The sequence below is a fragment of the Aphis gossypii genome, unplaced genomic scaffold (genome assembly GCF_020184175.1).
Source record: "Aphis gossypii isolate Hap1 unplaced genomic scaffold, ASM2018417v2 Contig00386, whole genome shotgun sequence".
Lineage (NCBI taxonomy): Eukaryota > Metazoa > Arthropoda > Insecta > Hemiptera > Aphididae > Aphis > Aphis gossypii.
Genome location: NW_026083088.1, coordinates 3,031 through 75,119, shown reverse-complemented (window position 1 = coordinate 75,119; position 72,089 = coordinate 3,031). Strand labels below are relative to the sequence as shown.

Sequence of the window (72,089 nt, the reverse complement as noted above, 5' to 3'; positions counted from 1 at the left end):
TAATGACATAACAGCTATCACCTGCTGAAGAAAACATCATACAGTTAGGGTTATTATTTCAATAACCTAAAGCACGTATAAATTGCACTAAACATATTTTCTAATGAATCTTGATTGAAAATGCGTAATAGAAGAGGCCGAACACCACAATTTCGCATGTAGGAACAAATCGTCTGAAATCCTGTTAATTCAAAAACATTAGTGTCAATATAACCTCTTAATTCTTATAGTATAATATAATGTTTATTATATAATGGATTAGGACAGTCTTAGTTATATAAAAGTATTCAAATAATTTGGAAGTCCTTATATAAGTATTTGTATTCATAATCATTTTAATTAAATATTTAAATATGCTTCTTATGTTATTTTCAAAATAAATATGTGTATCTGGCATGTACTTCAATATTTTTTAAATTTAATTTTTTACAAGACTAAATTAAGAAAAGATAATAGAACAATAATAATTGTACGGGCCGGGAGCTTATTATAGTGATAATAGATATAATAATAATACGCGCGCCTGGTCACCAAAATGCTTCGTATGCTGGACGCACAAACCGACTGACTTATATATCTGTGTGTATATTTGTATATAGCACTCAACAGGAGTTAGACAGGGTCTAGGTTAAACTAATGACGGGTATAGCAGTGGCGACTCGTGAACCGTATGAGTGGTGAGGCAGATATTTTCAAAATGTATGGGAGAAAAAATGCTGTTAAAATAAATGTCTGTAAATATGCTGTCAATGAGTTTCAAGTTTACTTTTAATATAACTCAATTAATAAATAATATTTAATACTAGCCCTTAAAAATATATTAATAATAAACCATAAAATATTTATTTCAAATGTCATACCTATACATAAAAAAAATATACTTATTTCATAAATCTCATATACTAAAACAAAAACAAAAATATTATAAAAATAAATCTTTTTTTATATTATGTTTTGTAAATTAAATCTATTCTTCTGTCTTTGAGTAATGCAAATTTGTCAATTATTTTTTCATACAATTTTTCATCATTTTTTGATAAAGTGTTTATTAGATCTTTCTCAATAGAAATTGTAGCTAAGGAAGATAATCTTTCTCTGTCATAGAATTTCTTAGATAACTTTTAATACGTTTTAAACATGAAAAATTTCTTTCAACAGATACACAGGTGGATGGTATAATCAAAACAATACAAAACAGTTTGTATGTTTCTTTTAATAATCCAGACTCTTCAAACTCTTTTAGTAATTTTACACATTGTTGAATAGTTTGGTTATGGAATTGCTCATCAAAATAAATAACTGACAATTCATTTTTCAATTGATCTGTATCAAATATCTCTTTATATATTAAAGTTAAACAATTAAATTCTTCATAAGGAAAAGCAGTTTTGTATGATTTAAATTTGGAAATATCAACTAGAGATACAAATTTTAGTTTATTTAAGTCTTGGAAACGGTTAGTCAATTGACATATAATATTATTTAATATTTCAAATTGTAACATTTTATACTTATTTAGAGTTTCAGTTTCAGATAATCTTTCTGACCGTTTAAGAAAATTATATTTTTTTGCTTCATTAAAAAAAAAAATGGACTGATCATCATTTCTTAAAGATTTTATTTTATTAATAGCTGAATTTACTTGCTCAACACAATAGGCCACATCTAAATATATAAGTTGTAAAATTGAAAATAATGTGTCAGTTATATTAAAAATGTCTTTATATATCATCATGAAAAATACAAATTCAAATTTTTTTAAGCTATTTATAAAACCTTTAGCTCCATTGATAGATTACATTCCTGACTCTGGTTTATCTCTAATACATTCCATTACTTCTAATAGCTTATCTAAATTTGAAACAACAAAATTTAAAATTTTTGATCGTGTGCACCAGCGAGTCTCATTAGCTATAGGTATACGCTTGCCAATAACTGTATCTAAAACAAATGTTCGTTTTGGAGACTTTTTAAAAAATACAGATATCCCTAAAAGGGTTGCAAAAAATATTCGAGATTGGGGAACACAATAACTTCCTTGTTGTAAAACTAGATTCAACCGATGTGCACAACAATGAGTAAATAGAGCATTTGGTGCTTCATCTCTAATTCTTTTTTGAAGACCACTAACATGAACAGCCATAACACTGACCCCGTCGTAACACTGTGCTATCAACTTAGTTCTAAAATTATATGGATCTAATACACTAGTTATTAAATTAAAAACAGATTCAGAAGTTTTGCTACTACTCACATCATGGAAACCTAAAAAACTCTCCTTTAACTCACTAGTTTTTTTTACATATCTCAAAGTAATTGCACATTGAGATTTTTCCACAATATCAGTTGTATCATCTGATATAACAGCAAAAAAATGAATATCATTAATTTCAGATTTTATAACATCAATTATGTATTCATAAACACAGTGTATAATTTCGTTTTGAATTGTTTTTGATTGGCCTGTAAAAACATTGCTAATTTTTTCATAATGAGATAATAACTCAGCATTTTGTTTAATGAGCAAATTAAACATTTCACGAAAGTTTCCCTGGTTTCCCTGGTTAATAGATAAAGTGCTCTCATCGTGACCTCTAAAAGCCAACTCTTGTTTACCTAATAGTATTACAACCTCAATTATTTGTAACAACACTAATCTGTTTTTTCTAACATTGTCGTTATACAATATTTTGCTTAAACGAGAACCTTCATTTAAGGCATCAATAATTGTTCCTTTATTTTTTTCTAACCGGACCAACCCAATGAAGTTATTTATATGGTCTTTTGATGCTTCATGTTTTTTTACACTTCTTGACAAGTTTTTTAAATCAAAATAACCATCAGAAGACCAAACATTTTTTACTTTACCGAGTAAAACACAAGGCCAACAATACAACCGCTGTTCATAAAAGCTACCACATAACCACTTGTGTGAATCATACTAAGATTCCTTGAAAGAACGAGAACAAATCTTAGAATTAGAATTTTTTATATTTAAATTATGTAAGGAAACTACAGGACGACCGTCATCTAATATCTGACGTTTGTTACTTTCACTACGTCAAGAAAATGGTGTTCCGAGTAAATTCACAATCAAATCATTAATCGGAAACATATTTAGTTATAACTCAATAAACTATAATACAAACACTACAAACGCTAAAAACTACAAGGCACTAAGACAGTTTGGCAGTATAAAATTGCAAATAGAACAATAATTATTAATTGTGTTAATTATTATTTGATTGATATTTGATATGAACCAATATCTTTAGTTTGTGATAAAAGTATTGTTAAGTGTACACTTACACTACACGACATTATATCCATTATGACAACCTCCCGATTCCTATTTCTATTAGTGGAAGTTACGTCGTTTCGACAAATGACTAATGGATAATGTTAACAAACCCTGAGGCCCGAATCGTTCTGCCCACGAATTAAAATATACTGGATACCCAACGACCTATACAAACAACCATTTTTCGGGGACCCAAATTGGCTCGCTAAAACAGCTGTTGAAAACTACACCTAGCGCTTATTATCATATTAGTGTTGAATTTTACAAGATAATTTACCGCCAAACTTTAAATTCCAAGAATTAAATTACTAACTACTAATTAACTACTAGGAAATATAATATATATACTATAATAATAAAAATAGTATATAATACATAGGTAATTTAATTTAATTAGTGATTACTAGTAGTATTGTTCTGTCGTATAACTATTGTGATTTGTGGATTTAATATTTTTTTATTGATCCAAAATAGTTTTTTCTTTAAAACAAAAATGAGTTGTTGTGTTCCATTTTGTGATTCTAAAAGAAAAAAAAGTACTTTTGGTGTGCCTCAAGATTTAGATTTATGTAAGGTTTGGAATGAAGCTCTAGGTTTTACGTTAAAATCTAAATCTCGGGTTTGTGAAAATCATTTTAAGCCTCAAGATATAACAAGAGAGTGGGTATCGGGCCAAGGAACTAGCAAATATACAGTAATTACTTTTTTCTTCAAATTATTGTATCATATAATTGTATAAAATACAACAAAAATTAGCTATAAAATACATTTAAGATACGTCTAACACAACCAAGTCTTAAAAATGGAGCTGTCCCTCAAAAAGTATTACAACTGCAGCCAATAGTTGAAAATAGTATTGGACCAAATATAAGTCAAAATAATTTAATAAACCCTACTTCAGGTACAATTTCTAACTTGAATTATACACCATTAAAAAAGAAACAAAAGGTTTTTATAAGTTTTACATTTTTTTATTTAAAATGCATGATTTAATAAATATCATTAATGTTCTAGATCAATAAACATTTTAACATTAGACATGATCATTGCTATTCCCAGAATGAGGATATTACCACAGTTAATAGATTTAACATTAATATTGATGATGAATGTCCCAAAGCAGGGAACAGTAATAGTGTAAGTGTTAATAATCAAAAAGGTTAAATAGTGAAGGCGTTTAGTAACATATATGATTTGTATTTTATATTTTAGTACTTGTAGTTATTATATATATTATATGTATATCTATAAGTATCACCATTGAATAATTCAACAATATTTCAATCCATTTTAAAAGCAATAAAAATGATAAATGTTTCATCAAATTGGTTTTCTGATATTCAACTATATGGTTATTCAAATAAAACTTTTGTTGGCTTTTACACATTAGGGGATTGTAAAAAAACTTTTTTAAGAAATATAGAAAAACAACTTGTTTTAACAGAAGGTAGGGGTACTAAACTAACTAAATGGTAAATAACTACTAATATTTAATATATATTTTTTACTTTTAAATATAGATTTAAATTTATTTATTTATGTAAATAATAAAGAAATTACAACTGAAGATATTGGTTGGTCATCTTTGTATTGTATAAAATGTGTCGAAGATTTGGAAAATATAATATTATTATTCCATAATCTAAAAATTTGTAGTGGTTGTGATAATTTTAATATTACTTCAGATATTAAATCTAAACTTGGACCACAAATAATATAATTTTATGAGTCATGGTATCATTCTAAATGTAATACAGTATTACTTAAAAACAATAAAAAGTAAGTACCTCACTATATACTCACATTTCTTATATTATATAAAAAAAAAATGATATAAATTTAACAAACCTTTACAGTAGCATGTGTTTATGGTGTAGAAGATTGCTATACAACATTAAACATAAAATTAGTAGAAAATCCTCAAAAGTTTTCTTTTCCCCTAACAAAAAAAAAAAACAGCTAAATAATTTGAAAAGGATAAAAAAAGGTATTATTAAAAGTCTTTTTAAAGCAAAACGTAAAATTACAATTTTAGAATATACATTAAACGAAATGAAAAATAAGATGAAAGAAATCTCTACTAATAGTTTCCAGCAAATAATTCAAAACAATAATATACCAAAAAATTAAACTGACTTATTATATGAAATATATAATGATTCTAAAATTAAAAATCCTAAAAATCGTAGGTACAGTGAGAACTGGATGTTATTGTGTTTATTGTTTCAAATAAGGTAAATACACAATTTTAGTTTAATAATATAATTTGAAAAATATATGATTTAAAACAATAAAAATGTATTTTTTTCTAGATCTCCTAGTGGATATAAGTTTTTGAGAGAGCAAAATATATTACCACTTCCTTGTATTAATACCATAAGGGAACATTTGTTGGCAGTAGAAATTGGATGTGGTTTTGATAAAAATTTATTTAAACTTTTAACCAAAAAGTTTTCAATTAAAAATAATCAAAACGAAAAAAAACAAAATAAGACAAAAAAAAATTATCTAAATTAGTTGACATCATTTGTGCATAAAAAAAAATATAAATATACATTTATCTAGTTATCTATTTATTGCTTATTTTACATAACTAAACATTAACAAAATATTTTGTCATGTTATTTTATAATATTATAGTACCTATACCTACCTACTACCACTACGGCATGCATTAAAAAATAAAAATTAAAAATATTAAATTATTAAATAATCGTCGAGTTCGTAATTAGAATGACATTAGTATATATTTAATTCACTTGGAGAGCTAGTAGTCCTTTGCACATGAAAAGCCACTTTGGGAACTTCTTATCACCTCTCGTTGGGTATCCAGTATATTTTAATTTGTGGTTCTGACTCATTTCATAATAAAATTCCGATTTCCCCCTCTACTATTATATATTTTATCATTGTACGGCCGTCCCACTCGTCTGAGGCTAAATATTACTAGCCTCTCGGCATACTTCGGCTTTCATCGAGATCGTTATATCGTTCAACTAACGTCTTCGTCGTGATTTTTGATAACAGTGACGAAGTATGTAGTTTGTACTCATTGTGTACTATGATAATTAATATTATATACGACAAAATAAATTTATTTTGTATTTTAAAATGCACATTATATTATTGAATATAATATTCTTAAAGTCGATTGGAAATAATTATAACTATTGTAGTATATAGTATATATACCTCCTTTTTTTGTACAATAGTTAGGTGAGGCTCAGCCTCACTTGCTCCCCTGACGAGCCGCCACTGATATTCATTCTATTTCATTGAATAAAACAACACAAAAAATGAACGATAAAATCCTAATGATCAGACCAGACCATTTCTTGGGTAATGAGGATGTGAGAAAATATTTTAAGCAATATGAAAAAGCAGCAGATGTAAATGGTTGGAAGGACGAGGATAAAGTAAGATTTTTATCAGCCTTCGTAAAAGGTACAGCTAGTACATTTTTGGAGAATTTGGAGGACAAACATAATAATTGGACATGGAATAATTTGAAACAGGAGTTTCTCGACGAATTTCAACCAATTGGGTACGATATAATTTTAAAAGTTAGATTAGAAACTAGATGACAAGGAGATACAGAGTCTATAATGAGTTTTGTAACCGAAATAGAAAAAATATGTAGACAATTAAATAAAAATATGAATGAAGACGAAATTTGCACATATATTTTAAAAGGATTAAAAGAAACAGTCTTACATGCGATTTCATTACATGACAATAGTAATTTAAAAGCATTAAAAAAAATATAAAGAAATTAATTGATGCAATTTCGAATCAATAATCGAGGAACAGAATTAAGTGATTACTGAAATTCTTAATGAACATGTATCTCAACTAAATCAAAAAACAAGAGAAAAGGGAAAAGAAATTGATGAACTAAAAAGACAGTTTATAGAGAGAGATAGAGAATACAAGAGAGAGATAAACCAGCTAAGGGAAAATATTCAACAAATCAACATTACAGGAAGGAAAAATAAATCGGTAAACTTCGACGATGAAAAAATAAATAATCGATATAATAATAACAATTATAACTATAATGAAGACAAGGGAAGAAGTTATAGAACAGAAACAAACTATCGGGGACAACGACGTGAATACAGAGATAAGAGTCCATACCCAGAAAGAGTTAACTACAGAAGTAGATAATCCAGCAGAAATAGACAATATGGTAGAGACAGATCACTTTCTAGAGAGAGACACTACTATAATAATATACAAAACGAGACTAACACAAATCAAGATTATGAAAGGAAATCAAGTTATAAATACGTTCAAAAAAATTATGAACACAGAGATAATTCACGTGATAGAGATCCTAACATAAATACAAACAACGGTAGAGGTTACAGAAACAGATCACATTCCAGAGATCCAGACAATAATAGAGAGTACAATTACAGCAACAGACATCAATACAGCAGAGAACATAGCCGAGAAAAAACACCAGAACGATACAGGGGAGATCGCTATAGTAAAGAAGCTGAAAGAATTATATGTTATAGATGTGACGAAAAAGGTCACTATGCAGATAAGTGTACAAATACAAAAAACCAAAAACTACCGGGTTGGATGAAAATTTCGGAAAATTAACTCGGGAAGAAAAAAAAACAATTAATAAAGAAAATAATACATATCTACACTTTGTAAAAATTGGTACGAAAATAAAGCTATAAAATATGAGTCAAATAAACAAGAAGAAACAATTAGGAAAAATAGAGTTTTATCAATAAAAGCGCAATTTGAAAATAAAATAGAACATGCAATACTAGACACAGGTTCAAACATTTCATGTATAGAATATTTCTCAATAAAAAACAAAGAAGAAATTGTTCCAGAGAAGCAAACAATTATCACTAGTGCAAACGATTTTGAGTTAAAAATCATGGGAACGATATTATTAAAAATAAATATTCAAGGTACTGAATATGAAATAAAGGCATACGTACTTAAAGGCTTAACATGCAGGTTGTTATTAGGAAATAATTTTTGTCTAAAATACGGTCTAGTAATACATTTCAAAAAAAAAAATAAGATTTTATACAGGAGATAATATAAATAATATAAAAATGGAAGATTTGGGCCGAACACAATGGACCACCTACGATACTGTATAAAACAGAGGAAGTAGATAAAATGACAAATGAACATATTATAACATAAGACACCTTAATGCCACCCAAAATATTAACAAACATAAAAATTGAAACAAATATAGGTGCACTTGATGAACGTCAGTCATTCACCCGGTGGACCGTTTAAGTCAGAAACACTACCTAAAACTGGAAACGAATAAAGTAGGAAAAAAACCACAGAAATTCAACTATACAATTTTTCAAATTTATATACAAAGGTATACAAAGGTACTGTAATAGGAACAACAGAATATTATACAAAAAAAGACAATTTACTCACAATTAATAAAACAAATAACGATGTATGTGATAACCAAGGTACAATTATTAAAATTTCTAAAGACCTAACAAATGAACAGGCCGAAAAAGCAAAGGTTCTAATAAGGAAATTCCAACATTTATTTACTTCGGAACAACTGGATCTAAACTGTGCTAGAATAGAGGAATGTGAAGTTAAATTAAGCTCGAAAGATCCGGTTTTTCAAGCGCCATACAGAGTATCTCCAAAGCAAAGAGAAAAGTTAAAAAAAATAATAAATGAAATGATTAATGCAGATATTATTGAACCAAGCAAAAGTAGCTACGCAGCACCCGTTTTTCTCATACCAAAAAAACAAAAAGGGGAATACCGGTTCCTAGTAGATTTTAGGAAACTCAATGAACAAACAATAAATGACAGGCTATTCCACGAGCACAAGATATATTCACAGCTTTAGAAGGGGCAAAATATTTTTCAACAGTTGACATGGCACAAGGTTATTTTCAGATCCCAGTAAGACAAGAAGATAGAGAAAAATTAGCATTTACAACGGATTTTGGATTATTTCAATTTAAACGAATACCACAGGGTTGGAAAAATTCAGCACCAATTTTTTAAAGAACAATTAATCAAATTTTTAGCGAAAACCTATACAGATCAATAGTAGCTTATCTGGACAATATTTGTTGTTTCGCAGACGAATTCGAAAAAGCATTATATAATTTAGAGAAAATGTTCATCAGGTTAGACGAGACAGGACTAAAACTTAAAACGAATAAATGTTTTTTTTTTCAATCTGAAATTTAGTTATTAGGGCACAAAATTTCTAAACACGGATTAAAACCATTAGAAAGAAACATTGAAGCAGTAAAAAAATTTCCCAAACCAACTAAAATCAAGGATGTTAGGGCATTTATTGGATTATGTTCATACTATCGAAAATATATCAAAAATAGCAAATCCTTTAATAGACATAACAAAAAAAGATATTGGGTTCAAATGGGAAAAAGAACAAAAAAACACCTTTGAGGTATTAAAACATGCAATAATATCAGCCCCAGTATTGGCATATTTTAAAGAAGGAAGACCAATTTATATAACAACTGACGCATCATTGGAAGGACTAAGAGGAATACTGGAACAAGAGGACGAACAAGGAAAAAAACACCCCATAGGTTACACTTCTAGAAAATTAAAAGGGGGGGTGGAATTTTTCCACTACAGAGCTAGAAATGGCAGCAGTTGTTTTTGTAATTAACGATTTTCGGGAATACCTATTAGGAAGAGAGTTCATTGTATACAGTGATCATTCTAGTTTACAATATTTCAAAACAATGAAAAATCCTTTATCAAGAATAACGAAAAGCATTTTTAAATTAATCGAATATGACTTCACAATTAAACATAAAGCAGGATCAGCAAATTTAGCAGCAGACAGCCTCTCCAGGTTTCCTATAAATTTAACAGAGATAGAAAAACTAAATACGAATGTAGAAATCAGTATGGAGGATATTGAACTAGCACAAGCAGAAGATGAATTTTGCTCTATTATGTTAAAAACACTAAAAGGGGAAGGAAAAGAAAAATTTAAAGGAAATCACGAAGATACTGTGAAAAAAATAATATACTATATTACAAACAATGGAATAAAAATATACAGCTAAACCTACTAGTAATTCCAAGAAAATTAGTCAACATTGTACTAAAATCATATCATGAATCAATTTTTAGTGGGCATTTCGGAATAACCAAGACAATTGCAAAATTAAAACAAAAATATCATTGGAATACAATGATAAAAGACACCACAGATTTTATTAAGTCTTGTATTTCTTGTCAACTGTTAAAAACACCGGTCGGAAAAACATCAGGATTGCTACAACCAATACCTATAGATTCAGGAAAACCGTTACAAAAGATTAACGTTCGATTATTTAGGACCACTACCACCATCCCACGGAAAGAAATACTTAATTGTGGCAACATGCAATGCAACAAAAATGGCTTTTGCAAAAGCAGTAGCAAATGCAACGGGAGCAGAAACAATAAATTTTCTTATGGATTTAATAACATCATACGGGGTCCCAAAATATTTTTGTAGCGACAGAGGCACACATTTTAAAATATTGTTTTCCCCTACTCGTATGTGGATAGGGGCCCATGAGGTCTATGATAATTACCTCCCAGGGGTGCCGGGGCGTTCTGGAAGTGATCGGGTCATCTGCGCGCTCGTTCAGTGGTTTGGTACACGCGCAAATGTGGCACGACTTGACATACAGTCGGACGTCGTTTTTTTGGCCGTTCCAAAAAAAACGTTTTCTTACCGCCCTGTATGTTTCCTTCCAACCTGGGTGGTTTGCGAGGACGTGGTCGTGGTATATCCAGATCACATTCTACGCCTTGTCGTTTGGTACTACTATGGGCGTGTGTTCGCCCAACTTTTTTCGCAGAAGCCCGTCGTCAAAAATGTATTGACTACTCTTTGCTGTAGTGCTTCCGGAGTTGTTCGCCGGCTTGTCCGGTGTCCCGTAGTTGTTCACTATGTCTCGCGTTTTGGGGTCATTGGCCTGCCACGTCGCGAGCATAGTGTGTGTGATGGTGTGATCGGCGGTCGGTTTGTCCGGGTTCGTCGTGGCGAACAGCTTGTTGGCCGGTGGGCTAGTAGTAGTGATGGGTGTTGTGGTGGTAGGTGGTGTCGTGGGTACTCCTACTAGGTTAGGTCGAGGTGCTCCTCGTCTACCGGGGGGCCGGGAGCCGGATTCCGCGACAGCATGCCCGGCGCCTCGTTCTGTACACCGGGCACATGCGTGGTTTTGTAGTCCAGGTTAGCCAGTTGTAGTGCCCACCTGCTTAACTTGGAATTTGTATTTTTGGCTCGGTGGAGCCACGTGAGGGCCGCGTTGTCTGAGTACAGGTCAAAGCGGCGAGCTTCCAAATATGGTCTAAACTTGTCAGTTGTCCAGATTATCGCGAGACACTCGCGTTCAACCGCGGTGTACCGTGTCTGCGTATCACTGAACTTTCTGCTTGCGTAGGCGATTATGCGTCTTTCGTCCAGTCTGTCACCCCGTTGAAAAAGAACGGCACCTGCCCCTATTTCGCTAGCATCAGTCTGTAGGCAGAACGGTTTTCCGTAATCTGGTGTCGACAGTTTTGGCGAGTTGTACAGGGCGCGTTTTATTGTGTTAAATGCCGCCTGTTCGGTCTCGGTCCATGACCATTTGGTACCCTGTTTGAGCCTGTTTGTTAGCGGTGCTATGGTGTCCGTGTAGTTGTCGACAAACTGGATGTACCAGTTACAGACGCCCAGGAACTTCCGTAGGTCCCTAACTTTAGTTGGTATGGGGAAGTGCATGATGCCCTCTAGCTTCTCCGGTTGCTTATCTATGCCGTCGGAGGTGACTATGTGTCCGAGAAATGATATTTCGGTAGATCCGAAACTACATTTTCCGGTGTTGCACGTTACCCCGTGTCTCTGTAGGCGTTCCAGAACTTTGTCCAAGTGGCACTGGTGTTCGTCCGTAGTGTTTGAAAACACCACTATATCGTCAAGATATACGCGGACAAACTCGTCCAGGTACCCTCTCAATACTTCGTTCATTAAACGTACAAAGGTCATGGGGCTGTTCTTGAGGCCAAAGGGGAGGACTCGGAATTGATACAGCCTCGACGCGTCCGGAATGCCGTATATTTTCGGGCGTTTTGGATAAGTGGTACTTGCCAGTATCCCGACTTAAGGTCCAAAATGCTAAAAATTTTCGTGCCTCGCATTTGACGTATCAACGTATTGAGGTCCGGCATTGGGTAAGCGTCGGACTCAGTAACGTCGTTGTGTCGTCGGTAGTCGATGCACAGTCGGGGCGAGCCGTCTTTCTTTTTTGCTACGACAACGGGCGCGGCCCACGGCGACGTGCTTTGCTCTACAAGTCCCTGTTGTTCCATATCCTGTACCATGGTGTCGATTATAACCTGTTTTGCCTGCGGGTAGGGATATGGTTTGAGCGCTATCGGTGTTTGGTTTTTTAAGAGTATATCGTGTTCGATTAATCTGGTGCGACCTACGTGACCGCTGAAAACGTCCGGGTAGTTGTGAATTACTTCGGTTATTTTCGCGCGTGTGTGTGTGTCGCCGTGTATTACCAAATTATCGATATCTGGTGTAGGTGGAGGGTGGGTATTCCGGCCCTTCCAGCACGCCGTTGTTCTCCTATGTAACCCTAAGTGAATCGTGCTCGTTGTGTAGTCCCAAGTAACTTCGTTGTGTACCAGGAAGTCGTGTCCTAGGAGTATGTCGCAGTATAAGTTGTCCAGGATGGCTGCGGTGAAAGTAACCGTCAGTTCTCCTATCCTGGCTTCGAATGTGGCGGTACCACTTGTCATTGTGGTGTGTCCGTCCGCCATTCGTACGTGGGTGGGTTGTCCGTGGTGTGGTGTGCCGTGTGTGCGTGCAATGTTCGGGCTTACATATGATTTTTGTGCTTATGAGTCGAGTAGCGCTGTTACGAAGCCTGACCTAAATTCGAGCTCGACCGCGGGGGTCGGAATCTTGTCGGGACATATTCGCTTTTCGCCACTCGACGTTGGTTGTTTACTGTAGCGGGGCAACTGGTTCTTAACCGCGTTACCGGTACTCTGGTGAGCGGATTGCACCGCCATTATCAGAGTGTCCGGTACGGTTGCCTCTGTGCTACTTGTACGTTCCAACGGTGCACACGTTGATTTCATAGTAGTAGTCCGTGTGCGTTTGTGTGGTGTCGACGACCTACTACTTGATGAAATTTTATGTGTGTGGGCGGGTGATATATCTGAAGACGCCGAGTTTGTCGATGAGCGTTTGACAGTTATATCCCCGTCCATCAAATGTTCGCCGACTCAGTTTCCGTTTCCCGAAACCGGTGTGTGCTCGGGGCAGTCACTGTTCCAGTGAGGCCCTCCACAATGCTTGCACGGGTTGGGCGGTAGCGGTTTTCAAGCTGTCCCGTCCCGTGTCCGCGGTTGGTGGGTCGGCCGTGTTGCGCGGGTCTGTTCGACCTGTTTGCATTGTGGTTTCGGTCGCGGTAGTGATAGCGGTGGTGGCGGTATTTCTTCCGGTGTGTAATCTAAAATGCCCGCGATCCGGCGAAGGTCAGCGAATGTCGCGGGACTTTGCAAGCGTTTGTGTGTGCGGTACTCATCTCGCGTTAATCCGGTTATTGTACTGACTAGCTGTGGTTCAGGTAGCCCGGTGTTGATACGGCTCGCGAGTTGGTTTTTCTTTATCACAAACTTCGTTAACGTCTGCGTGGCTGTTTGTCTAACCGATACTATCTCGGCCCGCAGCCGGGATTGCATGTCCGCGTTGTCGAACTTTTCCAAAAATTTGGCGCGGAACTCATCCCAGGTGAGGTCCAGCAATCTGATGGTGCTCCACCATGTACTGGCCACGCCCTTCAGCTGCGGTTCTATAATATTAGTCCAGCCCGACCTATCTATCCGTGACTGGTATAATATCGACTCCGCCTTGTGTATGAACCGTACCGGGTCCTCGGGCGTGGTGCCGTGGAACTCCAGCAGCGAAAACCTCGCTGTACGTATCTCGTCGTACGGTATCAGTATTGACTGGTGCGATTCATATGTGTGCGAGGGTGTTGGCACATTGTGATTACACGCAGTGTTTTCAAAACGTACCGACCGGCCGGGTACGTGATCGGATTGTTGGTATTCCGTGGCACGCGATTCGCGTGACGCGGGGTAACTCGTTCCGTGGTCCGTGATGGTTGATGTGTTTGTGTGCGTGTGTGTGTGAGCTCGCGTGCTATCGGTCACCGATGACTCCGGCGTGTTCCGGTGCTGTTCCGGTGCTGTCCTGATAACATCGTGCTGTGGAGGCGGTACGGTGACGGTGCCTCCGGTTGTCGTTCCGGTGCCTGTTGAGACACACCAATTTCCAAACGTCGCATTGTCTCTGCTATGCGACGCTGGTCGTCACCGAAACGGATCATGCAGCTCTCGAGCATAGCCAGTCGCGATTCCAGACTGTCTGCGCGTGGCGGGGGCGTTGCCGATCTCTGAGCCTCCTGAATTGTGTCGCGGCCCCTTCTGATCATATCCGTCAGTTGTTGGTTGTGTGGTGTGGGTGGTTGGTTGTTGGTGTTTTGCGGCTGGTGGGTGTCCGTGTGGTTGTCCGCTGCGGTCTCGGATGGTGAGGCCTGGAGTGCCTGGCTCGAGTCCGAGCCGCTTCCGGTCTGCCCAATGCTCTCCATGGGCTGGAACCGGACAGCGTTGGCCTGCAGGTCCATATCCGCCAAATGCTGGGACAGCCGGAATTCGAGGGCGTCTTTTGCGCTCCCTTCCGGTAGTCCACGTTGCCTACATTCATAACGTAGTTCCGCGACGGTCAACTCGTTAATATATTTTCCCGACATTTCGTCCGGTCGGTTTTCCGGTGCTGTGTACGGTAAAGATATACGTGGTTGTTGTCGGTAGAACGGGTGTCACGTTCCTCCGATCACGAGGGATTCGTTTATCGGTATTTATTTCCGTCCGAATGTAGATCAGTGGGTTTGTTGCTGGTTGTGTGTGCCCGGCAATCACCTAACCGGTTTTCGTGACGTATGCCGCGGCTGCGCGTGTGGCGTTATCCGATCGACTATCGCGATTACGACTTTGGCGGCGGTCGCTTTGGGCGGCGGCGACGGCGGTCCGGTTTGGTGTATTTTTGTCCCGGGTGCTTGCGGGTGGTGGTGCTGGGCGGTGGTTGTGTGACCTTGTCGCGCTCTTGCGTTCCTACCTATCCTATTCCGTGTGTGTTTGCGGTGTCGCGAGCGCTGAAATCGGTGCGTCCGTAAGTCGGGCGGCGTGGACGGTCGGTCGTTACGTGCTTTATGATTATGTTACGTAACGCCGGGTTTTTCCGTTACCGCCTGCAAACCACGTTTCCGTCGTAAGGAATCGGGGACTTTCCGCAAGTTTCACAACAGGGGGTGCAATGGGGTGGGTAGTATGTGGTAAGTAAATGATATTAATTTTCACTTACCGGTGATTCCTTTTCGGGGAGCCAATTCTGTAGCGGGCCTCGGTGTCAGCCGAGAGGCTGATTCGCACAGCGGTGGAAAAAAAACACGTGGGGAAGAAAAAAAAACTAATAAGCACTGAGTTAGGCAATAGTGGCGAGTGATCGCCGTGTATTTAAGTCAAAAACAAAAGAATGCGAATATTTAATAGTAACAAAAAAACGTCTCACCGTAAGGGGAGCTCAATAGTGGAACTCAGGGAGTTACCGTTAAATGGGTAAAATGTGAATAAAATAATATGAGAGAAAAAAAAAAAAGTCTCACTGTAGGTAGAGCTGACTAAAACAACAACTCCGGGAGTTAATGTTTAGACGAACAAAATACGAAATGAGAAAGAGAAAAAAATGACATGTGCAATGGCCGTTCGGTTACGGGCGTGGGGTTTTCGGTTCGCGGTGAATTGTCCGTCGGGACGGTCGAAAAACTAGTGCCGAGACAGTCCGCGGTACCGGCGGTTGACAATTCCAGACGCGCTTATCGCGCGTCGGTGTCGGCCGTCGTCGATTGGCGGTTGGACAGACAGGTGACGGAGCGGGTATCCGCGCAAAGGTCGTTAGTATTCAAACGACTATTACACGGGACCGCGTCAAAGCATATTCTACGTCAACATATTTCAGACAACACAACTACATAATTCCATAGTCAGTAGTCAGTAGTCATCAATAATTAAACAGCATGACCAACAGACATAAATGCGGCTATTCAATTTAAACTTTTCCATATACGGGGCACAGGTGTAAAATATGAGGTCATATTTTTTGTAAATTCGGGGACTGTTGTATTATATGTATGAATATTTTATAAGAGATGTTAGTACGTAAGAAATAAGTTAGGAAAAATTATAGATAATAAGTAAAACAGCAGAATTCAATAAGTTAAGCAATACTTAATTATTCACACAAATAGGTTAAAATAACAATTGTGCAATTCAGTGTCAGTAAACTTTATATTACAGTTAGCATAGTAAGCAAGATATAATAATAAAAAAAGGAAATAAATTTGTTTAATAATTTATTAATCGGGTTAAAATAACAATTACTTAATAATCATAGTGTCATAGTGTCTATAAACTGTAAATTTAACGTAGTAATAGAAAAATGTAGAACAATCGATAGTAATTCGATTGTAAGTGTAATATATAAGAAAGATGGCTAAGACAGCAAAGGGCGTCAGTAGTGGTAATCGTGTGACTCGATTATCACTAGACGTTATATGTGAATAAAGTTCTTCTTTTGCGTTTTTTTGTGTTTAACTTTATTTTGGTATACGTCCGAGTAATCGGCGTATACGACAACCATTACTAACAATTAAAAAGAATAAACTCCAATACTTAAACGTATTATTGCCAAGTTTAATATTTATTGTTTGTTAATAATATTATATACTATAGTGTCCTTTAAAATACTTTATATTCCTTTAATTCCTTTGATTTTCAAATACATGTGTACAATATATGATGTGGTCGATTAAATTATATATATTATAATATATACCTATGTGTTTAAGAACTAACATCACACTTTCACAGATATAGACTTACACTGGTTGAGGACGGATAGCTAGACACTCAATTGCAATTTTTCGTATTCATTTGTTTTTTGTTTTACAAACACTAAAGAACCGGGCAAGCGACCCAACACCGTATTACACTGGTTGAGGAATAATAAACAATCAATTACCATTTTTAGTATTTTTATATTATGTAATATATATATATCATTACATTATTACACATTCCAAAAACAGCCGGGCAATTATGTCGGGATAAACTTTTACACCGAGAACGATAACAATGATAATACTATCAGTTAGGTATATTAAAAAAATATTATAGGTAAAATCTTATAAACACAATGATCGACTTAAGTACTTTTTTAGTAAATGATCTCTTCTAGACACCCGATTACCATTTCCGACCGAATTCCCCGTAAAACGATTTTCACTCGACCCCATCTAAGGTTAGGTTAGAACCCCCCTCGGCGCCTTCCATAAACCCTGGATAGGTTAGGTTAACTAAAATTGTGACTACTAGACTTTTTACGATATTTTCTTTACAGTCCCGTCTCCGATCTAGGGTACTCACTTAGAACGGATATCACTTAGACCGAATTTCACAGCAGAGCGAGGCACATCTAGTCTACTAATATAATAAAACGTGAAGAGGTTCGTTTCACTATAAAAAGAGTGCGCCTCGGTCGCCGTTTTTTTCTACCGTGGCCCGCCGCCGTCGTTATCGAAAACGGACGGTTCTCCAACGCCGCCGTCTCGATAACGCGTTTTTCTTAAGTTAGGTTCGATTATTACGCGGGTTTTCGACGATTTTAACGTTTTTTTTTTTTTTTTATCGGCTGTTTGTTATATTATAATATGTTGTTGTATTTTCAACCCGTTTTACGTAAATACTCGTACCTATAGGTATGAGGGTTTCAACTTTCAAGTGTTAGGTTAGGTTAGGTTACGTTGCTTTGGGAAACGTTATATTAAATAGACAATTAATATTAATATAAGCTCTATTACACACGAATTATACGGAATTATACAGGTATATATGATGGCATACTCTTCATTTTTTACACACACACATACATATAAAATTGATATGTCTCATAATATAAAAGCCCCTGAAAGAGTTGAGTACAGGTATAGTTAGGTAAGTCAAATTTGTAATTGCAAATATTCTTAATCATACCTAAGAGTTTCTGTAGGAAATGTTTATGACACTTTTCTTATAGTATTTTATATATATATATAACGCGTTTTCGATTTCCGCTCGATTATTGTGCGGTTATTCGAAAAATGTTCGCTTTTTTTTACGATTTTCATACTTTTCCGAACGTTTTCCGTTCCGTTCCGTGCGTTTTGGAGTCTTCCGAGTACGACGACGTTTTCCTTCGATTTTTTTTTTTATTCGACTGTTTTTTCCGATCTGTCTGATAATTTGTATATTAAACTATACCTAAGTGTTAACTAGTATTTGTTATTATTAATAGTTAAATTTGATGAAAAGACTTATCTACTGTCGTATACGCCGATTACTCGGACGTATACCAAAATAAAGTTAAACACAAAAAAACGCAAAAGAAGAACTTTATTCACATATAACGTCTAGTGATAATCGAGTCACACGATTACCACTACTGACGCCCTTTGCTGTCTTAGCCATCTTTCTTATATATTACACTTACAATCGAATTACTATCGATTGTTCTACATTTTTCTATTACTACGTTAAATTTACAGTTTATAGACACTATGACACTATGATTATTAAGTAATTGTTATTTTAACCCGATTAATAAATTATTAAACAAATTTATTTACATTTCTTATTATTATATCTTGCTTACTATGCTAACTGTAATATAAAGTTTACTGACACTGAATTGTACAATTGTTATTTTAACCTATTTGTGTGAATAATTAAGTATTGCTTAACTTATTGAATTTTGCTGTTTTACTTATTATCTATAGTTTTTCTTAACTTGTTTCTTACGTACTAACATCTCTTATAAAATATTCATACATATAATACAACACTACCTAAGAGCTATAAATGTTATAATTTGTTTTTTTTTTTTTTTTTACCAAGCAGGAGAGGACTGCAATTTATATATTCTATTTAAAGTTTACTAATTTTAAGAAAGTGTTAATGTTATTATTAATTGTTAAATTACATGAAAAGACTTGTTTACCTAAGAGCTATACATATAATAAATTTTTTTTTTTTTTACCAAGCAGGAGAGGAACTGCAATTTATATATTCTATTTAAAGTTTACTAATTATAAGAAAGTGATAATGTTATTATTAATTTTTAAATTACATGAAAAGACTTGTCTACCTAAGAGGTATACCTACATATTATAATTTGTTTTTTTTTTTTACCAAGGATGTGGACTGAAATTTATATATCTATTCTATTTAATGATTATTATATAATGAAAGTACATATTTACCTGCCTATATTTTATATATTAGGTAACTTATGTTTGTTTATTAATAATATATAATCTGATATACAAAATACAATGCATAAAAGAATTTTAATTGAAATAAATTAAAAGTTTGTTCACTATTGGTACTTAAGATATATTTTTTTATACTTTTAAAATTTATTAATACAAAAATTACACATTTCTAATGCATTTTTGTAATTCTTAATATTGATTAATATCTTTGTACAGATTACATCATATTTTGATCATAATTTGTAAGATTTTTAGAAATTTATATTTTGTCCTTTACTTTTACAAGTATTTTTGTGTGACTAGTATTACTCCACTATATGGGTAATGCTGGTCATATGCGTTTTTTTTTAAAAATGAAAAAAAAAATATTACACTTAACTTTAAAAATTTGAAACTTATATATTTAGTAGCTAACAACCGCCATTCTCCCATCTTCCCCTATGATTTCTTTTCTAGACACCCGATTACAATTTCCGACCGAATTCTGATAACACGATTTTTACACGACCCCCTCGAAGGTTAGGTTAGGACCCCATCGGCTCCTCCCAAACCACCGGAGGTTAGGTTAACTAAAATTGTGACTACTAGACTTTTTACGATATTTTCTTTACAGTCCCGTCTCCGATCTAGGGTACTCCAATGTGCTCTGATACTTATATTAAATATAATATATAAATTACTACATACCGTAGCCAACAATAACCTAAGCATTGGGGGTGCAACAAACACTTTTATAAATACGATAAGGGTAAAACAAATAAAATGCTAAAAGGTTCTAAAAGTACGCAGGTGATCAAATACAGATTTTCTTAAAACATTAACAATCATCAACGGCGGCGAAGCTGCGTGAGAACGCTGGCCGCATCGACAATATTTGCATTATAACAAGTTAGTTATATTATGTGGCGGCATCGTTCAGGGTCAAAGACAGATCATCGCACGTATGCTTGTCACCCGATAGAATATTATAGATATACAATTACCTCCCGATTAGAATAATATAGATGTATAATTGACGCACAGCGTCGCTTAGATAACGCAAAGCGTGGGAAGAAGCGAATGCAGGTGTCGCTGACCAACAGGAACCTGGAGGTACCGCGGGAGTCCCTGGATAATATATAAGGGGGCCGAGATTAGGCACATTTCAGACGTTATTACCAGAGTTAGAGCAAGCACCTTCACGTCACTCAGTTTCATATTTATGTCTCCTGGACTTAGAATATTTTTCACAAGTTTAATTTATTTAATTAATTGGACTTAGAATATTTTTCAATAAAAAACACTGAAAATATTTCAAGAGTCTTCATTTTTTTACAAACAACCCATTCGATACTACATCAATCAATTGCTTGTACGTGGCACGTTACAGTACTCACTTAGAGCGAATATCACTTAGACCGAATTTCACAGCAGAGCGAGGCACATCTAGTAGTAGTATAAATAAATAACAATAATAGTAAAAACTCACAATTTTGTTAAGCGCAGTCTGACGCATGTCTTCATTGTGTCCTCGTGGCTAGATATTTTGTCGAACAGCAAAAATTTATACTTCGATAATTGTTTGAACCACTTCACGATTAGTACATAATCATCAATTGGTCACTTAAATCAACTCGATTACTTTGCATATAAAGACCCCGACTGATTTCTGATTGTATATGAATAGGCGAGTGTTCATGATTATTAATAACTCTATGTATATTAGACCAATCATTTGAACCATTTAATGCCAACTTTGTTTTTTTTTTTGGCTTTTGGTAAACCAAACAATTTACAGGTAATACAAAAAAATGTGATCTTTACTTGATGAATAAGATAGCCAAAGTCTGCTAGATTTATTATTGTTTGCTAATTCTTTGAAATAATAGGATTTGTGGAAAGATCGGTTCATATTATTCCAGTCTTTTTTTTTGGAAATGAATGATGGGGTAAATCATTAGGTGTTGGTTGGCAAAGGCCAAGGTTGGCAAAGTAACTTAATAGTTCAGTAGATATAGAACTGGGGATATTTATAAGATCATTGACGAATCTAGTTTTTTCGATGATGGATATATCTGTAATAATTTTACTATGTACCATGTAGATTTATATAATTTAATTTATATGATTTAACTAGCTGACCCCGTGCACTTCGTTGCCCGTTAATAATGCCAATTCTATATAATATGATTCGAATTTTGATTAATTTGTTATTTAATATTCGATTTAACGGTGTTCAAAACTTAGACATTTTCATAGACCTTTTTGATTCTCAAAAATCTTGTGAAAGCACCACTTTAACATGCGAATTTTGTAAAATGATTTCTTATTGCACACTAAATTTGTGGTATGATATTACGAATGTACCGTGTAAATTGCAAGTATCGATCTATCATTGTTCAGGCTCTACATTTATTAATCAGTGAGTTACTCGAGTCATAATAGTATAGTCATTGTGCTTACCGTTGCCGTGAGACTCTCTTATGATTATGCGAGCAGTAAATTATCATATAGGCAATCCACACGTGGTAAATTGTTGACCCCGCGAGATGTGTACGTAAATTTAGAATTTCTAACACTTAGGTTTCAAAGTTGTATCATTTTTTTTTTTTTTTACTACAATGGGTAAAATAAAATAATGTGCCATTTCGTGGTTTTTATTTTGTTGCCTGTTAGTAAAATAATAAAACTTGGTATAACTTGTTATGTTAGTCTATTGCTGTGAATTTGAAATTTTCTATGGACATTGACTTATTTCGCTAATTCTTATTTTTGTTGTTATGGTTTTAACAAAATATAAAAACAGGTCTATAACTATTATATTCAATCATAATCAATAGCGACCTTAATATAGTTTATTTTCTTGCTGGAATGCAATGACAGTTATACATTGTCTTATACATTTTTGTCTTCATTTTTATATACAGGGTGTCCCACTGAGATCTGACAAATGAAATAACTTTTAAATACAATTCATAGACAATTGCGCTACATTGTTAGTATGCAATTTTTATTTTTTATTTTTTAATAGTGAAAATAAAAAACTTAAAAATTGTTACGGACCTATACTGTCCGTATCGATTATTTTATATGCATAAGATCATACAATGTCAAATTTCCTAACTTGTAAAATTAATACCACAGGCACACGAGTACAGGACACGAGAGAGTAGAATATTATATTAATAATAATTTGACAATTAAAGTAATTCACACGTCTCTTTGCAAAAGTCGAAACTCGGTGTCTTAACGATTCGATAAGAATCATGGGTAAGAATACACAAGCAGTCGTTCCGGGACCCCTCGTATGACGAAGTCACCGCCCACACTCTTGTAAGAAATCATATATAAGAGGGATCGAGACAAGAGCTCGACAGACGGTTACTGTATAACCAACGAATAGGGATATCTATGACACTCAGAGGTCGGTCGTAACACCACTCAAGTCATTTTGATATCAGTTTCTGAGGCAGGTCGTAACACCACTCACCATCTTATTTTATATATTCTACATTAAGCTTATAATATTTGTATTCGTGCAAGACTTATTTTAATAAACAATTAACTTATACTTGAACAACACGACGTATTCATTTTGTACGTTGATGCAAGAATCGACCTAGTCGGGACGCAACAAAATTGATAAAAAAAATTTCGGCAATATTCAAAATAGCCAATTTGTAAATCTGTAAATCTGATTTTAAGAAAAATTTTGACGGTAAAAACATTTATTTAAGTCAACTGGTTGATTTTTTAAAAATTTTTAAAATTTCAATATTTCTATGAAGTAAGACACTCTAATTCAAAAGTAATCTGTTATCATAATATTTTTTTTATTTGTTCTTAAATTAATTATTATTCCATAACTTTTCCAATTTTTGTTACCCCAATTTACGTATTTATGCAGCAATGTCAATTTTTGATTTTATTTTACAACCTATAGTTTAATGATTATTAATTAGAAATGAATAAAACTAATTTTTTTCTATACGGTTGCATAATAATAAATTTCTTTTTTTCTTTATCCCATGGCAAATTAAAGTTTTTCGATCATATTCAGTTGTATTCTAATATGTATTTTACAATACAGTAGAAGATTTTTTTTTTGGAGGTGCAATAATATTTAATCAAAAACCAGTAGTTAAAATACTGATATCTTTTATCTGAAGTTCGATAGGTCATCATAAATTGTGTGCACAATAGTTTATTGTCATATTATGTACCAATTTGGATAGCTATCAATTCTGTTGTACCCTATTCCTAATCACCGGGAAAACATGGTGTAATAGCAATATTAGTATAATAATAATCAGTAGTAAATACTTTGAACCTTTTAAAGTCCCCACACACTGCAACGGTGGCGATAAATTATTATTTATATCCGCCGTCCGGACGTCCTTTATATCACTTTAATTTATTATCATAATATTATGAGAAAGAAAAATGTTATCAGTACCACGGACTACGCTGATAATAAACCTATTATCAAGATTTGGCTGATAAAAAATGTCATATTATCATGGAATAATTAAGATTTATTTATTATTCCAGAATGCGCTCATATATTGTGGTTAAAATGTTAATTGTTATGTGAAATGTGAAAAACTGACAAATAATAACATGGGCGATGGGCACATGGCTTTATTATAATATTACTATAGTAAATAGTAAATACTTAACTAATGTTAATAATTAAAACCCAATGATTTCAATGTTTATATAAAGTTATATTTGAATCACTAATTAGTTAAATATGCATAAAGTTGGTCTATGTTATATCTACAAACAGACAACAGTACCGTATGGCGTATCCGGTTTTTGCAACATAAAAGAAAAAGGTACCCATACCGGGCCATACCTATTAAAATTATTTCAAATCTATCAACTAATAAATAGCACGAAGAATCTTTACCAGTCAATTCGAGCTAAGTACAATTAAGTAAATCTTAAACCAAGTAATTGAAACGTAAAATGTTGATTCGATAATTTTTAACGATGACATTATATAAATTTTATTCGAGATTTTATTGCTCAACAACTGGCCTCAATCTGAAGAAATAGTTTTCAACAATATTTTATGAAAACTATGTAGAAATCTGATTTATTATCAAATAATGGGCTTTAATACAATAAGTTGGTTATTTTTAATAACATTCAGTTCGTGTTCTACCACCGATCGTACAACACGTGTGCTCTCTGACAACGTTTTATAGCTCTCGATAGCACGTACATACTCCACGGCTGGCGTTACCAGGTAATATGATTATTCACCCATTTAATCACGTTATATAACGCGGTCACCATATTCATTTAAAATGAATAAAAACTCCTCGGGCGTCAAACACCAAAACCACTCTACAAACTAAATCCTTCACCACCAACATGTCAAATAAACCAAGTGCTTTACCTACACAAAAAAGCCGCAATTTACCATCTACGAACCAATATCAACACAACAAAGCCAGCTCAAAAACAAACCTGTCTCGTACGATAAAAATTTGCGACTGTCGAACTCGTCTATCAACCATTCCCCTCCCGTCACGCGCCGCCATGAATACACACCAGACTACACCTTCCCGTCCCATCGATACACACATCAGTCTCCCACCGCTATCGCAAACCAATTAACTAATGACTCCCTATCGTTAACGGAACACTCTACTCAACCCGCATCTATCTACACAAACACCAACATGAACTTCGCTACGGCGACTGCCACGGAAAACACTCCGAGCAGAGAGCAAGCGATAGTGTTTTAATTCTATCGACGGAATATCTCAAATTGAGCATAATCGCTATCGGCAAAATAGTCAAACCTATCACATTATCTTTGTATCACGTATTTCCAACCACCGTTTCTGTGTATTTTATCCAGTAAACCAGTTCTCGATAATTTAATGCAACAAACACAGACATATTAAAATTAATGATCAATTAATTCAAATACGTAGACTTGTTAACCCGACTAAACGCATTGTTATATCTAATGTATGTCCGTCAATCCCAAACCGAGCAATACTTGACGCATTAAAACATATAAATATAAATCCCACTTCACAAATTAACCATTTAAAAGCCGGTATCAACATGGAAGGCTACGGACATATCATGAGCTTTCGCAGGCAAGTGTACATTACACATGAAGATATTCCAAAACTGCCCAACTCAATGCTAATCACACATAACGATAATCAATTTAGAATATTCCTCACGGATGATACGTTAATTTGTTTCCTATGTAAAGCTGTCGGCCACACGTCCAATAACTGCAAAAAAAAACCCTGAAACCTACGTTTCAATCGAACCTATAATTAACACAAATTCAACCAACGGTCACAACAACACCAACGAAATACAACCCACGTCTACAGAAGATGATCCTCACCTCCTTGCGTCCAACTCCCAACCTGATGAAAAACAGGCACCTACAACCACGGACTGGTCATTAGATACATCTCATTTATCCGAACATAATGAAGAACCCCCATCAACACAAACACAAGACGATACACACAAAAGACCAATCTCCGACTCATCGTCTCTAGTATTACCAGACTCCCCTAATAATCAAATATCGTCAAACACCACGGTAAAAAAAGAAAAAACAATAAAAAAAGCAAAAATTCGTTCCAGATCAAATTCATCCAACAGATCATACAACTCAAACTTGGATGAACATAAAAAACCAATAGAAAAATTCTTTACAGAAAATGACAATCTACCTATCTCTTATCTACAATTTTTATACATACTAGAAAATTTTACTAATAAATCTATCAACATCCATTCACTTACCGAAGAAATAAATATTGGTATACCTCCTCTAATGGATTTAATAGATCAAATCAGACCTCTTGTTTCTGATCGATCAATAAAAAGCCGTCTCACTAAACTGTCAACCTCCTCTTCCAAGCCCAACCGTCTCTATCAAGCTAAACCTCCACCTAACAAATACACTATAATAGAATAACAACCTTAGTTTAGCATTATTACTAACATCTATAATACACCTAATACATTATGATAAACATTATACAATGGAATATGAACGGGTTCTACTCAAAATATGCAGAACTCCAATTACTTACTAAAGATTACATGCCTACCATAATGTGCCTACAAGAGACAAACCTCACAGACAAGAACAATCCTTCGTTATATCAATACAACATTTATAAAAAAAACCGCAATACGTGCAACCGAGCCAGCGGCGGGGTAGCAATTTTTGCCAGCCAAGAATACCCTAGTGAAGAAATTCATTTAACTACTGACATAGAAGCAGTTGCGGTATCCATAACTCTACCCCACAATAAAATAACTATCTGCAACCTTTACCTCCCCAATCAAAAAAATTTCACACTCACCGATATAGAAAATATCATCCATCAACTCCAACAGCCGTTCATAATAGTCGGGGACTTCAACAGCCACAGCCCAATCTGGGGATCACATAAACCGACACAAGAGGGAAAATAATTGAAGAGCTCCTAACTCAAGACAATCTAGTATTATTAAACACCGGACAGCCCACCAGAATAAATCCCTCTGACGGGAAATTTTCCACTATCGACCTTTCTATATCCAATACCTCCCTTGCACACAATCTCGAATGGAAAGTACTACCTGATATCTTCAGCAGCGACCACATTCCCATCCAAATAACTTCACTTACTCGTCAAACAAAAAAGACTTATTCTATCCGCCAAGATGGAAAGTAAAGAAGCTAATTGGAACCTCTTCAATTCATTAATCGAAAACAGTTATCTACACTTGAACCCCCTACTAAAGAAAATATCGATGATGATGTAAACCAATTCTCAAACTCATCACTGATACTGCAAAATTTCCATAGGAATAGCCAACAACAAACCAAAACGACCTCGGGTTCCATGGTGGAACAACGAAATAAAACATCTATTATAAATAAAACAAATCCCTTAAAAAATACCAAAACACACACAACCCAAATGACTTCTTAGAATTAAAACGAAATAGAGCGCGCACTAGATTTTTAGTTAAACTCAGTAAAGCCACATCCTGGAAAACCTTCACATCCAGCTTAGATAACCAGACCGATCCCTCAGTAGTGTGGAGCAAAATTAAATATCTCAAAGGAACCAACCGACACAGCAATATTCAACTTTTATACAACTCAAAACTCATATCGACACCAAAAGAAGTGGTCAATTCTATTGGAGAATATTTTCAAAAAAATTCAAGCAATTCCAACTATGAAAACAAATTCCTCATAAATTGCCATCGATACTACTCTCCGCCAAACACAATCGATCCCAATAATACTACACAAATCCTAATCAACTCCCATATAACCATTGAAGAATTGGAAATGGTATTGAAAACCAACAAAAGTAAAAGCCCTGGATCAGATGGTATCCCTTATATTTTTATCCAAAATCTACCTTTCAACGGTATGAAACACCTACTTGACATCTATAACACTATATGGGCAAATAACGTATTTCCAAAATACTGGAGACATGGTTTTGTGATCCCAATTCTCAAGCCCAATAAGAATAAATATCTCACCGAAAGCTATCGCCCTATCACTTTACTTAACACACTATGTAAGCTACTAGAAAAAATCATTAATCGTCAACTCATCTGGTTCCTTGAAAAAATTAAATATATAATTCCCGAACAAAATGGCTTCAGACAAAATAGAAGCACTCTAAACAATCTCCTAAGTATCAAAAGAGAAATCGAGATAGCTAATAACAACAAACAAAGTTTAGGCATGATCAGCTTCGATATTGCCAAGGCCTACGACACCACTTGGAGACCAAGAATATTGTACATACTTAACAAAATAGTTTGTAAAGGGAACCTACTTAACTTCATCCAAAACCTACTACTTGAACGTTCATTCCAAGTTAAATCATCAAACTGCCTGTCGGATACATACATACAAGAAAATGGAGTTCCTCAGGGTTCATCAATTTCCGTAACCCTTTTTCTGCTAGCCATTAATGACATATCCAAGCTAATACCAAAACCAATCATCCCCATACTGTACGCTGATGACTTCTCCATTTTATGTCGTAGCAGCAGTCTAATAACAATAAAACATATCCTACAAGATGCCACAGACTCACTAAGAAATTGGTCAAATTCAGCTGGGTTTAGATTTTCAGCTGAAAAAACTTAACTCATTATATTCAACAACAAAAACAAAAATAAAATGTCAATTAGCTTGGGCATCTATATAATTAAAAATGACAAATATATTAAAATCCTCGGTATAACGTTTGATTCAAAATGTTCATGGGCACCTCACATCCGACAACTAAAACAAGCCTGCACCAATCGTCTCAATATAATCAAAATGCTTTCTCATACCTCATGGGGAGCCCATTCATCTGTACTTCTCAAGATCCACAAATCCCTAATTCTTTCCAAAATAGATTATGTCTCCTCTATTCTCGTTAGCAATCCAATCTCACCTAAAAAAGCTCGAAAATATTCACAACTCAGGAATGCGCCTGGCAATCGGCGCTTTCCGATCCAGCCCAATAGACAGCATATCCAATATAGCAGGAATACCCTCCCTATCACTAAGATGGGCCGAACAAAAATCACTACTGGCAGACAGAATCCATAGATCCCCACAAGGAATCTCCACATCTCCCAATAATCTATTCACAAATTTACAAGACAAATTGAACCTAGATCAGATCTTACCATCAACTATTAGCCTTCAGCCAACTTGGACAATCACCCTAGATATCAACCTCGAACTACATCAGCTCCCCAAAAAGGACACCAATCCTAAAATATATAAATATCATTTTAATGAAATCATAGCCAATGCCGAACCTCATATACAGATATACACAGACGCATCTATAACAAATCAAAGAGTTGGGGCTGCAATCATATGTGGTGACACCGAAATCCAACTTAAACTATCTGACAAATGCTCCATATATACCGCTGAAGCCATGGCTATACTAGAAGCAATCAAATATTTCATACAATCCGTCGACGACAAACGCTGTATTATACTAAGCGATTCACTCAGTGCAATAACAAGCCTCAAAAATATAAATAACCCTACCGATATAGCTAGAAACATCCACAACCTTTGTCACATTGCACATTCTGCCGGGAAACACATATCCTTCATGTGGATTCCAGGACATTGTAATATAACAGGTAATGAAAAAGCTGACGAGGTCGCAAAACTTTCATACACATCACTTAAAGCTATCAATGTACCAGGTTTTACCTACTGCGATGCAAAAAAATACATAAAAAACTTTTATGCCATAAAGTGGCAACAATATTGGTCAAATCAATCAGCCAAACTCAATGAAGTAAAAAAATCAATACTCCCATGGCCTCCTCCCCCCGGTTGTTTCAGAAGACAAGAAACAATTCTAAACCGCCTAAGAATAGGCCATACATTACTCACCCACCGCTATCTTATGACAAGAGAGGACCCCCCCAACTGTACTACCTGTGGTGTCCAACTCACCATCAAGCACATCTTCACAGAATGCAGAAATAACCAACAAGAACGTATGGAAACCCTTGGAGCAACCCACTTACACGAAATCCTCAGCCCGGAACCACCGCAACTCAAAAATTATTTATTTTTCTAAAAAAATCTACCTTATTCAAAGAAATATAACCTGTATATTGTAAAAATGTATGTAAATATGTAGCTATGTAATTTTATTTAGTCACTGTCTGACCAATGGCCATAGCTGCCGCGGTCTTTTGTTCTTCTAATAAAAAAAAAAAAAAAAATTAATAACATTACTCTTTGGACTACAGTACTAGGTACACATTGTCAAAAAAAAAAAAAATCTAGAAATAAAATGTAAGTATAATTAACTATATATTATATTATACATTTACTAATAATATTAAATACTATTTAAATTGTATTTTATCTTGTATGTAGGTAGTTCCATAAAATATGATCCAAACACTACAATTAGTTTACTGTTTGTTTGATGTGCCATTTATGAACAACATACATGGAACTGAATTGGTGAACATTATTTGGATATTTTTTCATACTGCCGTCATTGTCAAAACAAAACCAAATGAAAAGTCTTACCAAAAAATGTAATTATAACTGAATAAGATCTTAACATTTTAATATTATATACTTCAATAATAATAATGGTTAAACAATTAAATACTGAATACTTAATACAATAAAGTGTATATTGTATAAGTATATTATTCTTAAGGAAGATATTATTAATCATTATTTTTCATTTTATTTTATCTTATAGGTATAAGTAGCTTCCCAAGTGGATTTCATACTTCAAAAACTTATACTTATAACATTGAGGTTCACGCAATATCTTTACTATTTAAATATTAACATACATTGTATTACTGAAAAAATTAATAACTTAACAAAATGCTTAACAAACACAAATTTTTCTGAATTAAAAAAAAAAAAATGTAAGATTTAAGTTGTAAGTTTCAATTTTATAGAGATATTTTATTAGGTTCTGAAATCAATTTCGATTATTTTTAAATGATTTAAATTTATCTGTATCTGCCACTATTAAGGTGGAAGGTGGATTATAAGCAGGCAATTATTTCTCTTTTTTGGAGTAATGACTAGATTTTTTAATTACTAAGAGATTTAAGATTTTACACAAATACTCTGCTTATGCAACCCGTTAAGTAAATTCTAATATTTTTTAGTTTATTAAATTAATCTGGTCAGTATTTCAGGAAAAAAAATGATTTTACTAAATCTGTATCTTAACAACAATCAATCATTGGCGTGCGCAGATACATACCCTGAAGGTTTCCTTCAATAACAAAAAGATAAATACTACAATACTAAAGAGTATAATATATATAATATATAATATAGTCCTAATCATAAATATTAATTGTTAATATTCATGAACTGTTTTTTATATAATTTAAATACTGTTATATTACAATGGAAGTTAAATAAAAAGTTGTTTAAACATCTGCGCACACTTACAAAAACAAAATTATGTTTGAAGTATATTTTTGGATATAATATCTATATTATACTGATTTTATTATATTTAAACATTTTATATCAAACTAAAATAATTACAACCAACATAATATGTATAAGTATGAAACTATACTTTGTATTTCTATAATAATGAAGACATATTTTCTTCATGATTTGTATTACAAAATGTATGTTTAATTGAAATTATTTAATTACCTATTAAATAAAATATGTTAAACAGTAAAGCCCACAAATATTAATTTGTGCAAGTTTGTTAATGTTGTTGTTAAGATACTTTTAGTGCATACCTATTATAAGATTATAAATAGGTATCAAAAATAAACAAATTAATAATTAATAATTATAATAATATTTTTTACTTTATTTATGGAACATAATAATTTTATGGCCAACATTTAGGTTTTTGGTATTGAATAACCTGTCCTTTTTTTCGGTCCTGAGTTGGACACCTTGGTGTATTCTAATAGCCCAGTCAAATTAGGAAAAAGTTCGGAACTAATTCCACGAAAGCTGGAGTTTAATTTTTTTTTTAGATCATACCTCACTTATAAACATACTAAAAGTCCTGACACCTACCCCTTGTGCGTAGCCCTCCACCCTTCTTCAAAGGGTGGCGCGCCCCTTTCACTGTTTTCGCTTATAACTAGTTAGCTTTTCAACTTACGATAAAAATACCTATAACTAAAATTAAAGACCATAAAGTTTACCATGGACTAGTGCTACTTTTAGTATATATCTGTTGCAATAAGTGTTATTTATTTAAAAAATATAAAAAATAAATTTTTTTTATCTTTTTTTTTTTATTGTGTTTTAGCCAAAACCGTCAATAATACGGTAAAATGACCTATGAAAAAAGTTAACGAGCATATTATTTTACATAATATAATGATAAATTATATTAATAATTTTAATTATTGTAAGTCGTACATTTGAAATAGTCGTATAATTTTATAAAATATACAGTATGAATAATGTCATTGGATTATATTAACGTGTATATTATATTATTTATATTATCGCAATGGTTGTAAAAGATATAATTCGTAGAATCAGAATTGTTGTGGTATGGTGAGCCGGCCGTAGTACACGTGTACACAAACAGGGTTTTAGTGAACGTTGAATCTTGAGGGGATGCATTGTTGTATTGCTCGGAATGTAGTGGCGTTCCGAAGGGCGTCTGGTATTTCGCCAGGTGGTGTCTGATGCATATACGTCGACGGTCGACAGTCGATGTTTGTGTAGTCAATAGTGAACACTGTAACTGTTACATTATAGTCGATATATTTATGTGAGTAAATATTATTTTTAAATTAACGTTCTCAGTTCAGAAAGTGTTTATAAAAATGGCCAATTTATGTTTTATATGTGTTGAAGAACTAAGTGTTGAAAGTGAATGTGTTTCTATAAAGGCTAAGGGCATAGCAAATCTTATAAATTCGAGTAAAGCGCGATTCGATAATAAATGGAAGTCTTTAGTGAATTTAGAAAATGTACTTGTTCACAAAGATTGCCGAAAGAATTACACAAGACCAGACACCATAAGGAAATATGTTAATGAAAAGAAGGTACGAGTAACATATCACCTGTCAAAGGTAAGCTTCGTTCAAATTATATATTTAAATTTAAAGAAAATTGTTTATTCTGCGACAAAGAATGTTCAAAAGAATTGGAAAAAAAATTGAGTAAGGAACGTCGAGATAGTGTAGTACAAGTATCTACCCTTCATTTTAAAACATCAATTATGGACGTAACGAACAAAAGAAATGATGAATGGGGTAAAGAGGTGCTCAAACGGTTGAATAGTGTGATGTGTTTGGTATCTGAAGAATCGAAGTATCATAAATCGTGTGAACGTAGATTTTGCTCGACAAATCCAGTCGATAAAAATAAGAAAAGAGGGAGACCACAAGATGAAGATCTAGCAAACGCTTTTTCCAATTTATGTGATTTTTTAGAATCTGAAAATGAATGTCAATTTGGTCTAAATTTTTTGCATGAAAAAATGGAAGGAACGTGCGATGAAAAAACTTTAAAAAATAAATTGATTAATAAGTATGGTGACGATATAATTATTACAACGAGCCGTGGAAAAAAGGCAGTAGTGTGTTTTAAAAATACAGGATTTAAAGTATTAACAAATGCGTGGTATAATTCAAAAAAGCAAATGAAGAAGAAGAACGGTTAAGAATAGTCGAAGCAGCAGCTACTATTATACGAGAGGATATAAGGTCATTTGTTTATGAGATCGATTCATTTCCTCCACCAAATCAATTCATGGATAATGTAAAACAAGACGTACCAAAGAGTTTATTATTTTTTTTGTCTGAAGTTTGTGGTAAAAATAAAAAAGCAAAATCTCAAAAATATGATAATAAATTTGTGGCTTTGGCGCATGCCATAATAAATTGTTGTAGGCCTCGCTCGTTAATTTCATCGATTCTATTGGGACTTGGTCTTTATTTGCACAGACATTTTGGTACAAAACGTGCTATAGATATTTTTTCAAACTTTGGATTTTGTGCTTCATACACCGATGTTTATGTTTTTGAGTCATCATCTTTACTATACCCACAACCCAAAGTTAACCAAAACAGTTTTTCACAATTTGTTTTTGATAATGCTGATTTTAATATTAATACGTTCGATGGTTATAATACTTTTCATATAATGGGTGTAATTCAATGTGTAGTGCCCAAAAATTCTATACAGTGGAATGAACGAATACAAAAATTAAAAACTGTTGTTACTGCAGAAACTTTGGCCAATATTGCATCAATTCCAATTATTTCATTTGAAAAAACGGGTAATATGAATAACAAAATAATAATTCAAGATTTTAATAATATTAGGCCTACTGTTTATTATGTGACATATTTGTCCCCGAGTGAATTGCACTGGATCTGCGCACAGTGGCTTGGTGTTATAAAATGTCCTGGTTGGAATTTATTTATGGAAACTATAACTGACTCTCGGGAATACCAAGAAACGCAAATAAGTTTTTTGCCATTTGTAAACTTACCACCAAGCTCACTCGATTGTATTCATTCGGTTTTGATTTTCGCAGCTCAAGAAAGTAAAAAATTAAACCAAAAAACGTGTTTTGTAACTTTTGACCAACCCTTATACATAAAAGCACGCAATATTGTTGAATCCTCTAAATTAAATCCACAAATAGTAGTAAGACTTGGTGGGTTTCATCTTCTTATGTCATTTATGGGTTCAATTGGTTACATTATGGCTGGTAGTGGTTTGAAAGAATTATGGAACACTATATATGCAACGAATTCAATTGATAAAATGATGACAGGACATGCATATTCAAGAGCAGTACGCGCACATATGTTAACTCAGCTTTGTCTTTCAAAAATAATTTTGGACGAAACTCAGTTAACCGAAGAATATAAAATCACTTTAAAAAATTATATTTCAAATACAGATTATACAACTTTGACTTTGGAAGATATAGAAAACCAAGAAATAATTCAAGATCTCATACGTAAAGTAGAAAATCAAATTAAAATAATTGCTTCTAGAGGTAAAACTGCTACGCTTTGGATACAATATTTTTATTTAGTTCATATTCTTCGTCAATTTATTTATACCGAACGCATGGGAAATTGGTATCTGCACTTAGAATGCGTGGAAAAAATGATACCCTTTTTTCACTCAACTGGACATTTTCAATACGCCAAATCTGCTCATTTATATCTACAGGATATGTATCAATTAGAAAAACACATGCATCCTGGAGAATTTAAAAAATTTTGTAATGAAGGTTACTTCACAATTAAAAGATCAAGCAAGTTTTGGTGTGGTACATGGTCAGATATGACTATAGAACAAACACTAATGCGGTCTATGAAAACATCTGGTGGCTTAATCAATGGTCTAGGTTTTCAAAATAGTGTTTTAGTTCGTTGGCTTATAGGCACTCCAGTTGCAAGTACAATAACCGACCAAATTGAACAATTTACAAACACATTTAATTTTACGTCAGAGCAACATGTTGATCAACGAGATTCTCGCATGAAAATCGATAACAAACATATCGGTATACTTACAAATTGGTTAAAAATACATATCCCTTTTCCGGAATTACACGAAATTATGTCAATTTCAACAGGAATTGTAGGAAATGAACAAATTAATTGTTATAAAGCACAAGAAGTGGGCCAACAGACGATGAACAATGTTATAGGTGATAATTTTAGTGATGTCAAGTTACAACGAGCAAATCGCGTAGCCCCTTTAGATTTTGCTAAAAAACTAACGGTTTGTATTAGAGATGACATTTTTTCAATTGATCCTTTATTACTCTTCCAAAGAATAATGATAAGAGTTAAGACTGACGAAGAGCTCAAAGAATGTTTTGAATACGAGTTATCACCTATTCCTCTTTCTTTGTTCGACGAATCAGGTCAAATGCGAAAATCTAAAAAATCAATTTTATATGATGTGTTTCTAACTACAACAAACACATACAATGTTCTGGACAAAATGTTATTGTAGTAATCGATGGAGGTTTCTTATTGCATCGTGTTGTATGGCCTTCAACTTCGACGTATGGAAATATCATAGAAAATTATATAAGCTACGTGAAAAGACACTATGGATCTAACTGCATAGTTGTATTTGATGGATACGCAAATACCGAATTAAATATTAAAAATTCAGAAAGACAGCGACGAAAAAATATGTATACGAGTACAAACATAATTTTTGAAGAGTCATTGGATGTACTAACCAGTCAAGAAAAATGTTTATCCAACACTGAGAACAAAATAAGGCTTATAACAATGTTGACTGAAAAGTTTTTGACTTCGGGTATTCTTGTTCATCAAGCCGAAGATGACGCTGATTTACTTATTGTCAATACAGCTATACGAAACACCGACGATAATATCCAAGTAGTGGTCATAGGAGAGGATATTGATTTACTTATACTGTTATTAACATTAAGTCCTCCAAAAAACACAATAATATTCGAAAAACCGGGTAGAGGAAAAATAGAACAAGATCTTATGCTGTTGGAAGTTTACAAGAACTTTTTAAAATGAGATTCAATATTTTATGTTTATCCATGCGGTGGGTAGATGTGATACTACTTTCGTCATTATTTCAGACAGGCAAAATAAAACACCTGAAAACAGTTCAAAAACACCCGGAAGTACACGATTCATTATTAATATTTAATAATGAATCGTCATCGCCCGAAGAAATTGAACGTGCCGGAGAAATATCTTTTAGCATTATATAAAGCTCCAGCCCATATTACATCCTTAAATAATTTAAGACATCATATTTTTCACAAAACCGCAGCTTCCAACAAAAAACAAGTACAACTAGCTAGACTTCCACCTACTATCGATGCGGCACGAGAACATTTACATAGAGTGTATTTGCAAATACAGTTGTGGCGTGGTAATAGATTAAATCCACAGAATTGGGGATGGAAAGAAGATAATGGCAAACTAAATCCAGTTTTCACGAAAAAGCCACCAGCGCCGGATACTCTTTTAAAAGTGATCAGTTGTGCCTGCGCAAAAACATGTGAACAAAATTGTAGCTGTCGAAAAGCAGGATTGCTATGCTCGGTTATATGCAAGCATTGTCACGGAGGTTCATGTTTAAATCAGCAACCGATCATAGATGATGTAGAAGAGGACCATATTGATGACAACTTTGAGGACAATATCGATGAAATATTTTTAATTGGAAATCAAAAAGAAGAAACCCACACCACAATAAAAAAAAAATAAACCCACATAATATAATTAATAAGGTACTGTATGATTTTAATAATTCAATACATAATATAATATAAATAATTAAATATGAAAATATTAATTATATTAATTAATTTTGTTTCAGGACCCAAAACCCAACACCATTTTTATATTTAACTTCATAGCTTATAGTCTGAAAAAATAAAAATAAATGTATAATTTCCAATTTTTGTAAATATTTTATAAATTACTGTATGTAATTAATAGTTTCATAATTAACTTTTTTTTTATTTCAATTTTATAAATATGTATGTAAAATAAAATAATGTATTTTCATTGTAAATTTTATGGTCTTTAATTTTAGTTATAGGTATTTTTATCTTAAGTTGAAAAGCTAACTAGTTATAAGCGAAAACAGTGAAAGGGGCGCGCCACCCTTTGAAGAGGGGTGGAGGGCTACGCACAAGGGGTAGGTGTCAGGACTTTTAGTATGTTCATAAGTAAGGTATAAACTGCTCATATACCGAAATTCAGCTTTCGACATTTTTTTTTTAGTATATTGTAATTAGATTTCTGATTCTTATATTTTGTAATTGTCAACAAATAGTTCAATTACATCGTCACTTTTTATATAAAAAACATTTTTACTTGCAATAATTAAAATTGTTAAAATAATTTAACGTTATCTTATGTAAAATAATATGCTCGTTAACTTTTGTCATAGATCATTTTACAGTATTATTGACGGTTTTGGCTAAAACACAATAAAAAAAAAGATAAAAAAAATTTATTTTTTATATTTTTTAAATAAATAACACTTATCGCAACATATATATATTAAAAGTAGCACTAGTCTATGATAAATTGTATGGTCTTTAATTTTGGTCATGGGTATTTTTATTGTAAATTGAAAATCTAACGAGTTATAAGCGAAACAAGTGAAAATGGTGCGCCACCCTTTGAAGAGGGGTGGAGGGCTACGCACAAGGGGTAGGTGTCAGGACTTTTAGTATGTTTATAAGTGAGGTATGATCTAAAAAAAAAAATTAAACTCCAGCTTTCGTGGAATTAGTTCCAAACTTTATCGATTTTTGGTCTAATTTGACTGGGCTATAAAACATAATACAAAATATAAAACATTAATTAGTCGTGTACCTATAAAAAATTACAATAAATTAAATAGGGGAAAAAAAAAATAAAAAAAAAAGCGGACTGCACCATGTGTTATGTACATGAACTTTGATCGCATTGTATGTTATCTGCGTACAGCAGGTACATGTTTGCCCTGATGGTAGACAGCATTTACAATCTATGCATATATTGCAGGGTGGAAAGTTGTAGATAACATACAATGCTAGTTCCCAATAAAAATATTCATATTACCTTATTTGTTTTATCTTCCCAATAAACAAATCTTGCTTTTTCCTTCCTTATTAAATATTGGTCTTCCAAGGTTTGTTCAGTCAATTTAATTTCATTTAAAATTTGCTTAAATTGACTGTGCTTGGGACACCACCATTCAGTACAATTCTAATAAAATACAAATTATAAAGATGATATTAAAATTAATTAAAAGTAATACATTACATCCTTTATCTTCAATGTGTCATCAGAGACATTTTTCGTAGTATTGGTCTCATCCAGGATCTTAAGTTTTTCCATTCTAGAACATACCAGTTTTTCTAGAAATGTATTTTTGTTTCTAGTGGCTGTAAGTCAGCTTTCTTTATATAATTGTCCATATTAGTAGGCGATAACTCTTGTACGATTTGTTGCTCCTGAGAGTAATAAATAATTTTAACATAGTAAAATGTATTGCATATTTTATTTATTTGTGTATTATTATTTTTTTTTTATTAATTATTAACTAAATTTTTATTTTTACCAATTCGTTTTCTTTATAATTTGACTTATCGTAATATCGTTCACCTCGATAGTGGCCAATTTTTGATTAAGTAATTCCTATAAAAATAACTCTTAGCATATTTTTTTTTCATAATAATTTTGCTATTTATACTTACAATGTCTTTCTCTAAATCTTCATTTTTAGTTTTAAGTACAGACTATATAAAAAAAAAAATACTGTAATTAATATTATTAGTTATTGTTAAGCATGATTTATTTTATTTAATTAAACATCTAGTGTACTTACATTATCGTCTTCTAAAATACCATTTTTAGTTTTAAGTATAGCCTATCAAAAAAAAAAAAAAAAAAAAATTGTAATTATTATTAAGTATGGTATAGTATTATATTTATTATTGTTTTTTAAACATACATATTTTTCTTTATATGCCTTTTCTTGAACTTTTAATGTTACCTAATAATATATTATTGTAAATAAATTGTATACTATGTATTTTTTATTATTATTATTATTATTATTGTTTATTATGCATTGGGCACTTACAATTTCTTCTGTCAGTGACTTATTTTCGGTCTGAAGATGTACCACATCCTCAGCATAAAAACTGCTTTCAACTTTTTTACTTTTCAGTTGTTTTTCTAATGTATGATATTGCTGTAAATTTGTGTATTATAGTATATTTATTATTCTTATTTTTAGAGTATAAAAATTAATAAAAATTATAATTATTAATAAGATATAAAAATTGATTTACATATTCAATTTCAATTCTCACATACCTGACGTAGAGTGTCCATTTCGTCCATGGTATCTTTAAATGCAGATTTAAAAAACTCTAATTCAGTCATTGCGTCATCCTTATTATTTTTTATGTACTCGCAGTATAATGCTCCAACATCTTCAAAAACTTCCATTTTTAATTATATTTATTTTATTTTAAATAAAATAACCGACAAAGAAAGTGAAATGTGTACCTTTCAATGCAAGTATCAAACAAGATATGAAACAAGAAATACCACATAAATATGTACCTATGTATAAAATACTGAGAGTCAGAATTTCCTGTTGAATAAAACTAATAATTACTATTTATAAAATAATAATCGAGATCAGATAAGATTTCATATCATGATTTTGGAAATCCACATTTTTTTTTTAAACTCCTTTATATTTATTTATTAATTGAGTTTTCTATTAAGACTGACAACTTTGGTTTACCTACTCTTACTTGAGGTTTCCGAAAATTTTTGCTTTTATATTAATTAATTAAAATTAATTTAATGATGCCTGCTATTTATAGTAATACAGAGTATTCTGATATGTTGGCTATTGAAAAAAAAATATATTCATAGATAGTCTATAATACAAGTATAATATAAATTAAATAAAATATTATATAAACATGAACTTGAATTAATAGGTATCGTTAAGACAATAATTACATCAAATATTATCATAGAATCAATATGCATATTATTCAATAGTGCATTGATAAATTTAAAAATAAATCATTAAATCAATTTTAAAAAAAATTGTATACAGGTAGCTTTCCAAATGGCCGTCGATCAAAACATTACACTGCTGCAGATCATTCTCATACTGTTGATGTTTTAGCTGCATTTAGTGTCACTCCTCACGCATCAATAAGAACCGTAGCTCGGCAAACAGATATCAGTAGATCAACTGTACATCGGATATTAAAAAACAATTTATTTCACCCATTCAAACTGCATTGTGTTCAAGAGTTAAAACCATCTGATCCAGAACGAAGACTGCAATTCATATCAGAAATTGTTTGCTTATATGATCAAGATAGCAACATATTGAACAAAATTGTATGGACTGATGAAAGCCTTTTTAACAATAACGGCATGGTAAATCGCCATAACGCACATTATTGGAATGATACAAATCCATTTTGGACAAGAGAAACAAAGTCCCAAGTTCAATGGTCCATAAATGTATGGTGTGGTATATTAAATAACACATTAATAGGACCTTACTTTTATGAAGGAACATTAACAGGTGTACGTTATTTGGATTTTCTTGAAAACATTTTGCCATTATTACTAGAAAATGTTCCTCTTCGTACTCGGGAATGTATGTGGGTACAGCAAGATGGAGCTCCACCACACAATTCCAATATAGTTAAAGATTATTTGAACAATACTTTTCCTTTGCGATGGACAGGTACAAACGGTCCAGTTAAATGGCCACCACGTTCTCCAGATCTTACTCCACTGGATTTTTTTTTTATGGGGATATTTAAAAGATCTTGTTTATACTGAACAATCTTCTTCACTTGAAAATTTGAAAGAACGTATCATTGTGGCATGTTCATCCATAACGTCAGAAATGTTGAAGTCTGTGACGCATCAATATTAACACGATACGAAAAATGTGTATCAAATAACGGTGGGCATTTTGAAAATACATTAAAGTAATTTAACTATATTTACAAAAATATATATTATGTTATTACTGTTATTGTTATTATTGTTATTACCTATGTAAAAATGTTATAATAAATAATAAACTATTAAAATAATATTATTTCATTATAAAATGTTAAGTATAAATTTGGTTGATCTCGAATCTGGATTATTGATCCGTTATCACTGCTTATTATTGATAAATGATAATTTATATCACGGTCTTAGATTTATATTTTGGTTCAATTGATAAAACATAATAATTGATAATGATAAAGAAATTTTATATTCAATACATAGATAATATATATATCCACCTTGATTCAATATTATAATCTTTATCAATAATATATTGATAATATTTGTTATTTTTATAATATATACGACGTGTTTTCCCAGTAATTCAGAAAACCCACAGATTAGAAATCAGTGAGAAAACCAGTGCCACAGAATTGATATCTATTTAATAAATTAGTACCTATGACAATAAACTATTGTGCACACGATTTATGGACTATCTTTAGATAAAAGATATCAATATTTTAACTACTGGTTTTTAATACATACAGCTACCGCGATTACGCTACGCATTACCGCAGGCAAGTGCCTCTTATTACTGCGTTTTGAAATAACTGTATTCTGCAAACGGATTATTTAAAATGAAAAGTATAAACGCTAAAATTAATTGTAAAAATAGTATTATACATTTCTGGTAATAAGCACATGAATTATTTAATCAATAATTACGGGTATCATTGTATTTACATAGTTTATAGGTACACCAGTACACAACTTATTATTGTAATAAATACAATAAAAAAATAGTTAGATTTTAACAATCACTTATTTGTATGCTCATATAAAATAATTTATATTTTTTGAAATTAAAATGTTTATAACATAAACTAGATCGTAACTTACTTAACGAGAATATTAATATTTTAAAAAATTGTAAAAAATCAATCACTTGACTTAAATAAATGTTTTTACCATCAAAATTTTTCTAAAAATCAGATTCATAAATTGGATATTTTGAATATTGTGGACATTTTTTTTTATCAATTTTTAAGTTTTTTATTTTCAGTATTAAAAAATAAAAAATAAAAATGTATTCTAACAATGTAGCTCAATTGTCTATGAACTATATTTAAAAGAATTTTTTTAAAAATATTGATTAGAACAAAAGTTATTTCATTTGTCAGATCTCAGTGGGATACCCTGTATATAGATTTTTAATTTCTTTTTTTACTATGACAACAATTTAAGTTTTTATGTCTATTTGCTTACATTTTTAAAAACAACTTTGCTATAACATTTTAATAGATAATTTATTTTATTTAAATGGTTGCCATTGACTACCAAAAATAATTTGGTTTACTATTTGCTGGACAGATGGCGCCTCTGTAATTTCATCACCACCTCGTCATATTTCTCTAACCCGATAACTTTCTCAAATTTTTCGTCCGTAAGAACCTTCTCCTAGCATAAGACCCAAACAAAAAAAAGATTGAGCGAAATCGGTCCTTTTCGAAGCTAACCCGTAACAAAGATTTCCACTTTGACTTTTATATATATAGATTTAATTAAGATATTAATTGTTATAAAAACATTGTTTAATATAGTTATATAAATGCAATAGTTAAAATTAAGGCGTAAACAGGAAGGACAGATTTATAAATTTCATTAATTGAATTAATATCACATACATAATGGTATATTGAAATTTATAAAAAAAAATTGCACTTGGTATTTAATTACTGAAAACACTTACTTGAAACATAAGTGTTGGCAGACATCTCAACAGCATTGATTATTGAATCAGCATCAAATACATTTTGATTTTCTGTTTCATAAAATAAATTTAACATATTTCAATATTTACAGAATAAAACTGAACTTGGCATTTAATAACTGAAAATATTTATCTTTAACTTCAGTGTGGACAGGACAGACAGGTATATCAGCTGCATTAACATCACATACATTTTGATTTTCTGTTAAATAAAACAAACATCTACACTGTGAGCTTTCGGCCTTTTTAGTGGCTTACTTACCACCCATCACAGAAGAGGAACACTTGTGTGACGACCCATAGACCGAACCGCGTGGTGTCCTGTGGACACATCGGTAGAGTCTATGGGCTTTAAACAAATTTAACGTTGAATAAAATAAAAAAAAATAATAACGTTAAGTATAGAAACCTAGGAACCTTATAAATAATAATAAAAATTCAGGGTAATATATATATGTATATATTGTACATGAGAATAAATAATATTAACAATAAAAAAATAATGAAAAATGGAGCAATAGTTAAATGTCAAATGGCAATACAGATATAATACATACGTCATTACAAGAATACATAATATAGTTGTCACATGGCAAATGCATAAAATATACAAGTATACAGTTTTGGTTTTAGATGAGAAATTGAGGAGAATACATGTGAACAAAATAATAGTTGGGAGTAATAGATACTAATATGGGCTACGGCTCCGGAGTGCGGTTATCGAGCTTATTATATTAATTACGAGGAAATAGGAATAATATTTTTTATAATATATATTAAGACGGACCCACGGCTCCGTGAGAACGGTTACCGGGGTGTAGAAATTTAAAAAAGAGGACTTTAAAAGAGAGAAATGAGATATAAGAAACGGCAAGTAGGTATATTTTGTACGTTCTATCGAAGTTTTTTAGCGGTGGCAAGGGGCGAATTCTACATAAATTGGTTTTGTTTACCGTGGGTACACAAAATGTTCATTTTATCCATGCGAGCAAAAATTGCACATTTTATAATTCTTAGTTTTTAATAAAAGATAGAATATGGAATTACACGTGTGCACATATAAAAATAACATCTGAATAGATTAAACAGATCTAATTTTTGGCTTCGATCATTTCACACTACACTCCAACTGATTGATAGTTCTATTACTACATTTTATTTATTTTCCCCGAATAAATGTTAATACAATCGTGCATCGTTTTGCGAGTTTTAATTCACGATTTGTACATTTTATTTATTTCAACTTATATTCATAAAATGGTAATTAAATTACTCGTAGACTCATGGCCTAGTGGGCTAAGGCGTTAGGTTTAGAGTTTGTAAATTTAGGGTAAGTAAGTATGTTAATACTACACTCAGTGTCGTAGTTAACTAGACCATGAGTCTACATTTTTTCATTTTTTCTTCCTCTGTTTTTGTCAATAAAATCTTTTTACCTTATATGCGCGGTCAAATCAAAATGACCATTGTCGGCTTGACATATTATGTTTGTGCATTGTTATCATTTATATTTTTTTTCGATTTTAAAAAATATTAAACTATTATCAAAAATAAGTAAACAAATAATTGCTTTGAATTTCTATAATGTGGTGGTATAACTGTTTTTTAATATTATTATATTAACGATTATATTTTACTATTTTCTTTGAATCATTTTAGTTGTGTTTTTTCAGTTGTGCAGTGATGACTATATTGTATTTTATTTTATTTTTTCCACAAAAAAGTGTATGTAATTTAAATAAAATTGAAAGAAATATTTCAAACGTTAAAAAGCAATCAATACGATTACATCGTCTTAAATTTCAAAAACTTAGGCGATCTAAAAGGGTGAAAGTTAAACCAAATTATTTTCATCTTGAATTCAATAATTAAAATTATTACCTCATATTTCATGGACACCATAATAGTCAAATCAACCTACAGTATACAACATCAGGGTGGAAAAAACATTTATATTGGTTATCTTGTGGATCAACCTTTATCTGTGGCTATTTTATTCAAGAGCAACGTAACTAAACAATGTCTACTACTAAATGTATCACAATGGAATAAGTTTATATCTGATGATTGTTTTAAATCAGTTGTTTGTTCTTTAACCACAATTCATAAATCAAAACGTGTTAAATTGGACAACCATTTTTATTATAAAATATGTGTAAAATCTGAATCAGTTAATTTACATCATATTAATGGAAAGATTACATTATCCAGTAATAATTTAAATCGTTTAAAATTATTGCAACCATGTATAAATGCAAATATCATAGAGTTAGCAAATAAATTGGTGTTGTATCAAACTGTTTTCAATAATGCATGTATGATTATCATGTGTGATATTTTATATTTGACACCAGAACGTATTAGAAGTGATTTTATCAGCTCATATATTAAAAATTTTAATTTCAAAATGGAGGACATGAAGGATGAAGAGAAATCATTTTTACTAGAATTGCAACAAATGCATCATGTGAAGTTTGCGGAGATTGTATTAAAGCCCGATATAACAAATCAATAAAACCAAAATAACCATGAAATGATTTATTTTTTGCTGGTTTTGCATTTACATAACACAACTAATAACTATTTGTAATCTATTGATAAAATGGTTTAATATTTTGTAGTGTTAACACATTATATTACAAAAATGTTAAAACTTTGTAATACAAAAATATAGTAATAAATATATCATGGGTTAATATTTTGTGATTTTATTATACATAATAATATCATTACTTAAGTATAAGTCAAATGATAATTATATAACTTTATTTTTTTTTTTTTAAAACAAAAGTTAAATACACGTATATTTTTAACTAATATAATCATATTGGAAAATTAATGAATTAGTCACAACCTTTCTTCTTAGAAATCAAAATATTATTATTAATATGTTGAAACTAATTTAAACTAAAATAATATAAATGGTTTGTTATTTATTTTAAGATTCAATTTTTTTATTATCATTTGTCATAAATTTCTCCATTAATAAATCGTGTAAATGATTAAATGCCACTAGGATTGCATTGTCTATTTTCACTTTTTCATCCACGAAAGTTTTTGCAGTAAACGTAGAGGTTTTCCATCTATAAAAAATAAATTATTTAATGATTTTATGATATAATTACCTATATTTCCATATTATGGTTAATTATTTAACAAGTATGCTAGTTGGTTCAATTGTGTGCAAGTTTAATATGTTATCACTTCCAGTGTATTATTAGGTTAAATCACGGACTAAGATTAACAGGACTGGAAACGAACAATACTGCACAATATAATGAAAAGATCCACATCTGTTACGGAAAGTCAACGAGCGATTGTGGCGCCATCTCCTAGTCAATGTGTACAAACCTTACATCACAGAATAAAACAATGCTTACATGTTACTTGTTATAATAAGATATTTATTTTATACTTTTATAGTTTAAATAAATTTCATTTTCATCAGCTTCATGAACTGTATTCAGTATTTTAGTGATTTGTTTAATTTTATAACACCAGACAGCGCCACAATCGCTCATTGACTTTGCGTAACAGATCTTGTTCAAATGATAAAGGTTCGTTTCCAGTCCTGTTAATCTTAGTCCATGGGTTAAATCCTAATATTCACTGGTTAATACAAAATAACAATAATTACCTATCTTTTTGTTCCACTTAATTCATATCTGTTGTTTTATATTTTGTAACTACCAAATAATCAATCCCTGTTTTGCTTGTGGGTATTTTAATGCGAAATTTCCCACCTTCTGATTTATTTATTCGTATGCAGTATTGCTTACACCATGGTATTTTTTTTCTAATTCTGATAAATATGCCTGAAACTAAAAAAAAAAAAAAAAAAAAAAAAAAAAAAACATATAATTTGGTGCATATATTTTTAAATATTAAATATTTTACCTTCTGTTTTTTTGGGGTAACTTTTCTAATGGCTCCGGTTTTTCTTAAATTCAGCATTTGACTTTTTTCATTTTTTTGGCTACCATAAAGTTCCTAAATTTATATTATCATGTTTCCAATTCTGATGTATTTAATGTGGTTAAATTAAAATATTATTGATATAATGATAATAATGGCGTATTTACAACAGTATCTTCATCGTCGGTATTTTGACTACTCGTGTATGACATGGATACTTTTTGTTTTTTTGATTTTGCGTTTGTTTTTAAACTCTGCCGTGTGTCATTTTTTTTGTTGGTATAAAGTTCCTAAATTTACAGTATTATATTTTTAAATTAAAATATTAATGATATACCAAATAATAATAATATGTACTTACATGGATATATTCCTCATCTGAATTTTGACCACTCGTGTTCGACATTATTACTAACCACTTCTTCTTCTTCTTCTTCTTGGTTTTCGGCCTTCAAGACCATACCGTCCAGCAAATTTGCCTCCAGCTTTCTCTTTCTAACGATAATTCCTTCCAATCCTCTCCTGGCTTTACTTTTTCCACGTCTTCTTTTACTCTGTCTTCCCATCTTAATCTTGGGCGTCCCAGTGGTCTTTTTCCTTGTGGAACCCATTCTATCACTGTTGTCAGCATCGATCCTTCCTTACGCCAAGCATGTCCAGCCCATGTTAGTCGTCTCTTGGTAATGTCTTCCACAATATTCGGGTTTTGATACATTTCTTTTAGTTCTCTATTTTTCCGGATTCTCCACTCCCCAGTATTGACATCTTTACATGGACCATATATTTTCCTAAGTACTTTCCTTTCAAAAACAACTAATGAGCTTTCGTCTGTCTTTCGTAACGTCCATGTTTCCGATCCATAAGTTACTACTGGTTTTATTAGCGTCCGATATATTTGAATCTTTAAATTCGTTGAAAGTGTTCTGGATCGCAGTAACTTTGTCAGCCCAAAGTAACACTTGTTCCCGGCTTGAATTCTCGCCTTCACTTCACTATTTATTTCGTTCTGTTGTGTTAGCATGGTACCTAGGTATTTGAACTGTTGTACTCTTTTAAACGTATGACCTTCCACTTCCAGCCCACTATTTTGATTATTTAAAGGTATTTTTCTTTGGACCACCATATATTCCGTTTTTTCTGTGTTTATTTCCAGGCCTATACGTTTTGCATTTTCTATCAATTTTTTTGCTTGTCTTTTGAGTTGATCTTTATTTTCCGCCAGTAGGACTATATCGTCCGCGTATGCTAAAAGTCCAATAATTGTATCTCCTATTTTGATATCTTCCTGATCCATTCTTATTTCTCTTACCACTTTCTCCAGAGCTATATTGAATAAAATAGGAGACAAGGCATCACCTTTACTAACCACACTTGTTTAAAATTAACTGATGAAATTCACATTTACTCATCTTATTTTATACTTTCCAAATACTATAAAGGCATTGCGACATTGCCCATTACATAAATAATTAATCGTAAATTGTATCCAAAACATCCAAAAATATTAGTCACGTAATAAAATCTAAATTTTACTTTATAATGCGTATTGATATAATTGTATAATATTTAAAAGGTTTTTTGGGCAATTTGGTGTGTATCGACAATAAAACGGTACAGTGTCCATTAAATTACCTATTAAAATCAATTCGGTTCTTTTGAATTTACTGATTGTACACAGTTAAATTATTTTTAAATCCATAAACCATGTGTTGCTTTTTATTATGTTATGTTCCATTTTTAAATAAATTAATAACTTTCACATTCATTACTGATCGATCGCAAATAAATTATTTTAAAATCCATAAACCATGTGGTGCTTTTTATTATGTTATGTTTCATTTTAAATAAATTCGACGCTTTCATATTAATTACTGATCGATCGCAATTAAATTATTTTTAAATCTATTAACTGTGTAGTGCTTTTTATTATGTTATGTTTCATTTTTAAATAAATTCGACTCTTTCACATTAATTACTGATCGATCGCAATTAAATTATTTTTAAATCTATTAACTGTGTAGTGCTTTTTATTATGTTATGTATCATTTAATAAACCAATAGATTTGACTCTTTTACATTTATTGAACTATAACAATGTTATTCGCAAACTGAAGCTGTTCCACAATGCATCGATCAGTTGATGCCCACAATCAGTCGAGCATGAATACGTGATTCAGAGTGACAGTATATTTTATATAGTTTTTTAGTTGTGATGGTACCTGATGATAATCTCACCAACGAAAATAGGCATTTATCGGAGGACACAATACAACACATTGCAAAATATCCGTTTGCACATAGTGAACGTGAAGTTTATGAATATTTTCTTCGGCAACATTCATCTTTTGTTTTGAGGGAAGTACGATTATATTTTGAAGATATTGATTGTATATTTTGTTCACTGGAATGTGCAAGTCATTTCAATCGGGAGCATTATGGTTCAAATCTTTTTGATATTAGTTTTGATGCGTTCCATCTTATGTTTAAAGATATAAGTGTACTACAAACATATAACGAAAGGTGTCGGTGTATGGTATGTCAAAAATATACCACCGTTTGCGATGATCAAAATTTATATGCGGAACCCAGTGGAGGAGATTACGTATTTCAAGTTTACCTAATGTATAATTACCCCGATGATCTTCTACAATCAACAGTGCATGCATAAGTAATTTGATATATTTTTAGTATTAATTCATCAAAATGCCAAAATATAATCGGGTTAAAAAAATTGATCGATTAAACACCACGGGGGGAAATTTAGTTGAAATTGAAAAATTTAAAAATAATAGGTCAACAACTTTTTATTTAAAAAACAATGATAATATTGTTGATTTATTACCATTTCTAAACTCATCATCATTTTTTTTAAAATTAAAGTTAAAAGAATTATGTTCATATAAATTTAATTTATTGGTAGATTTAGTATATGAAAATACAATCACTGGTGAAATACGTGATGTTGCTTTTAAAACGACAAATGTAACATGTTTTTTAACTTCTAATTTGACTGCACTTTTAAAAAACATGTTTGATAAGCTATTAAATGAGCAAGAAACATTTACTTTGAAGAGGTCATCTTGGAGGCAAATTAGTTTAGACGGTTTACAATTAAGAACCAATAAAGTTAATTTACTTGGTGGTTCATCATTTATAAAATTAAAAAATTAATAACATATCCTTTAATGTTTATAGTTGTGATGATAAAAATCAAATTTATCCACTTCGTGTAAGTAATAAAGATCAGACCATTTTGATTTGTTTTTTTTCACAAATGTATCAACCCATTATTGTTTTATAAATAATTTCTCACGACTGATCAGATCACAAAGAACAAAACATAATAACAAAATAATTATTTGTAAACGATGTTTTTTAACTTTTAGTAATAAGCCCAATAAAAATAAACCATGGGGTCAACATGCCCTTGACGATCATAAAATAATTTGCCAAAAACATAAACTTTGTAAACCCGTAATGATAGAACCACGTGATGATGAATTTATACAATTTAAAAATTTTAATCGGGCGGACCGAATTCCTATTGTAATTTATGCCGATTTTTAATGTTTTTTAAAACCAGTTAATAATAGTATATCAAATAAAACTAAAAACACACATTATCATGAACCTATGAGTTATGGGTTATATGTTAAAATTGATTATAATATTGTCCCGATTGAGTTAGTAAAAAAATTTAAAATTCCGAGAAAACCAATAATTTATAAAGGTAAAAATGCGGCAAAGCATTTTATGAACACTATTATTAACATTTCCACAAATATCTATTACTTGTATAAAACTAATAAATCGATGATTAAATTAACAAAAGAAGAAGAAACACAATATATTAATTCAACAAAATGTGCACATTGTTTAAGGTTATTTAATAGTGAAACCGTAATGAAAGTTAGAGACCACTCACATTTTACAGGCAAATATTTGAGACGGTTATGTTTAGAGTGTAATTTTTTGGCACAAAATCCTAAATTTGTTCCAGTATATTTCCATAATTTATCCTATGATGGTCATTTTATCGTACGCACTTTAGGTTGCACACTTTACAATAGAAAACATTGATTTAGTTATTCGAAAAGGGGTATTTTCATATGAGTATGTAGACTGTAACTCAAAACTTAAAGATACAACATTATCCCTTAGGTTTAAATTTTATAATTCATTAACAGACAATCATATTTCTAAAAATGATTATATGTATGCATGTAATGACATTAAAACTACACCATTTAAAAACGAGATCATTATACACAAAAAATTTAATTGCAACACTATAACATGCACCTGTCCAAAATTAATTAAACACCCTTTCATTAAATACCTTGGCATAACAATAGATCAACACTTAAAATGGAATAATCATATAGAATACATAATAGTTAAACTAAGACAACTAAAATACTAAACAAACAGATAATTGGAATAACTTATTTTGCAATGGCTCAATCACTAATTCAATATGGCATAATAGCTTGGGGTGGTTGCAATACCACTTTAAAATGCAACTTATCAATAAGACAAAAGAACCTAATTAAAATCATTCTAAATAAACAGAAAACCTTTCCTTCATCTGAATTAGGTATATAAAATGTTAAGAGTACTTGATATTGACAATTAATACAAAAAGCAAGCAATTTGCTTCATCTTCAAAAATAATTTATTTAATATTAAAAATCTAACATACAAATTCAAAAAAACAAATCTTGAAATACCTTTCGTTGTTACTAAAAAAGCTTCGATGTCATTCTTACAAGTTGGATTACGGTCTTTAAATAAGATTCCTAAAGATTTATTAATTATTTTAAATTTAAATTTAAAAATTGGTTTTACAATAATCTTTAAATATCTAGCATTAAATTTTCTTTTTTACTATGTATTAGTTATTATTATTATTATTATTTGTTTTATATAAGGTCTCTCACTATCTTTCATTATTATCACGGCTACTAAAAAAAAAAAAAACAAAAAAAAAATGTAATCTTACTCTACGACACGAGGTTTCATCTCAGTGTAGAGTAATGCCTAGTTAATATCTGTATTTGTTATATCATGTATTTGTCTTGTAACTAGAAATAAATAAATAAATAAATAAAAAAAAAAAAAAATATTTACAGATACAGATTCCTTAATATATCGTATTGAAACAAATAATTTTTTTAATGATTTAAAATTTGATTTATTGGATCACTTTGATACTTCAAATTTTCTAATTAATCACTTTTGTTTCAGTAATAAACACAAAAACATCCCTGGGTATTTTAAGGACGAATTAAAAAGTGAGATTATGACCCAGTTTGTAACGCTAAGACTCAAATTATATGCATATACAGTGAGTGGTGTCGAATACAAAAAAGCAAAAGGTGTTAAAAATATGTTAGGGACAAATATATGACAGTTGACCAATATTTAGATATTTTATCTGAGTTCAGTTCTCAAAATGCAGATTCACAAAAAAATGAAACTAAACAAATTAGTGCATGCTGCGATATTAATCTAATACAGTCCACCAAACATCACGTATATTCCAAAACAGTTAAAAAAATTATATTGAGTGCAAATGACGATAAACGGGTCATATTAAAAGGTGGTATTCGCACACTACCATATGGCCATTATAAATTAAAATAAATAACAATAGTTTTATAAATATTAACACATTGTCTACCATGTTTAATTTTCAAAAATTACCCCACAGCACCAAGAGTGTACACTGGTTACACATTTATGTACAATTTATTATAACTTTACAATACATTATATAGTATTATATTTTGGTTGAAATTGTAATTATTAAGTATGTGAAATATTGTAGTATGCCAGTTCTAAGAACCTAATGATAAAATGTCAATAATTTGTTTTTATTTATTTTTTTTTTTTGTATATTTTTTATTGTTATTATTATATATTATTTTTACGCCATCTAACTATTTATATTTGATCCAAATGCATAATCTAACATTATTTTGGCCATTTATGATAATACTTATATATATTATAACTTATAATTACTTTTTTTTTAAAATATAACCAATGTCATTGTAATCGCCTTGGATTGAGCTTCTTACAATACATTATATAATATTATATTTTGGTGGATATTGTAACTATTAAATAATTGAAATATTGAAGTATGCCACTTCCAAGAAACTAATGATAAAAAATGCTAATAGTTTGTTTTTTTTTTTTTATTATTTATTTATTATTGTTATTATTACATGTAAGACCATTATTGCTTGTTATACTCCTATAATATATATATATAATAATGTTATATTTTAAATTTAATTTTAAAACTGTGTGTGTAATATTTTAAATCTACAAACTACATTTTATTTTGTGTCAATATTGTACATGAGGTATTACATTTTGTTTTAAGCCTGTATCCTTATTGATCTGTGTTTGTGGGTTACCATTTGTATGTTTACAGTACATTAATTATTTCACAATGTTTAAGACAAGATGATCACACACTAGAGTACTAGACACTGATTACATGTCTTAACACGGTGAGCTTACACACCCGTTATTAACCTATTTTACCTCACACAAAAATATTAAATGTCTTGTATTTTATAGGGTGATTTCACATATTTTGTTATGGTCATAAATTCACCTGTATTGCCTAAATAATATCAATTTTACTAATAAATAAAAATTAAAGAAATTAAAATCGAAAAAGTATTTTATTAGATCTAGCTACGCATCTGATATTTATGGTATGTATAATGCACTTTTAAATTCATTTCTCAAGAAAAATGAACAAGCTTAATACAGGTGTTTACGATAATTATCAAGTTATTATGATTAACAGTATTAACCCTATATTACCCATGGTCATTATAAACTAAAAAAAAATGTAACAAAATAAAATTTCTTTGAAATAGTAAATAATTTATTAAAATAAATAAAAAAAATTAATAATAACATTTGGTACATGTGACTATTTTGATATATCTGTTGATGATATCCACGAGTTTTGACTTGAATCAAAACCTAACCACTCCACTAGTATATTATTTTTAACTTTTTTTATAACACGCTCAATAAGAAAGGTATTTGGAAAATCAGTTAATTTAATTTCTTGTTCATAAAAACTACCCAAAATTATGTTATCTGATTCATCCTTTAATTGGTAAGTTATAGGGTTAGTTTGTAAAATTTTTGAAACTGTAAAAATTTCTGTCGTCCAATTTGGAGTATATCCTTTACTAAACATATGTTTATATTTTGATATCCTTACTTTATCGTTTATTTTAAATTTGGGTTTATATATTGTTTTATTTTTTAATTGCACATCTGGTTAAATTTTGTATGCATTGATTCGGGCTTCATGTGATGTACATTTGATTGTCCTATGTTTTGTATTATTATAATTGTGTATAATTTTAAATATTATATTATACCAATTCCATGTACCTGTGGCGGTGAAATGTTTGTATATATTATTTTTAATAGTTTGAATTACGCGTTCACCAATTGAACATTTTATAACACTATATGTACTATAATGTTTAATTTTATTTTTTTTCATTAAATCTTGAAATTCTTTATTGTAAAACTCAGTACCGTTATCTGTCTGTAATAATTTTGGTTTGGCTTTTTTTAATATATTTAACATACCTCTTGCTCATTCTTTTGCTGTTTTATTTTTCAATGATTCAACCCATACATATTTTGTACCTATGTGTATCTATAACAACAAGGATGTATTTAAAACCGTAATTTTGTTTAGAATGAGATTGCACATCTAATAAATCAGCCTGCCAAAGATTATCTTTAGACCCTGTTATAACAGTGCGCCTAGGAAATATTTTTCTTGCTGGTCGGTGTAGCTCATTTGCTATATTTTTTAACGTATCCATTATACTATAATATCCAGCTCACGCAATTCTTCTAAAATTGATATAATTTCATTATTTACACCGGTATTACCAGCGCTTCGAGCTGATGTTAAAAGATTTAATCTAGCCACCAACTCATTTGGATCATCATAATAAACTAATTGTGTTTGTGGTACAACATTTTTATATAGGCCGGAACCTTTCTTAATCTGTGGTGATAAACTAAACTTAAATAACTCATCAGTTGGAGGTTCTTTAAATGTTGGAACAACTGGTTCTGGACTAAACTCAAAAGATTCATTTCTTATAGTTGTATTGTTATGAATCTTCTTTTGTTTGGCGTTAGAGCTAGATATATAGTTATGAAATGGTTTTAGATTTAATCGCAATGGAGTTTTCAATTTAGCATTGTCAATTTGGGTTATTTCTGCATTTCATTGGTTTTCCTCAATTTTCATACGCTCATATAAAGGTTTAACAACGTTCACCCATTTAAAGTATCTTGATGTCTTAGGTTTCCCATCTACTTTTAAATGAGCTTAAGTTATCTTTAAAATATTATAATATGATTCCATATCAGCTATGGTTGTATTTTTTGGTTCTTTCTCACATAATAAAGACCAAAGTCCAACAGTCCATGGATAGTAAATATCGAGTATATTTAAGTTACCATGGCTAAAAGTTACTGGAAAATCCGCTATTTTAAGTTTATCGGTAGCTTTGTCATAATACATGCCATACGATTTATCATAACCCCGTAGTTGGGGGGCGTGTATCAAAAAAATTATTGTATGATGAATTTAAGTTATCGCCATCTTCATTACTTGCATATTGTACTTGTATATTTTTTTGATCAACTAGATAATTATGTGAAATATGTGAATTATTTTTTTTTGATAGTATGTTCAATGGTTCGAGAATTGGCCTAAATGTTTCATGAAAATAATTATCAGAATCTATAAAGCCACGTTTCATTTCCATTACTTTACGTTTAATATTTTTTTTTGATGTTATTAAATTTTCTAACAAATTTCTATCCATTTTTATATTTAAAAATTAAATCTATATAACTGTCTTGAATGGATACGGTTAATAGTGTGTGGTCAGTGGTAGTAATTCCAATTGTATATATGTATATATATATATATACATATATATTTATATATTAACAAATAGTTATTTAATTTTTTTGAAAGTATGAAAACCACATCTATATCTTCCCTCACCCATTTCACGGGTTTTATCAATAACCAAAAACCCATAATCATTATGATTCCAACATAAATGTGAAATTTTTCTGAATTCAAAGAAATTCATATCTGCAGAAGAATGATCATTGAATACATGGTGTAAATTTTTATCATCTTTTTTAAGTATTATTAAAATGTTTGAATTATCTCGCACTAACTGTTTTGGTATCTTAGAATATGTTTGTGCCAGATAAAATATTGAGCTAGCACCTGAATGTCTACCCATTGTGAAGAACTCACGGATTGGCGACTGATTATCTAAAATTACATCATCAAAGATGAAAATTGAATTTTTTAGAGCAAGGTTAGGTTTAATAACTTGATCACTAGTCACTAGGGCAGTGAAGTTATTGTATTAAAAAACATAATAAATTGATTGCATTATTGCATTAAAATATATTGAAAATTGCAGTTATAATTTTTGAAAATTGCATTAAAAAAATCGCGTATAAAATTAAATTAAGAACAAATATACAGTATAATCATTAATCATTATTCATTATGTAGGTATTTACTATTTAGGTATAATTTAATTATAAAATAAAATATTACAATACATAAAAAAATTAAGAACAAATATTGCTTACACTATTGCATTGCATGACAAAAGATTTTTTTTCACCGTTGTGCGAACGGTTTTACCCGAAAAACATACCTACATGTAAAAATTTAACGCGCATAGGTACCTAATTATAAAAAAATGATGAAAATAGTTAAAATTGCACTTAAGAAAAACAATGGCCAAAATTGCATTTATTGCAATAAAAATGTTTTTTGTTTAAACTCATAGTTAACTGAAACATATTTTAAGCTCACTTGGCAATAAATATAAGCATCTATAAAAAATATGCAAATGCAACAACTTCACTGCCCTATTGATCACCTTTTGAAAAGATGATAAAGTTAACACCTTTTATATCATCTATTATTTTTTTTAATAAAACATATTTTTCTTGGCTAGAAGTTTTAGAATATAAATAAATATTTTCAAACCTTAACCCGTTTACGTGTGTGATTAGATTGAACATTATATTTGTCTTACCTGAACCACTAGGGCCTACTAAAATAGCCCGTATAGTATCTGGCAATAATGGTCCATGCCTTGATGGTTTTTTTATTGATTGGGTATCTACGTTATTAATATTTAATTTAACATCCTGCTCGATTAATTCCATTTTGTTTATAAATACAACGTTAACTGTTATAAAATAACAGTTGTGTGCAATGCGTTCAACTCACAGAGGGGTACAAATAAGACTGGTAAAGGATTATTAAACACCCTTATAAATAGACTTCCATTTGAAGCTCATGTGCCAGGTTATCAATTTTGTGAACCAGGTACCAGATTGAAAAAAAGATTAACTCGTGTTGAGAATACGATATTGCATATTTGAAAAGTAATAATTTGGATATAAGACATAAAGCGAATCAAATATTAGAAAACAAAAAATTGTTGCATACACGGTAATGAACACCATGAAAGCTTAAAGAAAAATAGGTATGGGTTGTAAATGGGAACATGTGGTAAAAAAAAACAATGGTATATTAGCGGCGAAGAAAAAAAGAAAGCCTAATAAAAAGAATGGTGGCATGAGATTTATTTCAACACTACGTCAGACTGGAGGTTTGATACCTTTGGTACCTATTTTCGCAGGATTATCGGCACTCGGTAGTTTAATATCTGGAGGTGCCCGTGTGTACAATGCAATACAAAATTCAAAAAGAAAAAAAGGTAGTGGTTTAAAGTCAAAGAAAAAAAACTAATGGAAACGCTACCTAACAGGCCCTTACAGACCAAGATATTATAAAATACGCAACAAAGTTTAAAATCGATCATTTTCGTGGTGTCTTTTCACGTGATAACTTACCTAAAAAACCACATTCAATTGAATGTGCAATATTAAACTTAGATATATCTTCAGGTAAAGGAAATCATTGGGTAGCGTTTTATAAAAATAAAGATAAAGTTGTGTATTTTGATAGCTTTGGTAACTTAGCACCACCAATTGAGTTACAAAAATACCTAAAAGGAAATACAATTATATATAACTACACAAATTATCAAAATAAGAATACATTTAATTGTGGACACTTATGCCTTAATTTTTTACAATGCAAGAATCAGTTACATTAAGTTTAACTGGTAATACAACTACATTATCTGTTCATTATTTTCCACCAATTGATGTATACGATGACTCGGACATTTCCAAATATAAACGAAACTAATAACCGCTTTGAAATACATTTAGAAAACCCCGATCGTTTATTAATAATAATAAATTTCCAACCTGTTTTATCACACTGAAAAAGGGGTGTTACGATATTAAGGATATTAAAAAACAAATTTTGGCACAAATAGATAACTTTAATAATGATTTTGAATACGTAGAAATAAAACCACCAGAGAAAATACCTTTTGATATTGGGATTGATCAAGTAGATTTTAGGACAACCATATTCAGTAATGGTAGAATACGTTTTAATGTAGAAAACAGTATAGTACCTTTATTGAGGTTTGGAAAAAAAAATTATGAACCACGCATACAATACATTGATGGTCATCGATCACAGAAAGTGTCAAATTTAAACATTGTTACTCAATAAAAGTAATGTGTAATATAGCTCAAGGTTCATTCAGCAACTATATGTCAAGTTATTTAATTTATGAGTTTTCCCCGAGTGAGAACATAGGGTCGAAGCTGATTCAAACACCATCTAACCTAATATATTACAAATTAAATAAAACAAATATTGATTCAATAACTATACAATTAGTTGATCACGATCATAATCCGATAAACAATTTAGGCGAGAAATTAATAATCAATCTACCTATTAAACGTTTTGGATCTTGATATGGGATTAAAATTCAATATAAGTCCATTAAATCAAACAACACCAACTAGTTGTAAAACCCAAGTGGCACCAACAACATCAAATAAAGTCAAGAAATTAACTATTGAAAATAAAAAAATTTTACAAGCTTTAGGATATACATTAAAACAAAATGCCTTAGAGTGATATTTTAGATATCAGTTCACAGTATGAAACAGATTCTAAAATTACAAAAATTGAATTTCACTCATATACCCCGTATACTACCTCATTTAAAAATAACGATGAAATACGTATATCAATTCAACAAACAGATGTTTATCCGTATCTACATGAAAGCTTTATATATCTGGAGGGAAAAATATCGGAAGCTGGTAAAGTGGTACTTTCTAATAATGGTTTTTCATATCTCTTTGAACAAATACGGTTAGAAATCAATGGTATAGAAGTAGATAGTACGCGTGTTCTTGGTATCACTAGCTCATTGAAAGGATATCTATCAGGTACCCCAGTTGACTATTATTGTTATGAAAATGCAGGTTGGACTTTTAAAAATGATACAAGGTCATCGAATAATGTGGGTGAATTTAGTGCATGTATTCCACTGAAATATTGGTTAGGTTTAATTGAAGATTTTAAAAAAAATATTAGTTAATTCTAGATTAGAACTAATATTAACGCAAAGTCATAGTGATTTAAATGCCATAAATGTAAAAAGCGAAGGAAGTGCCACCACAGGTGCAGTCGATTTAAATAAAATAGTGTGGAAGGTACCACATATCACCGTTGACGATGAAGAAAGATTAAAATTATTTAAACTTGTAGAAAAAGAAAAAAGTTTGTTAGATCATTTGAAACATTTGAGTATCCCGAACTGGGAACCACAACCAAAGCTGTATGGAACTTAAAAACTGCCTCAAAATTAGAAAAACCACGATTTATTATAGTTGGTTTACAAAAAGGTCGAAAAAATCAAATAACAAAAGATTGCAGTGTATTTAATAAATGTGATCTAACAAACGTGAAAGTATTTTTCAATTCAATAGCTTATCCGTATGATAATTTAAATTTAGATTTTAATTAAAAACAATTTCTCAATATTATATGATATGTATACATCATTTCAAGAATCCTACTACGAAAAAAGAATACGCAATCCACTGTTGAGTCCTTCAACTTTCCTAGAAAATGCCCCCATAGTAGTTATCGATACTTCAAAACAGAGTGATTCAGGTACAGCCTCATCAGTAGATGTACAATTGGAGGCATCAAAACCACTTACGGGTGTATCTGCATATTGTTTATTAATTCATGACCGAATTGTCGAATATGTACCTTTTACTAGAGAAGTAAGAAAACTTGTGTAAATTATATATATTAAAATATTTAATGAAAATTGTAAATTGTAATTGTAATTGGCTATTGTAAACTAACAAAAAATAAAAACAGATTATTAACCTAATCAAAATTCTTATTTATTTAAAAAAAAATGAGTAATTTTACTCGCGTGTATAAAATGAACATTTTGTGTACCCACGGTAAACAAAACCAATTTATGTAGAATTCGCCCCATGCCACCGCTAAAAAACTTGGATAGAACGTACAAAATATACCTACTACGGCATGATAAAATGGATAGATATTATTTTTATAATATATATATTAAGACGGACCCACGGCTCCGTGAGAACGAGCACCGGGGTGTAGAGATTTAAAAAAGAGGACTTTAAAAGAGAGAAATGAGATATAAGAAACGGCATGATAAAATGGATATACATTAAAAGGGGGGTTTTTGGGGGAAAATTTATACATTACGACGACTGAAGGCTGGAGGTGTTGATGGTGACCTCGACGTGATGGAAACCGTTGTGGATGTGGTGGCTTCGTCCGCCACGGGCCCGTAGATGTAGTTAGCCCATCATGTTGTCATATACGGCGTGTCAAACAAATAATAAATAAAAGAGAAGAAAGAGAAAAAAACCGTTGGTCAGCCACGTGTGTACAGGTGGATTGTTGGGTGCCAGTATCTAGTTGTACAGACCCAGTAGACGGTTTTTGACAAAATGCGCAGAGACGGAGATCGTGATGAACGTAGTCGGTGGATATCCGTAGCTTGCAGTGTCGTCTTGCGGTGGGAAATTTGACAATGGTTTGGGTGTACAGGTATGCCCTGCTGACGCATACCGGTGGCGCGGCAAAGCCAACGACGGCGGTGGAGTTCGACCGACAGCGACAACCGAACACTGGGTAGGAGAGCGGGGGAACGTTATTGCATAACCGTTATTATGTTACTTATAATTACGCATGAAGATAAGGAATCATGGAAATAGGAAATGGCCTAAATTTCCGTGACGTTACAACATTAATAACATAAATTTAACATATGTATTTCAATAGTTACAAAATATTTTTAAACATGTTTTTTTGGTATGTTATACATTATAAGTAAGTTATTTGTTAATAATTTGATTAGAAATTCAATAAAAATTCAATATTTTAAAAATCACCAAATATTATTATTATTTTTTAATAAAACAGGGTGAAACAGATATTTTAGTCATAATATTATTAATACATATAACGTAAAAACAAGTTATTGCCATAACTTATGAATTATGATACATTTGGTTTTGAAATATCTTAGTTTCTTAATTTAAATAGATATAGGTGTAAATTTGTAGATATAAATTAAAATTAATTAGAAATTAGATCGGTACTTACTTCTTTTCCAGATTGTTGCATCTGTTTCAAATGAATATTCACGTTTTTTTCGGAAAATATGCCGTCAAGTCTTTATTCGTTTTGGACTGGGTTTTTGAATTTTGATATTTTAAAACAATTTTACAAGATGATACATAACTTTTCCAATTTGTCTCATTTAATTTTAATTTTTTTTTGCCACACAAGCAGACTACATCGTTATTTATGACGACATTTTTTAACGTTCTGAAAAATAGTTAAATACCAGACAAACATTTTGAAAAGGTAGGTAAGGCACTAAGGCTAATTATTAATTATAGCGTATCGATTAATCATACTATTTAATCAGACTTACCTGTTCTTTTCACTTTTTTAAAGTAAAAGAAAACTGGATAATTTTTTATTTTAATCCACGAATGAATTACACTACTAGCTTGAAGGTGAAATAAAGGAGTAAAACGATCAAACAAAATTACAAACATTCAATTGACCATAATAATATAGATACGACAAATAACAAATGATAATAAGTAATACGAGCCCGTCCAACCATACGAAATTATATTGGATTTTTTCCTATTAATAGCATGGGCTACGGAGTATGGATTATCGAGAAAAATATCTGGAAAATTACTGGTCAAGGGACGATAGAGTGGTGGGTTAATATTATTTATATTCATTATAATACTATTATATTTATTTCTATGTTTAAATTTAACAGAGTCGAGTTATCTTATATTATATTCTCGATTAACTAAAATATTAACTTTACTATAGGTTATAACTTTGTTTATAACGACAAACAGAAGCTATTAAACATACAATTATAGTTAGGTCTTTGGTACTATGTGTCTAATACTGTCTATCTGTCTGTGTTTCGGTGTTAGACGTTAGTATAATATTATTTTATTATCTACGCCGTGTGCCCGTGTCCTACATGAATCCGGAGAGTGCGAATGAGTTCTATACTGATTTCTGACCATTCTGTCCCGCTGCAGTGCGGAGCATCTGATGTGGCGAAATACAAGCTGTTTAGTTTCTCGCCGCACTCACTGAATTCACGTAGGACACGGCATTAGTACTGATGCAATGATGTATCTAAATAAAATGTAACCGAAAAATCCAAGAGGGTCAGTCCTTTGCATGTATTCAGCACCATCCCCTTTGTAAAGTTGACGCAGCTGCGTCAAAATTGAGCCTTCCGGCTCGCCACTGGTAATATAAATAAATAACAATAATAATAAAAAACTCACAATTTGGTGGAGAGCAGTCTGGTCAGCTGGTCCTGGGCTATAATTTTTCATAAAATACAAAAAATAGTGTTTGCACACAAGTATAATAAAATTAGTGATTCGTTTCGACAATAAAATATAATAATTTAAATTATAATATAATTAGGATCTCCTGGCGTTTAAGAATAACAATATTTTGCATTATTTTAAAATCGAGTAAAAACTATAATATTTTGCACACGCAGGTATTGACGCTAAAACGTTCGGCACAAGACAAAAATCACGGCGGCCATGTTAATATTCACGCAGCCGATCCATAATCTATATATTATATAATTCACGCGGGACACAAATAAAAACATACAAAAATAAAACATTATAATAACAACTATCATATATATATGCAATTATACCGGGCTACTTATTATTTATATTATTAACATTATATTTTCAGTGTGAGATAGTGCCGTCGGTCGTTGCATAACTGTTTAATTATTCTCGTCTTCGCGATTTATCTGATACCCCCGGTTCCCCGACTCTATTGCGCCTGGTCATTACCGCACGTCTATGACCTCAGTGTGTTCGTGGCGGTGGAATCCGTTTCGGCTAACCTAACCGTTTTTTATTAGAGACAGTGGTATTACGGCGTATTTTGCCGCGAACTTAAAATTTTTCTCTCGGCTAGTGAAGTCAACGTACCGATTTGAGTGTATATTTTATTATTTTGTATCCCCGGTCATACCCGCAGTGCCGAGATGGTGTTTGTTCGCTGTAGAGAACCGTTGTTCGTTATAGACGTAATCGTGTGCATTTATATATGATTTCTTACAAGAGTGGGCGGTGACTCCGTCATACGAGGGGTCCCGGAACGACTGCTTGTGTATTCTTACCCATGATTCTTATCGAATCGTTAAGACACCGAGTTTCGAATTTTGTAAAGAGACGTGTGATTTTACTTTAATTGTCAAATTATTATACTAATATAATATTCCACTCTCTCGTGTCCTGTACTCGTGTGCCTGTAGTATTAATTTTATAAGTTAGGAAATTTGACATTGTATGATCTTATGCATATAAAATAATCGATGCGGATAGTACAGCTCCGTAACACCTCTCTACCAAAAAAAAGATTTATGTATAAATCTTTAAACAGAAATCTAAAATAAAATTTACATGTAAGATTTCTTAATACTTAGTGTTAGTGTTTTACAAAATTTTAAAAATTTTAACATAAAAATATTATTATTTTTTTTTTTTTTTGTTAGTCTCTTAAGTTCTAATTAAATTTACGAACCCGCTCTTCTCGCCGCCACCCGACTCGCCGCCAACCGTTTCGCCGACCGACATCTCGCCGCCGCCGTTTCGCCGACGGAAATTTAAAATTTTATCTATTATGTGATTTTAGCCTTCAAACCCTTTTAAACCATTATTTGTATTTATTTTACAATAATTTAAGTATGAAATAATTATTTTAATACTTTATAAATATACATAATAAAAAATTTAGAGATTTCTTTAGCATCAGCAAATCGATAAAAAATTAGGTCAGATTGAAAAGTCTAAATAAATCTTGTATGAAATCCTTTATAGAACAATGTTTGCGCAAAGATCCTCATAAATCCTTAATTAAAACCGATTTATAATATGGTTATGCAGTTTTTCGCTGATCATATCATGCATAATGAATCTTTTAGTATACAGGTAGGTTATCTACAATAAAAAACAAATCGATTAATTCGAATTTGTGTGAAACTGTGTTCCTTATAGATAGATACTGCATGTGACGCATCGTCTGAAGTTTGAATTTAGTGTCCAACATTTTTTCCGGGTTTAAAAGTTAAAAAGTTAAAATTTTAACACAGTTTGTCAAAAATACGATTATTTTGTATATAGTTAACAATTCATATACAATTTTCAATTTTAATAGCTGCGACTTGAAAATAAAATAGATTCCTTTAATGCTGTCCTTATAGTAATTTAAAATGATTGAATATCAATGTATATTATATGCACAATTAGGGCAGGCTTTAAGGCGGTTCGAGCATCGAGCTGCGCAGTGGCACAGGGATCCGCGGGTTGTAAGGCCACGCGAGCCGCAGCCTGTTGTAAAATTACATTTTGAACATTTTTAATACCTATACGTTGCAAATAGAAAAAACTAAATTAACTTTTGTAAGTAAATAATAAATGGTAATTTACTAAATTATATTGTGTTCATACCTACTTATCACTAAATAAAATGTTAACTGCAGAGGCAATTGACATTCTATAATATTAGGGTTTTTGGCTTAAACGAAATGGGTCCATAGACCACATGTATTCAATTGATGTTTCAGATTCAAATCGAATTATTTTCGAGATTTCCATGAAATGAAATAAAGAATGACTAACAACCACTAGATAGGGGCGTATATGTATAATAATTTGCGTCAAGAACAACCCCCCCCCCAAAAAAAAAATATATATTTATGTAATTTTACTTTTAATAATTTCATCAATATTTTTATCCATATATATAAACTTTTATAGAATTTATACATACTTGTATATACTTTTATTGTTAATATTAATATATCATATTTATTTATATTATTTATTTTGTTGGAAATAATTGCTAATTTTTATTTGTTTTTTATTTTTTTTAAATTGCACACTACTTTTTTGTAAAATGTCTAGATTTCGTTTACAAAAATGAGTTTGTTATCAAATAGTTTATTCGTTATACAAAAATAATAAGTAAGTATACTATAACAATATAAGTAATCTATTTTCATCATTTACATAGGACATAGGAAGTTTCAAAACTTCTTTATGCTTTCCAACCTCTCAAACTGTGCTGCATAAAGGTTCTTCTCAACATTAAAAAGGATTAAAATTTTCAATCGCAATTAACAGGATTGTTACACTTTGGGCGTTTATTCTCAACATTGAAAATTAAATGTGTAGAAAAATAGATTATAAAGATATAATTATTGTTTATAAAGATGTACTAATATTAATAACAATTATAAGTTTATAACCAATCATATAGGTAATTAAGAAATTTGATTGTATAAATATCAGTCATAAAAATGTTAAGTACCTATACTTGATTATTTTGTACGATTTTTGTACATTTAAATTTTGTCATATATATGTGACTAAAGTCATAAATATTTCGGATATTTTCATTGTGTTTTTTTTTTTTAATAAAGGGTATTGTTCACGTTATACGTTACTGTATTTTTTTTATAAGTTATACCTATACCTACATTCCAATAATTAATGCTGCAATAGGTTGATATTGCAGGGATAGGAGTAAAAAAAAATTGTATGTTTGATGAGCCTCAAAAATTTGAAATACATTTCTATTAAAATATTGCGTTGTAATTAAAACAATAAATAACGACCGTTTAGTTATTTTTTGCAATTCAAAAAACATTAATTTTTATTTAATTTTGGAATTTTAAGCAGGACAAGTGAGCTGTGACAACAGTTTCTACATTTTACTATATAATCTACCTTTAAAAGTTAAGACAATCATTGAATTTTAATTAGATTGCACTCTTATTGATTTAACAGTATCACGAATATATATTGGTACATGAATTCATTGGATCAATATCAATATCAATATAATCTATACATTTCAAATATCCAGATTAATGTGGAGATATTATTGAATTATTTAATAATAATTGATACCTAACTGTTTTCGTGAAGTTGTCAAAGTTTTAAAAAGGTTCTATCAGAAATTCAGAAGGTCTAAGGTTCCTAAATTATTAATGAAAAATTGTTTGTAAAACCAAGTTATATGCATACAACTTACAAGGCTGTAATTATGTTCTGGGGCCTTGGGGGTTAGAAATAGAAAAATGTTTGACCCTCTCCGAATTATTTTTAATTTACAACCCTGTATGATGATTTTTAAGGTACCCAACACATGTCACAATTATTATCATAACTCATAGTCCATAGACCTGGTGAAATAAATAAAAATCGAATTTACTTGATATCAAATGTGATAGACAGTTTCTTAAAATATGTTGTTATTCCACTGAGTGTGAAAAAGTTGTTTCCACTTCATGAAATTGAAACAAATAACTTTTCACGAAAAGATTGATTTTACGAAGTAACTACGAGTCTACGACATATAATATACATGTATAACCACCCAATTAATTAATCCAGGATCTATTTATCCAAGATCGTATTGAGGTTTGTTGGCATTCCTCTTTATATATACATTTCATCATATAGGTATAGTTATGCTAGAAAAACTATGTACGCATGTATGCTTATTTACCTATCTATTTTATTAGATTACCACCCAAATATCAATTATAGGTTTAACTTATAGTTAGGTATAATTACGTTTAATTTATTTTTTATCATGTATAATGTGAATTTCCAGTAATTCAAATTTTGGCTCTAACAGCCTTTACATCAGTGGTTCCCAACCTTTTTGGTACTACGGACCACTAGGAGAACTTTCGATACGTCACGGACCACCTCAATTTTATACCTTATTTTTCTTACAAATAAGAATCAATTTTTTTTCACATAGTTTAGAATTTTGATTATTATTATATGAATAAATAAAAAACAATGAAATTCTTTATAAAAGGCTTTTAATAATGCTTATAATTGTTTTTTTTTATTAAAGTTTAAAATAATTAAAATTTAATACAAACTAATATTCTAAAAAAATTTACATTATATTAATATAGTTATTTAAGGTGAATTACAAAAATTATAAAAAAAATTTAATGTGATTTTTGTGCTTGTGTCTCGTTCACTAATAAAGATATTCTTGGGTTGATACTGCTCAAAGCTACACGGAAGTCTTTAGTGGCGTCCAACCGATTTCTCTGTTTATTTTTAATGTAGAGTAGTCCAGAAAATCCTTGTTCGCACAAATAAGTTTTCGAAAACATGACTAAATATCTTAATGCGATTTCTCGAAGTTTAGGGTACGCAATCGCTTTTTTACACCAAAACTCTTCGATATTCATGCCAGATTCAAACGTATCCTTACAGTTTCGATCGTTTTGTAACTCTATCAAATCTTCCTGGTTATTATCAGGTACCTCATTGATTTTAACGATAAAAGGGTTTCGAATCATACTTTGTACACCCTTCGTTTCCAAATCATTATATTCTGGAAAATACCGATTAAATTCATTTTTAAGTTTTTTCAGATGGTGTAAAACGTTTTGCTGTACCTCATTTACGAGGTCAGCATATTTTTCGTTATCAACCAAGCTTTTCAGTGTTTGAAACGCTGAATAGTTATTTATTTAAACTTTACTTATCCACAAATCAATTTTACACATAAACGCTCGAAGTTTATCTTCAAATAAGAATATATTTGCAGAGCCTTCCAGTTTATTATTTCCAGAGCCTTGTAATTGCAAGTTAAGCTTGTTTAAATGTTCGAAGATATCGACAAGATAAGCCAGGTGTATTTCAAACTTATGATCACAAATACATTTCAATAAATTATCATTTTTTTTCTCAGTTAAAAACACTGCCACCTCCTCCTTTAGTGAAAATAACCGTGCCAACATATTACCTTTCGAAAGCCATCGGACTTCTGTATGAAAAAGTAAAGTTTCATATTCAGAATCCAAGTCCGAGCATATTTTTTTAAAAATGCGAGTATTCAGTGCACTGCTTTTGATGGTGTTTACCAACTTTATGGCCTGTTTCAAAGTATATAGGAGTTCTTCAGGTAATGTTTTTGATGCTAATGCTTGTCGATGAATAATACAATGTGTTGTCAATACTTTACAGTTTTTTTCTTTCACCAACGTTGTTAGGCCTGAGCGTGATCCTAACATAGCTGAAACACCATCCGTACAAAAACCTGCTAACTTTTCCCACATAATGTCGTGCTTTTCAAAATAATCATTTATTATCTTCATTACATCACTTCCTTTTGACGTAGTACCCAATTCTTGTAACAATAAAAGCTCTTCTTTTATTAAATTGTCGTTGTCCAAAAATCGAACAAAAACCAGTAACTGACAACATTGTGAAACATCAGTACTTTCATCACACTGCAATGCGAAAAAAGGCGAAATTTTTATTTTTACTAATAATTGTTCTTCGATATCAAAAGACATTTTATCAATACGAGCTTTCACAGTATTATTCGATAATGGAATTTCTTGAATTTTCTTTTTAGCTTCCGCACCTAAAATTTCTTCTACGGCAGTTAGTAAACAAGGTTTTAATAAATTTTCACCAATTGTGTGTGGTTTCTTTGATTTTGCGATTAATTGTGAAATTTTAAATGACGCAGATAGAACTTTTTCGTTTGACTCAAATCTTGAACCACTTGTACATAGTTTCATTTTTTTTAAATTTTCTGATTTACCCAAGAAAAACTCTGGTGGTCGATCACTTAATGTAGGATGGACACTTTTTAAATGCCGTTCTAACTTGGCGGGTTTCAACGCATCATTACTGAGAACGGTGGCACATATTACACACTGAGGTCGAATTTCACGGTTAGTTTCAATTGCGATAAATCCAAATTTTATGTATCCATCGTCATACTTTCTTTTCGGAGCCATATTTCGATAATCTAACACACGAAAAATTAAAAACAGCACAAACGTCGACTACGGAATACGGGTACGGACTACGGAGACACTAACAACAAAAACTAAAAATATTATATTCAACTTTGAACATAATCTGTTAAATTGTGCCGATATAATCTAATCTTAATGTAACAATGTAAAAAAAAAGATTAATTTATCGGTTGAAATAATAACATGAGTTTCACTATGTAATATAAATTTATAAATAAACGACGTACTATACACGATTGTCAATAATTAGTGTTATGCCTCAAAGGAAAATGAAATTATTAAAATATTTTTATATTTTGTAAGTATGGCTTGCGGACCACCTCACAATGTCTCGCGGACCACCAGTGGTCCGCGGACCATAGGTTGGGAACCTATGCTTTACATGAATAATTTTTGTACAATAAAAGTAGAGCGAGACTCTACTGTAGTAAATTTTTAAAATAAATATACATTTTTTAAACATTGCGTGAAAAAATCATGGCTGGGCATTAACGAGTAAATAAGTTAAAGTTAAGTTACTTTTAACTAAGTTAATTAACGAGTTACATTTTTTCTCAAGTTATTCAGTAACTAACGAGTTAATTAATTTTATTGGCACGGTAAGTTAATTTTTTTCTATACCACAACTTTAAAATAAATTCAATTTTGTTCAAATTAATTTTATAAAAAAAAAAAATCTGAAATTTTAAATATATTAATTAATAATTATTAGACAATAATTTATAAAAATAATTATCATATCTCATATGACATATTGCATATTCACAGAAAATATTTAGTATAGTTGTGGATTATTTAGGTATGTTACAAATACATAGGTAACAATAATTATTTTATAATTTTATTGGATTTCATCATTGATTAAAATATAATATAGGTACAAATATAAGTACCTACCTATACTAAATAACTTTATTACGTACATTTATTAAATTATTATGTTATTTGTTAGCTTAAAAAAAGGGTAGGCAGGTATAATTATTAATTTTATACTAAAAAAAAAAGTAACTTATTATTAACTAAGTTAAATTACTTTTATTTTCTAATTAACTTGTAACTTTTGCGAGTTAAAAAAAAATAGAGGTAACTTTTAACTTTAAACTTAACTTACTTTTTTCTATATTAACTTAACGAGTTAAAAAAAATAGCTAACTTGCCCAGCCTTCAAAATAATTACATAAGTAGTATTGAAATTTGCGTCCCTGGCTCATGGCCTCTTGCCCTGCTCTGAATATGGCCTTAAATTTATCTATGTAATATTATTTAGATTTATGGTATAGGTTGGTTAACAATATTATATTACCAAAGCCGCGTTTAATGGGGAGCAATTGCCCCGGCCCCCGGGGCAGCAACATAGCTTTACGCGGCACTGTATATTACACTGTATAGGTACATGCATTTCAAATCATAATAGTTGTATATATAAATACATAAAAAATTGACAGATCCTTATTACATAAAACAAATATTATAATTTTAGTTTTCTATTTTCTTCTTCATACGTTATTATTTTGAATATTTATATTTATACTTTGTAATAAGTATGTTGAAATTTTATATTTTTATACTCAGTTGACTATACAAATGTAAATATAGGAACTAGAATCATTTTGGAAACAGGATATCTATTATGTTTTGGCGTGGCGGCTTAATCAAAGGATCATAAAATACATATATTGTTATAAATAGATTAGTGAATATTAGTACTATACACTAAACTTTATACCAATTTATTCCAAAATCTTGATTAATTCATTCGAATTTCAACAGCGTACGTGCTCGTATTTTGTTTATTTTTTGATTGTTTTCGACATTTGTTCACATTCCTTTAACTGTTTAACCTTTTTAACTCATTAAAATATGGATGTGGATACTATAAGATCAAAGGAGGTTGTGTGTCACGAAGGATTCCAATATATTTTTGATAAAATGGGTGCTGATCAAGTAACAAAATATTTTAGATGTCGCAGGAGGGACATAAATTGCAAGGGTCGTATCCATATTAAAAAGGGACTGATATTTGTAAAAAATAACCATGGTGGTCATGAAGAATCTCCAGTTGATATTGAGGTAAGTAATAATATAATTAATAATTAACCATGAGTAAATACTAAGGTATTACGTTTTTACTTAGTCTAATTTAAATTTGGTTTTGTAAATAATTGTGTTAAATCATATATTGT

At 31.1% G+C, this 72,089-nt stretch overlaps 3 protein-coding genes and 1 pseudogene across 3 annotated transcripts; all 4 read right to left on the bottom strand.

Annotated features, from left to right (window-relative positions):
- Positions 1–1,795: 1,795 nt before the first annotated feature.
- On the bottom strand, positions 1,796–2,940 carry LOC126553971 (zinc finger MYM-type protein 1-like). Its single transcript, XM_050209084.1, has 2 exons — positions 2,864–2,940; positions 1,796–2,807 (listed from the first exon to the last, which is right to left on the bottom strand). Exons 1-2 carry the CDS (start codon positions 2,938–2,940, stop codon positions 1,796–1,798), a joined length of 1,089 nt encoding a protein of 362 aa, XP_050065041.1.
- A 29,156-nt stretch (positions 2,941–32,096) lies between these two features.
- On the bottom strand, positions 32,097–39,182 carry LOC126553968 (uncharacterized; annotated as a pseudogene).
- A 28,888-nt stretch (positions 39,183–68,070) lies between these two features.
- LOC126553970 (protein ZBED8-like) lies at positions 68,071–68,430 on the bottom strand. The gene has a single exon (XM_050209083.1). The coding sequence runs from the start codon at positions 68,428–68,430 to the stop codon at positions 68,071–68,073; it is 360 nt and encodes a 119-aa protein (XP_050065040.1).
- Positions 68,431–68,604: 174 nt separating this feature from the next.
- LOC126553969 (protein ZBED8-like) lies at positions 68,605–69,885 on the bottom strand. The gene has a single exon (XM_050209082.1). It carries the CDS (start codon positions 69,883–69,885, stop codon positions 68,605–68,607), a length of 1,281 nt encoding a protein of 426 aa, XP_050065039.1.
- Between the last annotated feature and the right edge of the window lie 2,204 nt (positions 69,886–72,089).

What these genes read in the sequence shown, in the direction of transcription:
- LOC126553971 (XM_050209084.1), bottom strand. Translation starts at nt 2,940, where the DNA reads ATGATTCACACAAGTGGTTATGTGGTAGCTTTTATGAACAGCGGTTGT. An exon ending in CTTGTGTTTTACTCGGTAAA is followed by an intron (nt 2,808 to 2,863) that starts GTAAAAAATGTT and finishes CTTGTCAAGAAG; the next exon opens with TGTAAAAAAACATGAAGCAT.
- LOC126553970 (XM_050209083.1), bottom strand. Translation starts at nt 68,430, where the DNA reads ATGATTCGAAACCCTTTTATCGTTAAAATCAATGAGGTACCTGATAAT.
- LOC126553969 (XM_050209082.1), bottom strand. Translation starts at nt 69,885, where the DNA reads ATGGCTCCGAAAAGAAAGTATGACGATGGATACATAAAATTTGGATTT.